This window comes from Rutidosis leptorrhynchoides, chromosome 7 (assembly GCF_046630445.1).
Source record: "Rutidosis leptorrhynchoides isolate AG116_Rl617_1_P2 chromosome 7, CSIRO_AGI_Rlap_v1, whole genome shotgun sequence".
In the NCBI taxonomy this organism is placed as follows: domain Eukaryota; kingdom Viridiplantae; phylum Streptophyta; class Magnoliopsida; order Asterales; family Asteraceae; genus Rutidosis; species Rutidosis leptorrhynchoides.
Window position 1 is genome coordinate 341850146 of NC_092339.1, and position 72089 is coordinate 341922234.

The 72089-nt window shown below is 33.9% G+C and overlaps 3 protein-coding genes, 1 non-coding gene and 1 pseudogene across 4 annotated transcripts; all 5 read right to left on the bottom strand.

Moving 5' to 3' along the window:
- Nucleotides 1-2013: 2013 nt before the first annotated feature.
- On the bottom strand, nucleotides 2014-2119 carry LOC139861026 (small nucleolar RNA R71). The gene has a single exon (XR_011763645.1). It is a non-coding gene; the product is annotated as a small nucleolar RNA R71 (small nucleolar RNA).
- Nucleotides 2120-12021: 9902 nt separating this feature from the next.
- Nucleotides 12022-21387, bottom strand: LOC139857756 (uncharacterized). The gene is made up of 6 exons (XM_071846595.1): nucleotides 21369-21387; nucleotides 19390-19916; nucleotides 18688-18898; nucleotides 18407-18605; nucleotides 13341-13395; nucleotides 12022-12208 (listed from the first exon to the last, which is right to left on the bottom strand). The coding sequence occupies exons 2-6, from the start codon at nucleotides 19669-19671 to the stop codon at nucleotides 12188-12190; spliced, it is 768 nt and encodes a 255-aa protein (XP_071702696.1). The 5' UTR covers nucleotides 19672-19916; nucleotides 21369-21387; the 3' UTR covers nucleotides 12022-12187.
- A 9102-nt stretch (nucleotides 21388-30489) lies between these two features.
- On the bottom strand, nucleotides 30490-33356 carry LOC139860357 (uncharacterized; annotated as a pseudogene).
- Nucleotides 33357-34110: 754 nt separating this feature from the next.
- Nucleotides 34111-34988, bottom strand: LOC139860358 (uncharacterized). The gene is made up of 2 exons (XM_071849123.1): nucleotides 34925-34988; nucleotides 34111-34820 (listed from the first exon to the last, which is right to left on the bottom strand). The coding sequence occupies exons 1-2, from the start codon at nucleotides 34986-34988 to the stop codon at nucleotides 34111-34113; spliced, it is 774 nt and encodes a 257-aa protein (XP_071705224.1).
- Nucleotides 34989-36613: 1625 nt separating this feature from the next.
- LOC139858187 (protein NLP6-like) lies at nucleotides 36614-42114 on the bottom strand. The gene is made up of 4 exons (XM_071847041.1): nucleotides 41645-42114; nucleotides 41434-41481; nucleotides 39502-40468; nucleotides 36614-37356 (listed from the first exon to the last, which is right to left on the bottom strand). The coding sequence occupies exons 1-4, from the start codon at nucleotides 42104-42106 to the stop codon at nucleotides 36725-36727; spliced, it is 2109 nt and encodes a 702-aa protein (XP_071703142.1). The 5' UTR covers nucleotides 42107-42114; the 3' UTR covers nucleotides 36614-36724.
- Between the last annotated feature and the right edge of the window lie 29975 nt (nucleotides 42115-72089).

Below are 72089 nucleotides of genomic sequence, written 5' to 3' on the forward strand. Positions count from 1 at the left end.
GATCGACTGAGGCACACCGGTTGTAGTAAGTCTATCAAGCTTTGGATTTCGACTGAGGACTCTTTCGTAGTGAAACATCTAACTAGACCCTTAGTACATTGTCGGTCCTAGACCATGCTAGTGTAGTCACCAAGCATATAAACTTCGTACGTGCACGCTGAAGCACAGCGGTTGTTGTAAGCTATACCTCTGCTAAGTAAGGCCATGGAACCCGGTTAGTGTTGACCAGTACATTGCACCATAATGCGGTCTCAAGCATTGCACCTCCTTGAGGGATTCTTAGTTAATTAAGTAAATGTTTGTTTAGACACATAAAGGATTGGACCGTTAGGATAACCGAACGTGTTCATGGAAGTCAGCTTGACTTGGACATGGTGTTCTTTATGGTTGAACTCTTTTTAAGGGCCTAACTATATTTCAAAACCAATCATTAACGAAAGCATTGAAACACATCACGTCTCTCGGATATGGTAAACCATGTATTCTATTATGCTTAAAAAAGTTTAGACCATTTTGGAATGTTAATACGTCACCCAACCGAGTCGCTCAATTGGATGAGCCGTCTGAACGTGTATGCCTGTAGTCAGACTGCACGGGCGTCGGGGGTAAGGGACGTTGCTGTCTATTCATAATCTTCAAGCCTAACGCAGTACCCAGTGACGTGTCTTATGACAGGGGCGTTTAGGACCAGTGTAATGAATACAAGGCCTCTGCCTATTCATGAGCCAGCATTCCATAATCTCGGCAGAATAACTGATGAAGTCATAGTATTCATTCACTTTAACCTTATCTGAATTACGAATTTTATCGCATTTACTTTATCTATCTTATAAATTAGGAAATCCCAAATTAAATAACCACTACTCCCTAACTATCTTAGGCTTAAATATAGGTTCGATTCTACTGATATCTAAAAAATACGACTCTAGGTCATACTTCCCTTACTTATAAGGAGTAGTAAGATTTAGGCCCCGCTAAATATAAATTTAAAACAGTACCCTCTCCCACGAGTGGCTGATCCTGGAGAGCCGTGGCCCGACGACACCGCGCAAATAAAAACCGTCCATTTCGGCCATATCACGGGAGAGTACCAAGTTTTTGGCGCCGCTGCCGGGGAACTGGTATCAGGCAATACTGCTCTCTATCAAACTTATTCACAAGCATTTAGTGGTATCTAAGAAAGACAATTATACACTGACTTGGGTGTTGGATTTTTCGAACAGTCGCCAATTATATTGGGACCAAAAGGATCCTGCCTCTCCGTAGTCGACCTGGCCACTTGGTTTGTTGGATAGTTCGTGCGGAGCTCTGTCACCGAAATATCAGGGAATCAGTAGCCAGAACCAAAAACATATTCAACCGTAGGATAGTTAGCTAATTAAATTAGATTACCTTAGATTACTTTAGACTACCTTAGATCAAATTAGATAAAATTAGATTACCTTAGAATTAGATTACCTTAGACTAGTTTAGCTTACTTTAGATTATCTTAGTTTATTTGCGAAAAATTAAAAACTAAAAGGCATACCCAGTGTATGACCCAAACCCGATCTAGACCAGGTCCGTTGTTATTCGTACCTGATCCAGACGCAATAATCTCTAAAGCACGCAAGGAAGCACGAATCGGAAATCAAATGGCGTTACACGTTACTTTAGCAGAAAATACCAAATCCTCGATTGAAGGTCGAGGAGGACCAATCAGATTTCCAGAGATTCAAGGACACTCGTTCGAGTTAAAACATCACATCATCCAGCTCATCCAGAATAGCTGTCAGTTTCATGGATTATCGAACGACGATCCTAATTCTCACCTTGATAAATTCATATCTCTTTCGAACTCCTACAAACAGCCAGGGATAGGACAAGATATAGTCCGGATATACTTGTTCCCCTATTATCTCACTCATCATGCTCAAACTTGGTTTGAAGGACTGGAAAAAGATTCCATCAAGTCATGGACGGAGATGGCTACTAAATTCCTAACCAAATATTTCCCTCCTTCTAAACAAACCAAACTGAAGAATGACATCATTAACTTCAAACAAAGTTATGATGAATCTCTTTATACTGCATGGGAGCGATTCAAAACCCTGGTGAAGAAATGCCCTAATCACTAGCTAGAACGGTCAGCTCAAATCTGTACCTTCTACATTGGTCTTACGGTAAATCATAGGACGACGATCGATGCAGCAGCTCAAGGGAATCTGATGAACCAAACCGCAGACGAAGCATGGGAATTGCTCGAGAACATGACAATGCATCATCATGACTGGAACAGTGGTGAAACAACTTCATCATCTACCCCACTCTCTGCACTTAACAATCAAACGGAGGCCATCAAATCCCTCACGGATAAGATGGAATCTCTTGCTAAACAACTCGGAGAATTGAAGACGCAGCCGCAGCAGGTTAACCAAGCTCAGGCTTGTGTTAATTGTACCAACCTGCAACCCACTAAAGAATATCAAGTTGAGTATGAAAACCCTGACAGTTCAGTCTGTTACGTTCAATACCCAGCTCGTCCACCAAATCCCAGATTCAATCAACCACCTAGGGTTAATCAATTTCAGCGAAGCAATCAACCTTTTCGCTATCGCTATCCACCTTATCCAGCCCAACAATCTCAATTGACCTACGATCAACCACTTCCACTCACTGGTCCCCCAGTTGAGGAAAATTCCCCTACCACCCAGATTATAAAAGCAACTAACCCCACTCTCGGAGCTGATGGTCAATTGACTCAGTTCATTTAAGGACAACAACAACTAAATCAGAGAGCTGCAGCCAGGCAAGATCAGACGGAGATACTAATGAAAAATCAATTGGCTCTGCTCAAAAGTTTGGAAATGCAGCTCGGACAGTTATCACAACGCCTTGAAACCCGGCCGCAGGGAAGATTGCCAAGTAATACTATCCAAAATCCCCACATAGAAGAAGCAAAGCAAATGGATTCCGTAATCCCAGAGGAAGAACCACGGAAAAGGTCAGCTAGGCTCAAGAACAAATCGACATATACTCAGAAGCTGACCCCTGAAACTCCAGTTCGCGTACCTTATCCTGGAAAGCTACAAGAAGAACCATCCAAACTTGATTCCTTCAAACTTGATGGAAGATTCCTTGACACTATGTCCAAAGTTCCCAATCAGAAGAGATACATCCGAAGGCTTCTTTCTACAAAGGAGAGGATACCAGACTCTAACAAAATTCCACAGAGTGAAGAATGCTCTGCATTACTCAGAAACTCTCTACCACCAAAGCTAGGAGATATGGGCCGATTCATTTTCCCGTGTTCAATCTACCAATCTGGAACCATTCATGCGCTAGCAGATTTAGGAGCAAGTATCAACCTAATCCCCTACTCTCTCTACAAGAGATTAGAGTTAGGAGACTTGTCACCAACCAAAATGACAATCCAACTTGCCGATCACACAATTCGATATCCCAAGGGCATAGTTAAGAACGTCTTGGTGAAAGTCAACAAATTCTTGTATCCCACGGATTTCGTAGTAATGGATATTAAGGAAGACCTACACACACCAGTAGTGCTAGGAAGACCTTTCATGAATACGGCTAGGACTGTCATTGATGTGTACAATCAAACCTTGATCTTACGATCGCATGGGGAGAGCGTTACCTTCAAAATTGACCGACCAACCGATCTTTCTAGACAGGCAGAGATGTTTGCTATTTCCACCAGACAGATCACTTCCGATGACGAGTCTTCACCACCAGCCGATGATATCGAGATGGGTGTCGAATCACAGTCTGTAGGCGACCCAGAAATGGAAGAAGAGGATCTCAGCGAAGAAATAGAGGAAGAGGAGGAATCTGAGGAGGAAGAGGAAATGGAAGACGTAAAAAAAACTGCGAAAATACCCGCTCTAAGCATTGAGCGTCATGAAGAAATAATGAGGCTTGAAACGGAAGATCACAGTTTAATCATTTGCTTCAAGAAGAAGACCGACAAGGCTGAGGCTAAGGATATAGAAATTGATCCTGCAAGTATCAAAGTGGAGAATCAGAATACTGAAGAAAATCGTTCATCAGATGCATCCTCAGAAGAACAATACACCGATGATAACGAGGGAGAGCAACATGAAGACATTCTGAATAACTCACACTCTCCAACCGAACCATATCAAGGGGAGCCGGACTCTTCTTCAGATCGAATTCCGGTTATATCCACACACGCAGACATGATTACCTTCATCAATGATACCGATGAATTTGAAGACATTCTCGAAGCCATCAGAAAATCAACCATTGATTTTTCACTACGCTTAACAGAACGAATCATGGCTATCAGAGAAGAACACCACCTTTATCTCCGAAGAGAAGACAATGATGTTGAAATCCTAGAAGGACGCATTCAAGACTTTATCAATTCTCTTCACGATCATATCTATCACGAAGAAAGGCAACGAGAGCACAATTCAATGGTTCGCACTATTCTTGAAACAAGATTCTGTCGAGATCAGAAGATCATTTAGTCTAAGTTTTATGATGCCTTAGCCGGATCTGCACTTCCGTTCTCATGAAACCAACGAGCACTACTGACTCTCATCCTGAAGCATATAGATCTTTCCACCAGACGCCCGACTTATCACTCTGATTTGCAAATGATCGAGGATATTCACAGCTTTTTCTCTCTTTTGAAAGGAGATAATTTCGAAAGCACACCAGACAGACTAGTGATTTACGTAACAATTGATCACCACGCTGATCTGATTATCAAAGAGTTACGAGACGCGGTTATGGAGGAAGCAAGGCGAAACAATCCGTTCTCTCATCTTCAACCAGACCGAGTCAACATTGCCACCTATGTTACCAAGCAGATATCACGTATCTTCCACGAATCCGCAGATCCAAGTTTCACATTTAAAGCTGGATGTCGGGAGATATACTCAAAGACGGTGACATTAATGCTCGGATCAGGATTGCTGTTCACTTCTCTCCAGCTTCATCTTTTAACCAATCTGTGCAAAGCAACAGACTCTTACTGTGGAGATCACCGTTCTGAAGACTTCGAGATTCTAAAGATACAGTTTCTGACATTATTTGAAGACCTCCGAAATGAGCATCCCATCAGAGAAATAATCACCACCAGCACTGCTTCTATGATTGACATTCATGGGTCAACCAGCAGAGCCGTGGATCATATTCTTATCAGACTTCAAGACGTATCAAGAGTCGAAACTGTGCACTACTTATCTTTCAGAAGATCTTCAAGAGAAGTACCGGATCTTTTACCACTGTTGGTCCGACACTTTCTCAGGATTTATCCACCAAGACTCACATTCACTCGAGAAGACCAAGATCACAACCATCAGTGAGGAATGTTTGCTTTTTAAAGCATCACTACGGTCGAGCCAACGACCTTAAACAAAAGCACTTCTCGGGAGGCAACCCGTGCAATAAAGTAGAGTAGAAGAATAAAGGATGACAAATGAGCCGATAAAGACGCAAGGATTGGAAGCCAGCCGCATCTGCTAGGGGTATTTCTTTCTTTTTTGCTACTAGCTCAAGATTCAAACTATGCCACATCCTAGCTTATCACTAAGTGTGGGATAACACCCAATAAAAGCACTAGACAAATACTCTCAAATCTTCAACTAAAACTCCTAAGTGTGGGATACACTAGGAACATTGAGGACAATGTTCATCTAAGTGTGGGATGTTGGTATCTTTTTATGCTGTATTATAATAACCCATTACGAAAATTCCAAGTCCTTAAGCCAAATTTCAAAATTTTTGCAAAAGAAACCCTTTTCGAAAGAAGTATTTTTGAAAACCTGAAATTTTTGTCAATAAAAATAAGGCTTAAGTAAGGTGGAAATCTTGTTAGATTGGAATCTCTAATAGAGCATTGCATGACTAAGGCATTATCGACCTAAATTGATTATGGTGAGGCACCCCAAATAAGACCAGCACTCGTCTTTAATGCTTCACTATTTTCGTTCAGAATGCCAATGTCTGTGCTCAGAATCAGAACTTGCTTTAGATCTACATCTCCAAGCAGCGAAACGTGATTCGGTTGTAATCAAAAGAGCTAGACATTTGTCAAACATAAGCCTTCCGCACCTCCACCACTTCTACTCCACATCACCTTTACTATTACTCGAAAAATCCAGAAACCGAGATCTCCTTCCAAAAACCCGATGTTATAAACCTCTCACGTATCATGGCAAAGGTCTTGAAAAAGTTTACCGGCTAAAAGTTTCTCGAGATGAAGTCTCTTATATATATATATATATATATATATATATATATATATATATATATATATATATATATATATATATATATATATATATATATATATATATATATAGTTCTGAAAAGAGAGGAGCAGAACTAAATAAGAGAAATGCCGAAGAGAACTCGACCGAAAATGATTATCAAATGAAGAAAAGTTGAAAAGTGCTTCTCAAAATACTTCAGCACTCCTATCTATCCGAATAAAAGTCTGTATAAAGACTACATTACCCTTTATCTCACCCCTCAAAAACAACTTCACTACCACTCCAAAATTCCTTTTCCATCATTGACAAATGACCCATAAAGCTGAGATTACTACCATTCTCGCATTAGCAGCAAGGATTTGAGTCTTTATCAAGCCTATGACGATGGGTGCAGCATGACTGGCTATGAGCGTTTTCATTTCTTAGATCTATAGGGAACCCTAAACACTTGAGTGATTTGAGTGACCCGTGAAAGCTAACCTATGTCATGTAACCTCCTCGCATGCTTGCAGAGATAATTTCAATCCTAACATAGATGACTCACCTTATCTTTTGCTCTTATAATAAAAGCAAACTGTTTAGGCTATTAGAAAAGAAACGTCGAAAAGATTCTTAAGGAAATGAGAGTTTGCTTGAGGACAAGCAAAGTCTAAGTGTGGGATATTTGATATCGGCGAAAAAGTCACGTTTTCACCCCGGTATTAAGGCCCAAAAACAAGAAAGATTAGAACTTTGTCGGCAAAATACCCACTTCGTTGGGTAGAATTGAAGAACAAGTAATTACGAAGGCGGTGCAAAAAGAATCAAGAGAATCGGAACTAAAACGAAGATTCTAGAGCAAAAACGGTGAAAGACAAGAAATCAAGTTACGATCCAGTGAATCAAGGCTGACCAGCACCAAAAACGGCCTGCCATACGACTTGCCATACGGCTTGCTAGTATGGGGTACGGCCTGCCAAACGGTCCAGCAAACGGCCCCAAGAAATGGGCTGCCAAGCAAACGGCTTGCCAAATACGGCTCACCAAACAGGTTGCCATATGGCTTGCCAGCCGTTTGCAGGCAAAAACTTTGCTTATTTAAAGGGTCTTTGTCATTCATTCCAACACACACTTCAATTCACTTCTTTCTCTCTCTTGTACAATATTAGTCATACTCTCAAGGCCTTCGACTCCGTGCGGGAAACCTAGTACTCGAAGAAGAACGCTGAAGATTGTATTAGGAGCGGTCTGGAGTCTTGAAGTTGTCACTTTTGTATTCAGAACTCGTTTAATCTACTGGTACTTCTATCCTTTATCTTATATAATGTTTTATGATATTGTTGCCATGATTAGCGAGTAGTTATCTTTAGTGTATGCTATGATGTAAGCAGTTATAATGCCAAAATAATATTATGGTTTGTGTATGCTGTCGAAATGCTTTCCGATTATGCTTTAAACTCAATCGCTTTTCCAACTAATAGAACATAGTTATAGGCTCTGTTATTAGGAAGTCGCGAACCCCGATTCAGATTACACTATATGTGTCACCTCTTGGTAAGAGAAGTCTATCGGATACAATGTAAGATCGACTGAGGCACACCGGTTGTAGTAAGTCTATCAAGCTTTGGATTCCGACTGAGGACTCTTTCATAGTAAAACATCAGACTAGACCTTTTGTACATTGTCGGTCCTAGACCATGCTAGTGTAGTCACCAAGCATATAAACTTTGTACGTGCACGCTGAAGCACAGTGGTTGTTGTAAGCTGTACCTCTGCTAAGTAAGGCCATGGAACCCGGTTAGTGTTGACCAGTACACTGCACCATAACGCGGTCTCAAGCATTGCACCCCGCTTGAGGGATTCTTAGTTAATTAAGGAACCGTTTGTTTAGACACATAAAGGATTGGACCGTTAGGATAACCGAACATGTTCATGGAAGTCAACTTGACTTGGCCATGGTGTTCTTTATGGTTGAACTCTTTTTAAGGGCCTAACTATCTTTCAAAACCAATCAATAACGAAAGCAGTGAAATACATCACGTCTCTCGGATATGGTAAACCATGTATTCTATTATGCTTAAGAAATTTTAGACCATTTTGGAATGTTAATACGTCACCCAATCGAGTCGCTCAATTGGATGAGCCGTCTGAACGTGTATGCCTGTAGTCAGACTGCACGGGCGTCGAGGGTAAGGGACATTGTTGTCTATTCAGAATCTTCAAGCCTAATGCAGTACCCAGTGACATGTCTTATGACAGGGGCGTTTAGGACCAGTGTAATGAATACAAGGCCTCTGCCTATTCATGAGCCAACATTCCATAATCTCGGCAGAATAACTGACGAAGTCATAGTATGCACTCACTTTAACCTTATCTGAATTACGAATTTTATCGCATTTACTTTATCTATCTTATAAATTAGAAAATCCCAAATTAAATAACCACTACTCCCTAACTATGTTAGGCCTAAATATAGGTTCGATTCTACTGATATCTCAAAATACGACTCTAGGTCATACTTCCCTTACTTATAAGGAGTAGTAAGATTTAGGCCCCGCTAAATATAAATTTAAAACAGTACCCTCTCCCACGAGTGGCTGATCCTGGCAAGCCGTGGCCCGACGACAACGCGCAAATAAAAACCGTCCGTTTCGGCCATATCAATATTGTTGACAAAAAATTACTACTCTTCTCCGAAAGCAGATTCCTATGGTGTTAGTTGAATGGAGACACAACTTATGTGCAAACTTAACATGAGAAACAGAAGAGTTAATGAAGTCATGTCACCCTCATTTGTTTGATCTTGATCAAATTCCGAGGACGAAATCTTGTTAAAGGGGGTAGAATTGTAACATCCTCTTCCAGGGCCTAGAAGTAAGTTTACTATTTTATCCTTATTTATTAGTTATTTAATTTAAGCGAAATTTCAAGTTTATAATTTTATTAATTAAGTCGGTTAGTCAGATTCGCTTTGTGACCAGGGTCACAGAACATATGTGGTTGACCTATTCTGACCACATTAAGTTATTAAAATGGGTGCGTAGAAATTCAGATTTCAGTTAAATACCCGTGTGTTGTGAGGAATGAGATTTTAACCCTTTAAAAGGAAATAAATAAGTAAGAATCCAGATACTTCCTTTCATTTTCACAAGTTCACACACACACCCTTACTCAGTTCATCTATTCAAAGAACAGCCATTTCTTCTTAAGCAAAAATCGACCAAAGCTTCTAAATTAAGGAATCAAGCCAAATAATTAACATATTCAGAATCTTCAGGTCAAGAGCTATCTATCAAGGTAAGCTTTAATTCTTTTTATGCATTCTTTTGTATTATGAATTAGGGTTCATAGTTCTAAATAGGTTTGATGAATTTTAGCTTAGATCTTGATGTTGGGTGTTTATTAACACCAATGGGTGGTGATATGTACACAACCCTTTTTTCTTCATACACAGCTAAATCTAATTTTTGACTATAATACCCTTCCATGTTTAAAAGAGGTGTGATTAAATTTAAGATGAGGAAAGGATATTATAGTCAAAATATTTAATTTGGTTGTGTATGAAGAAAAAAAGGTTGTGTACATATCACTACCCAACACCAATAGATGTTAGAAATAGAATGTATATATATATATATATATATATATATATATATATATATATATATATATATATATATATATATATATATATATACATAGTTATTTCCTTAGCTTTGGAGTTAGGCAAAAACACTTTAAAACGGAGATTTTGGGTAAAAATCACTCAAAACAGCGAGCTGTTGATACAATGCTTGAAAACATGAGTGTATGCCCGAAAACATCTGCTCGAAAAGATTAGGTGCTCGAGAAGTTAGATGCTTGAGAAGTTAGGTACCCGAAAACCTAGTACTGCTCGAAAACCTACTGTCTGAAAACTTGTCCTGCTCGAAAACCTAGTTTGTTCCGAGAACCCATAATGCTCGAGAACCTTGTTTAATGCCCGAAAACATTATATTTAAAATGATTTTTGTAGAATTTTAATGGTATTATGATATGTTCAGGAGGATAAAACAAGGAGACGGTTCCGTAGGATCAGAGTTCGACTTGCTTGTTAAGACTGATTCAATGAGTGGGTTAACTTTAGTCCGGTAGTATATAATAACTAGTTATTTTGTATATGCCATGCTAGTTAGGGTAATATACTACAGTTGTGTGATTTGTATGTCTGTTGCAAACTATTGTGTGATGTTGTATATTGTTCCATGCTATTATTAGATATTATTATGTGATAAACCCTATTGTGTCCATATTGTGGGGTGGCCTAGGTAGGTGAGATCAACCTTGCGGGGTTGGGTTCCTCATGTTGTGGCCTATGGGTATAAGTCTGAATGACGCATCTCCTGCGTGTGGAGGACTTATACAGTGGGAACTTCTGGTTGACCTCGGTTCGATCTACCGATGGTTGCAGGCTCGACCAAGCCGCCAGAGTCTCTTTGACTGCACTAGTTGTTTTGCGTGCTTATTTGTATGACATGTTTTGTATATCTGCTTATTATATATCTGCTTATTATATATTACTGATTATAGTTGGCTCATTCACTTAGCTTTATGCTAACTCCCCTCCATATTCCCCTTGCAGGTACTTAACTTATGATTGGAAAGATAATGGTTATTGTGTTATGCTGGATCGTGACCGACTCTGATGTGGCAGTCTTTTGTTTAGATATTTAGTTATGTACTTGTTTGACGTAATCAAGTGACACCGAGTTTGTAATAAATAAATATGCTACTGTTTTAATCTTTTAATGCTATGTTTCCTTCCGCCGTGTATTTAAATGTTCTTTTAGGGTGTCACAATGTTTCGGTTCATATTAGCACGGGTAAGTCCTTAGATAATGGAACCTTGGCGTGCTCGTGCTATGGTGAAAAAATGGGAGAAGAAGTGCTTTAAAGCTTGAAGATTTGCTAGGAACACAAGGTCTCATTTGAATGCATTAGCGGTACAAAACTGAATCACCTTAAATTGAAGAAACCCTTGGTTGAAGTAACTCTCAATCCAGATGGAAGGAACACTGACACGGTAGAAGCGGTGGTTTTTCCTAATCGGAATGTTGAAAAGTTCATTCTGGTAGAAGTTGGTCGGGAAGGTAGGAGGTATTGCGATTGTAATGTTTCTTCGTGCGAGAGGTTTTGCAAAGTTTGGTATCAACTAAATGAAAAATATTAGAATCCTTAAGACGATAAAGATGATAAAGTCGGGGATGTTGGTGGTGATTCGTCGGGTGCGGGCTTAGTACCGAGCTATTTGGATCCGGGACGCAAATCAGTTGAAAATGATTTTTTTTTCGAGACATCGATGATCGTGGTATTATTTCTCTCTCTTCGACAATTTTGGTTGGCGACGGTTCTTAAAATGTCTTAAAGTACAAGACCGTTAATCGGGCCGGAAAAACGGTTGATCGTGAGACGTTAAACGGTAAAATGAAGACGTTGGCTCCATAGTTGGTGTTTGTATTGTCTCGTCAGTTTGTTGTTACGGATTTTTTGTGTTTCATAGGTATAGTTTGGGTGTGTTTTGGTCGTGTTTGCTTTATGATTGCTTTTGGTTTTTTAGTGTAGCTATGTTTTGTTACGTGGGTTCTTTTTTGGTGTAGTTGAGACTTGGTGTTATATAGTCATAGTTTGTTTACGCTCTCTAGGTTCGAGCCTCTTCGATCACTTGCGTATCTTTGGTTGAGAAAGTTTTCTTTTGGAAAACATTTTCGTTTCCATATAAGTTTGCGTTATTTTTTTTTTTTTTTTTTTTTTTAAATGTCAGGTACCTTTGAGGCCTTGATGAAAAATTTGATGCCCACATTCATAACAATTACTTACAAGAAAAGTCTAGTTACAAAATTGAAACATAATAGTTTGATGCCCCTCAACCTATGCTACCTTAGGCCATTGCGTACGTGGCACATGGATTGAGCCGGCCCTAATTATTGTCATACCATTTGTATATCTTCCATTCCAGGAGCTTAATTACCTTAATTGATATATCCGGTCCTCATATTCTTGAATCAATTCGGAAAGTTTGTCTTGATATTCAGGTGACAGCTTAGAAATGTCTAGATCTCTGCAAAGGAAGATGATATAATTAATTAATTAATTGTAAAGTAAAACCGTATGAATATTGTTGGGAATACGGGATCTATTACCACACCCACAACGAGAAATCAACAAAACATAATATAGCCAACAATAAACACAAAGAGAAAAAGTGAACATATAGTTTTTATCTTGGAAAATCATTCAAGTGAGTATATAAACCAAGCTGTTTAAATTTTACGGAGTAACATACACATATACATATATACATATACATATACATACATATATATTATATACCGACATTATAATGTCACTATATAAAAACCAAGCTTAAATTTCGTGAATTATTGTAAATATTTGTGTAATAGGTGTGTAAGTTTGCCTTTAAAAAAAAAAAAAAAAATTGTTATCTCATGATTATCAAATAACCGAAGAGTCACACATTTATGGAGAGAGAGACTTGTCGTTTGGAAAAATCTATTTATTTACTTTTCCGGTAACATTTTTGAAGTGAATTCGAAATGGTAAAATACCGTGAATGTGGTGAACGTGTTGTTATTAATAAGATTGTATTTATTAATATCATTTTCGGACGATATGTCGTTCGAAAAGTTCCTCAGCTCTTGACTAGAAAAGTCAATGTGGGTCTCACCGTTGTTCAAAAAAAAAAATTCAAGGTTCGTCCCTAAAAACCTTCACGCGAGTTTTTATGGACGACAGATCTCGGACGATTTGTCTTCCGAGTTAGGGGTCCGGAAAACGTGCTTTCTTGTAGTGGAAACTCGACTATCAAACTCATATATTTATATGAATCACTCAATTAATTTAATCATTTCCTAAATCTTAAAATCTCACTATTTCAGGCAACGTGTGAATATAACGTAACAAATATATATATCAAGGATATGAATTGACATACCCATTGTCCGAAGAATCAGATAATAAGGTGTCACTGATATGATTAATATGGTTCGCCATAATAAGTCGTAGCTCGCGGTCGACGTCCTGGGCATACTCGGCATAATCAACAAAGGAGTCGGCCTTCTTCATTCCAGGAGCAAGTTTGCCTTCTTCAGTTGAATGCGCAAAAATGTCTCCATTTCTACCAAGGAAGATGATATATTGTAAAGTAAACCATAACAAGAAACAAACAAAACATAATAAAGCCAACAATAAACCTAAACAGTAAAAGTAAGCCCATATTATTTTACTTGAAAATCACAAGCAGCATGAGACCCTTAGGCGCTTAAATTTCACTATATAAGAACGATATTAGAAGAATGGACGCGTCCTCTGTGATAAGAAATTAATACTCGTGCTAGATCAATTAAGCATACAAAACAAAGTATAAACCGAAACAGGGACTTTTGTTTGAATAGAACACTAGAAAAACAAATGGATTATCATTGAATAATTTAGTCACACTAACTTTGATACAATCACCGAACTATTGTTTCGGTTGGTTCTGGGCCGTATCCTCGAAAAGATAGGTGCATGTTCAAATTCTGGGGGAGTTTTTTTCAAGGTTGTGCCTCTGGTATCCTTCACTCTATGCGGGCCAAGCAGATAACCTAAAGCATTCTGGGTACGCTTTGCGCGATGGATGCGAGAAGTTTCTTCGTAATGGGCGTGTGAGTGGCAAATGAGAGGATTCGATGTCAAAATAAAGAGGCTGAACGTGGTGTTTCACGGTGGTGGATTGGTGGAGATAATGACGTCTAGGGTGGTCATACAAGAAGGAGGATTTGTTGTAAGGCTGAGATAATATGGTGATGGTTGGTTTCTTTGAAGTTGATTTGTTGATGGTGTTTAATGGTGGTTCATACGATGGTGGTGTTCATAGGGTAAAGGGGTTTGGTGGTGGTGATTTTTCACTAGATCTAACATACACACACACTTTAAATGATTGAGTTTTGCTTTGTTTTATATATATAACAAATCGATTGTAGCCAAAAGGGAGTCAATGGTTGGTCGAGTTGATAATTGGAAAGGTAATTGTAAGTATGGTTTCAAGCATGGGATACAAGCATGTTTGTGTAAGTGAATTGGTTTTAGAGTGCAGTGGCTATAGTAGATTAAGATTGATTATACCAAAATAGTTTGTTTGCTTTTGGGTAACTGGAAAGTTGGTTTAAACTATTGTAGAACTGGGTTTAAGCATAGGTTTTGTGAAAGAATGAGGGTGGTGACATAGGAATAGGAATGTTATTTGATATTAAACAATTTAATAAATGACACCAAAATAACTAAGTTAAGTTAGTTTCTAACACACTCGAGATTATTGAAGCATCCGAGAGCGAGTGATACACAAATGGAAAGAGACTCACAATGTGACTCTCATATACGCTCTTTTCTCTCTCGACTGCCTAGCTAATACGGTCTATTCAAGTCGACTGCTAACTCTAAGAATAGAGACCGGCTTATTCGAGTCGATCAAGACTTCTAAGAAAATAAGAGAGAAACAGAGATGGCAACTTTGCCGATTAAATTTTTTCTCGTAATTTTTCCATGAAAATAATTTTATAAATAGACCAAGAAACATGCAAACTACCATGGCTGCTTGAGAAATAAGCTTAAAAATACCAAGGCTGCTTTAAAGACAAAAAGTTTGTAAAAGTTTGGGAATTTAGAAGGTGAAATCGAACTTTTTAAGTCAATGGCTAATACATTCGAACTCCGGGCTGAATTGGGGCTTTTAAATGATGATGAAAGAGTTGAATGGTTAAATGCTCGAAAGGAATGGTTTCAAAGAGAGAAAATCAAAAGTAATATGTTGAGAACAAAAGGCGAGGGTTCGATGGGTTCTTGAAGGAGATGAGAATTCCAAATATTTTCCCTCGGTTATCAAAAGGGGGTACAATAAGTGCAACATTAGAGGGTTGGCTGTTAATGGGATTTGGAGTGAGGACCCGGGGGTTATCAAAGAGGAGGCTTTCAATCATTTCAAAAACCTCTTCACTGCAGAGTCGGGTCCCAGATTTAGTCTAGCGGAGTTGAACTACCCGTCTCTGTCCTCGGATGAGGCGCTAGGATTAGAATTACCCATTGAAGAGGCAGAGATTGTTGAGGCTATTAATGATTGTGGTAGTGGGAAAGCTCCGGGTCCGGATGGGTTCAACATGAGATTTTTCAAAAAGTTTTGGGATGTTATCAAAGGTGATGTGATTAATGCCGTCAAGTGGTTCTGGGAAAAAGGTGAGTTTTCAAAGGGTTGCAATGCCTCACTTGTTACTTTAGTGCCTAAGAAGAATGATCCTATTACGCTCGGTGATTATCGTCCTATTAGCTTAATTTGTAGTTTCTACAAAATAGTTGCTAAGATCCTCTCCAATCGGTTAAGAAAAGTAATTCCGAGGCTAGTAGGTTCGGAGCAAAGTGCGTTTCTAAGGGAAAGGTATATTCTAGATGGTGTACTTGTGGCGAATGAATCCGTCGAATATTTGAAATCAAATAGTGTGAAAGGTCTTATCTTTAAAGTTGATTTTGAAAAGGCTTTTGATAGTCTGAATTGGGATTTCCGGTTAGAAGTCATGAGATGTATGGGATTCGGAGGCAAATGGTGTAAGTGGATTCTTGCGTGTTTAAAATCGGCTAGTATCTCCATTCTTATTAATGGTTCTCCCACCCGTGAGTTTAATCTTGGTCGTGGTGTTCGTCAAGGGGATCCTTTATCCCCCTTCCTCTTCATACTTGCTGTGGAAGGACTTAACATCCTCACCAAAGCCGCGGTTTCTAGAGGTATTTTTAAAGGGGTGGAAATTGGGAAGGATAAGGTATTGATATCACACTTGCAATACGCGGATGACACGATGTTTCTTGGTGAATGGTCTAAAAGTAATGCACGAAACCTCACCAATATCTTGAGATGTTTTGAATTAGCTTCGGGATTGAAGGTAAATTTTCACAAAAGTTGTCTATATGGAGTGGGTGTGGATTCGGCTGAAGTTAGTGGCCTTGCTTGTAGAATGGGATGTCAAGCCGGTAATTTCCCATTTATTTATCTTGGATTACTGATAGGTGCTAAAATGAAGAAAGTTAAAGATTGGGACCCAATCATCAAGAAAATTAAGAAAAGACTTTCGGAATGGAGAATGCGTTCGATGTCCTTTGGTGTTCGGTTGGTTCTCCTAAAATCGGTTCTTAATAGTCTTCCTTTGTATTACTTTGCGCTCTTCCATGCTCCGCCTTGCGTGCTTTAAAATTCTAGAGAGTGTGAGATGTAATTTCTTTTGGGGCGGGGACCTTTCGGGCACTAAAATGTCTTGGGTTAAGTGGGCCACTACATGCCTACCTTACGGGAGGGAGGGTTTGAACATTGGGTCGTTCAAGAGTAAAAATCTTGCACTATTGGCCAAGTGGTGGTGGAGGTTTAAAACCCAAACCAATTGCTTATGGGTCAAGGTGATTCGTAGCATTTATGGAATTGACGGCGGCTTGAGGTCGGGAGGTGGGCTTGCTCATCTCTCGTCTTCGGGTACTTGGAATAACATTATTTATGCAGGTTTTCAAATCGATGAACTAAATATCCCTTTCACAAGTTCTTTTATGCGTTCGATAGGCGATGATAGTTCAACAGAGTTTTGGAATGAAGTGTGGTGTGGGTCGGAAAGTTTCAAGAGTGCTTTTCCCAGGCTATTTAGGCTAGAGGTAAACAAGTCAGCGTTGATTTCAGATAGAGTTAAAGCAGGCCTGCAGCCTTCCTCTCTTTCGGTTCAGCAAAATCATCTCGCGGATCAGGTTCATCAGAGATCTAGCTCACCACACGGTGTGCAGCAGCAGGTGTTCGGTGCAGATACGGCTGGGCAACAACAAGCACAACAGTCTCGGCCAGCAGGTGGTGTTTTCGTCAGGGATCAAACAGAAGGTCAGCATAGTAGTGATTCTGTAGGTCGTAGGGGCTGCTCAGGTTCGGTTCGATTTGAATGGTGTTGGTTAAGGGATCCCAGAGGGTGTACGGCAGGTGAGTTGGAGGAATTATGTAACCTGCTGAAGACTCTTGCCTTCGACTTTAACCGACAAGAGTCATGGACTTGGTCTCTTGCAAGCAACGGTCTATTCAAGGTAAAAAAAACTGTCGAAGCTTATTGATTGTGAGCTCCTCGGTTATGAGTCTACCCCTTCTTATGAGACTCTTCGTAATAGTCTTGTCCCGAAAAAAATAGATATTTTTGTTTGGCGAGCATTAAAGAAAAGATTGTCGGCTAGGGTCGAACTTGACAAGCGGAGTATAGACTTGCATAGCGTCCGATGCCCTGTTTGTGATGACGGTCTTGAGTCTGTTAATCATGCTCTTTTCGATTGTAAATTCTCCTCGGATGTGTGGTCTCGCGTTTTCAAGTGGTGGAATTTCAACACCATCACTAGTTCATCCGAACTTCTTCGTGGCAAATCTTCGATCGATATGTCGCCTCTTGGTTCAAAAATTTGGCAAGCCGTAGAGTGGATATGCGCTTATTCGATATGGAAAACCCGGAACTCTTTAGTGTTTAAAGGCAAAAGTAGCATTTCCCCGATGATTCTTAATGAAATTCAAGTTAAATCCTTCGAATGGATCTCGGCTAGGATCAAAGGTGTTTCCATTTATTGGCTTAATTGGTTAGTTAGTCCTCATATGTTTGTAGTTTCGTAGTGAAGTAGGTGGCAATCTTTGCTCCCTATAAATGTAAATAAGTTCGTGCTTTGTTTCGTTTGGTTCATCCGGTTCTTTCGGATGTTCCTTGATGTAATCTTGATGTACTCTAGTTTGTTATAATATAATTACCTTGCCTTTCAAAAAAAAAAAAAAAAAAAAAGAAACATGCAAACTACCAAGTACCAACGACTTGACTAACAGACCAAACTTTTACTGGGACTAAAAACTGCTTCTTTGACCCATTTCTTTCAACCTGGGCCAATTCTTGGGTCACTGATCCATTACTTGGTAATACTTGGGCTTCACTCGTGATAACGGGCTGACTTTTCATGGCCCATGCTCGTATCACTAGCTCTCCAAATTCTACCATCAAACTCCTAATTTTATACGTAACCCTCAATCGTTTCCTTAATCTTAAAATCTCACTATTCTAGGCAATTCGAATCAAACTTCAAAGATATCAAGGTTTTGAATGACATACCCGTTGACCGAAAAATCAGAAAGGCCGGACATGTCATCCGAAGCATCTGGGGTTCCAAAATAGCTAGTCCCAGTTGATGATATTTGATTATTTCGAGCTTCATTAACAGAACCAGCTCTGTTAGTTGTGTTTCCTATATATGGCCACTCCTGAATTCCTGCTTCCCTACAATACTTCTTAAAGGTAGTAGCCGATTTAACTACAAAAGGAGAAAATATATACAGGTCATTATAAGAAAACTTGATATTGGTACATGTCAAGAGAGGTTTAATGAAATTTACTTCCAAGTTTCTTTGCAGCTTTTTCAGTACTCAGTCCAAAACATCGAGCAAGACGAAAGTATGTAGCACAAATTTTTGCCTGCGTTACGCGTTCTCTTTTTTTACCTTTTCCATTTAGGTGTTCACTTTTGATAGACGTATCCGGATAGCCTAGTATTGCTTCTCGATCGGCATTGGGTTGAATCTGGATTGAAGGTTGTAAAAGGAGACTCTGCAAGCAAGCGATCAAAAGATGCATAACATAACATATTATTTATGTAGTAGCACATATTTTATTAGGATTAACGTTATTATTTAAACCCATAAATTCTTGGAAACCGTGTTCGGATTGTTTTAATTTCCAGTGACGTCCAAAATGTTTGAAATATCTATATACGAAGGATTTTGCTAACGTCATAATTAAATCCCTGGGTTTATTCTATAAACACGTTAAGCCGTATTTAATTATAACTCAAAATTTTCTTAAATATCAAAACTTTCATTTAATATCATCACTTCAATATATTTACCATTTTTTTATGTGTATGTTAATTACAAATTATGTTATTTAACAAAATTACGAGTTCACTAAATTCACTTTAACTTGTGTGGTAGGCACATACGCTTGCCAAACCGTAAATACTGTATTTATTTTATTATTATTATGAAATATGGATGAATATGAATGACAGTACCAAATAGATAAAGATATGGCATATATACCTGAAGGTTTTTGCATACTAGATTAATCTCGATGTCATAATTAGAATCCTTGGGTTTATCCATAACAAACTCGAGCACGCCATCGGGATGTTTATGAGAACCGGAATCCACAAGCACACCAAAGGATGCCCATGTCCTAGAATAGAGAACATCTTGGCTTGGACCATTCTTATCAAATTGGCTTGGAGGACGATACATTTGTGGGTAGTCATGCATATTTTTAGTCTGTTTGGGTGTACGTGTCATAAACACGCGGCCAGGAAGCCCAAAGGCTGAGATCATGTGAGGAACTTCATCTTCATATACGTAAAGCTTTTGGTGAAAGCAGTCTTGAAGGTATGCATGAAGCTCTTGGTTGTCCCCATATAGACCATAAGGCTGACCTGTAGTAGTGAGTATAAATATGTTTTCTTTGATTCTCTTAGCCGCCCAATAAAGAACAAGAACATTTTGGCCACGAAATTGTAATTTTCTAATTACATAAATGATCTTCTCCTTCACTTCTGGAGTTGTAGGAGCTTCAATATCTGTAAGGTTTAAACTAATTGTGTGTCAATTAATTAACCATGCATTAACCTTATTATAAAAACAACATTAATTAGTTGTTTCTTTTAAAATTATGAGAAAAGGAAAGAGTTTCAAGTAGGAGTCACAAAATTTCCAGATTAATAACATTAGCATTATACTTAACCGAAATCTATGATAACTTGGTATTACTAGTAAACGCGTAAAGTTTAACCAATGTAACGCCGAGTCTCTTGGTTGTCACCGCGAGTGGCTACGGCTCTATAGCCACTACAAATACATGTTCATTTTTAACACTTCCATAATTTTTGACACTTTAACATTTGTATAAATTGGTATGTTTTTGGCACCTATTAGTGTCACATAATTGAAAGCGTGAAAAAATATGGTGTTTAAAAAATATGAAGTGTTAAAAAATATGGTCCCAAAAACTTTTTAGTGTTATTAACTTTTTGACACTTTTAAGTGTAAATGAGTTTTCTTTTTTGACGTTTTTAAGTGTCAAAAACTTAGTGGCACTTATAGGTGTCAACAACATATCACATATCAAATTATTCACATATTAAGGTGTTAAAAATAAAGTAAGTGTCAAATAATGAATATGTTTTGTAGTGAGCATATGTAACTCCTCCCAAAGTTAAACCAATGAGCTAATCGGATATCTCATTGTTTTAATTTAAATTCATGGTAAGAGATATTACTTAGTCACAACTTTAAGTTTATAAGAGACTCACACTTCTTTTTTCAATTCGATAAAGGACGGTTTGTTTCAGCAGAGCAAGAGAAAAATATAACCGAGGGCAATTTTATGATGCACAAAACCGTAAGCAATTATAAGGATTCAACTCGTTAGCTATTAAACATATATTCATAGATCTCAGGTGAATGAGTAAAAATTGATACCTCTAGCTATAAATACTACTCTCTTCGTTCCTAATTTACTGTTCAGTATTTTATTCTTGAATGTCTCAAATTAATTGTCCATTTTCATAAATAGAAAAGGATAATAAGTTTAAGTTCAATTATGCCTTAGTATATGTAGATATGAATAAAGTAGAAAGAGAATGTAAGGGTAAAACTGAAAATTAAACAGAAAATATAGTACTTTTATGATATTTTGTTAAACTGTATGTTTTTTATCTGAAGACAATTATCATAAAACGGAGGGAGTACCTAACAACAACTTTTATAACAAAATCATCATGTAACATATAGTCAAGAACTCAAGGGTACTTAAATATACAACCGTTGATTAGACCCTTAATTTTACCTTGCCCATAAAGTATAACAACCAAAATAGGTTTGATTAACACCCCTTGTTTTGGTAAAACACATCTTCTAATTAAGGTTATATTTTATACATTTAGAAGACTGTTAAACCACATCTAAAACACTACTATTGCTACCACAAACAATTTTTTTTTTTACCTATAGTCAAGGGTACCAAAACATACCTTGTACCACATGTAAGTTTATATTTCATAAACACAGAGAACAGTTAAATCGTAAATTAGACATGAGCAAAGATTATTAGCAGAAATGTAAGGCAATTAATGGGATATATAGAACCCATAAACTATCAGATTAAAAGTAATGAGAGTTGATATTGAATAATTACTCAGGTAGCAGCTAGCTCTTCAAGCATGTAGATCGATTTTATATAGATCTTGAGTTCCATAACAATGGGGAGTTGATTAATCATATCAATAGAACTCTGATCGTATCGACCACATAAAACTTATCATATTTAGATTTCAAACTTATCTATCACACTGTCTTACAATAAATGCTATGAGAGTTGATATAGAATGATATATTACTCAGCAAGCAACTAGTACTTCAAACATGTTCATCGGTTGAATTGCGCTCAAAAAGTAAAACTCCAATTTAATTCGATCGAATTGAGCTCAAAAAGTAAAATCAACCACATATCACCTGTTTATGAAAACTAGCATCCAAAATTAAAACATATCTTCTTTAGATCTGAAAACATTATAAAAAGTTGAAAGTAATAGAGGTTGTTCAAAGGCATACATGGAAAGTATGTGGTAAAGTAGAGACAACATTCCAACCACAAATATATAAACTGTTTTTAGAATTTAAAATATAAATAACTGAAAGATTACTAAAGTAAGAATTATAGTATAATAGTATATACTTTCATTTTGAACCAGTTGAAGTGACTTACATTCAGTATCTGTTAGCCGCTTGAAGGAGTCAACAGAGTCTTGGGAACCAGGATACTTCCCAGGATGAACCTCAATCTTCCAAGAAGAAGCCGGTGAACTAGTCATCTGAATTGAAATCGGATCACTGGAGTTCATGGCCTATTTTCTTTGAGATCCAAGACAGAAGTCAAATTATATGGACCGTCAAATTGTTTGAACTGGGTTTATATAGAGGTCATAAAGCGATCCGGTCCAAATCTTATTTGGATGGGGTAATTTATTTGACAGATCACAATCCAAGGGTTCAGAATAATACGACGGTTCAAATTTAAGTACTTTATGAGGGGGTCATTTTGCGGTGGGCCATTGTGATTATTTGATTTAAAAATGCTTTGATTTGATTTGTATTTTTAGTTGTATAATATATTCACAAAAATCATCACCATTTATTATTTTTCCGTATTCGCATAACATCATTTATTTACATCACTCGCCCAAAAAAAATAATGTGCTCGTTTGTTTATATTTATTCATATTTATTAGTTATGGTAGTTATCAGTTATTACTACTACTAGGTGAAAAGCGTGTCTGATGCACAACGAACTGTAATATCCTATCTTTATTCAGGCAACTATAGGGTAGATGATGTTGTAAACAATAAACATTAGTCATTACATTCTATATAAATATGTAAACGGTGTGTTTGGGCGGCATCTGAAGTAGAAAATTTGTGGTTTTTACAAAGATTACTTCACAATCAATATACGAACAACTAGGTTATTGAGCCCGTGCGTTGCACGGTTATGTAAAAAACTGTGGAAAAAATATAATTTGTAGTTAATATTGGTATGTAAATAGCGATAATAAAAAAAAAAAAAAAGTATAAGAATTATTTAAGAGCCCATGGTGTTAACAAAATTTAAAAATTCTTTGATTTTAAGAGCTCATGGTGTTAACAAATTTTAAAAATTCCTTGAGTTTAAGAGTCCATGGTGTTGACGAATTTTGAAAGTTCTTTTGAGCCCGTGGTGTTGACAAATTTTAAAAGTGATTTTGGATGGTGTTAATAACTTAATGTCTACAGTTTTTTTTCCTCCCCATTAATATCCTTTTATATACTATATACTATGTAATTTTTAGAGTACATTGAAAATTTGTGATGGAACGTAACATTAGTAAAGTATAAGTTATATTATTTTAGAATTATTATATACAATTATTTTTTGAATAAAAGTATAAGTCGCGAGTTTAATTTTAGAAAAGTTGTTAGTCATTTCAGTAAAATAATGATATTCGGGGGAGTCGTCATGTATAATTAATTAATATTAGTAATAAAAAATAATATTCCCGACTGAGCTAACACAGTACTTGTTTAGTATTTTGATATATCTAATATATAACTATATATTCCCGCAGTTTATTTTATTTAAATTAAATAAAAAAATTCCGTTAAAAAAGTTTCGATTGTCGGGGGCAGGTGACCCCGGTTGCACCATGCTAGATCCGCCCCCTGGTTGAGGGGTCTACCGGCCCTTTTGTTTAATGTATTGTGTTGCCATGAAGTGTTTGGTGTGTGTATAATTTGTGTGTTTGGAAGTGGCCAATTGCGCCGTTATAATTTAATAACGCCATGGTGGTATCTTACACGATAAAGTTAGTAAACATTTATTGTAATAATGTACGTGCTTGATAGTTCATGGAATAAAAATATAGCTTAAACGGACAAATGAAAAATACAAAGTTGAGGAAGGAAATTAAAATATTAAGAAGTGGAAGGGTAAGAATGAAAAATAAAAAGTTTCGGGAGAGATTTTTTTATTGTTTTTTGACCTTCAATTCAGGTGAGAAATTGTAAACAGGGAGATTGAGGACTTGATCCTACGCCTCCCCTTAGAAAGAGTTGATACTTAACCAACTAAGCTGATTAACATTTGGGTTAAATCATCACTTATTAATTATAAAACCTTGAATAATTCTAAGTATAAAAATTCTTAGAAAGACAAAACCTGACCTGTTACAATTCACTTATTTTCCCTTAATTATAAGGGAAAATATACGTTGCATGGTTGACGATGTCTTTAGCTGTTCATCTTTAGCAGTTCATCATGGCAAAAGTTTATATGTGTTCGATTTACTTTTATCACAAAAAAGTTTCCATGGTTGAATAATTAAATAATTAAATATTATATTATTTATTAAATATTATTACTGTGAAAAAAGCAGATATTATATTATATGTGATATTAATTAGGTGCAAGTACTGTGTTAGCTCAGTCGAGAGAGTCATCATTTTAGAAAAGTGTTAGACGTAATAAAATTTATATAGGAAGTATCAATTAGAATATAATAATTAATATTAATAATATATGGTAATAAGATAATGTTTTAGATAAATACAATCTGTCTATTAAAATATTAAATTTAAGAATCTATATATGGTAATTATATTGATTTTATATTTAATTTGATTTAATAATAGAATGACACGTGAGATTATGTAACTCAGCTTAATTAATAGAATGACACGTAGGACAATTTAATTTAAATTAATTGAGAAGATGACACGTAGGATTTATGGCACGTGCTTTATAATAATGTATAGAATATCTTTTACCTTTTATTCTCCTCATCTGATTTGAAATATGTGGTAAAGATTACCATACCATATTGAAGATGATATAATAATAACCTTGTGTTGTATCTCATGTGGTAGTGAACTGCTTCTCTTAACGAGAGGTCAGGAGTTCGGCTCTCGTGTGGAGCAACATTGCACACAAGGTTGCCCCTTAACCCTTGAATTTTCACCCAATAGTGCCTTTCGCACATCGCGTTGCGAGGGCAGTGGGGAGGGGGTTTTACCGACCATGCCCTCGGATTGGGCCGGATTTCCTCTGGGCAGCAGTTGGGGGCGGATTATGCAACTGCGGGAGATGAACGCGTGGGTAGTTTAGTCTCTCTGGGTGATCCCGAACTGCTATTGAAAAAGAAAATGGACATAATTTGTTTGATTAAAATGATAAATTTAGATACAATAAGTTACCATCTGGATGGATAAAATAAGTCACCCTGAATGACCAAATTACTTGGACCTCAGATAAATTCTTTCCCTGTTTCAATGGGTTGAATAGAAAATCGGAGGGTTTTGACTTATTTTGGACCAGTGTTATAACGATTCTTAAACCATTATGAACAGGAAGATTTTCATGTTCAACCCGGTTGAATCGGTGGATCGGACAGTAGAAACTAATTTTGTCTAACTTTTCTAATTTTTAAAAAATAGGTAAACTTGAATTATAGTATTGGGTATTATTACTCGTATATAATAATTGCAAAACAAAATATTGCATGTCTTTTTAAAGGGGAGTGATCCGTACACCACTAAACATGCATTATGGTGTTGTACTGTACAAAACTGTAAAGCATATTTGGTGGTGTACGGCTAAAAGTTGGTGGTGTACGGATCATCATCCCTTTTTAAAAGCATACGCCACCGTTTACTTTGTTTCCATAGATGACAAGATATGAGTGTGACACGGAATGAGGTGTCAAAATGGACGAAAAAAGCAGTAGAAGGGTGTGTTTGGCACACCAGCTTATTGGAGCTTATGGGAGCTTATTGGAGCTTGAGCTTATGATTTTAATAAGCTCCAGGTCATAAGCTTTGTTTGGTAGACATAAAAAGTAGAGCTTATGAAAATCATAAGCTCTTAAAGGATAAGCTAGTAGTAGTTTATGAAAAAAAGTAGAGCTTATGAACTGGAAAATAACCTCCAGCTAGTTTACCAAACACTTATAAAAAATAATAAGTTCCAGCTACCAGCTTTTAAAATAAGCTCCAGCTCCAGCTCTAGTCCATAAGCTCCAGCTCCAAGCTCCAGCTCCAGCTAGTTTCATCCAAACACACCCGAAGAATACAAAGAGAGGGAGACCCATTTCCTTTGCTTTCCCTTTCCTCTTTCTATCAGCCTAGAGTTGAACATCATCCCAAAAAAAAAGTCCACTTCACTATTTTTGTTTATCAAAAAATTATTATGCCCTACCTTATATGGCAATAAAAAAAAAATTTATTGTTTTAATAGTTTCATTTTATTATTGAAAATTTATTAAATATAGTAGTAACTAATTTATTAGTTACTTTATATAAAAACATTAAATAAATGGCACAACGTTTTGTGTTGCAAAATGCAATCCAAAGAAAGAAACCAGGACGATCGTGGTGAGGACAAAGTGAGGAAACATTAATGACATTGGTGCCCTAAAGGACAAGGCTATCACGAGGCTTGATGTGAATGGTCTTACTAACTCTAACAAAGATAATCACCGAACTATTGGTTGAGTAGTAAAAAGCCTTAGTTGGTTCTGGACCCGTATCCTTGAAAAAATAGGTGCAGGTTCAAATCATGAGGGGGAGTTTTCTTCAGAGGTTGTGCCCCTGTTATCCTTCACTTTGTGCGGGTCAAGCAGTTACCCTAAAGAATTCCAGGTACGCTTTGCGCGATGGATGCGAGGAGTTTCTTCCTAACGGGTGTGTGGGTGGCAAATAAGAGAATTCGATGCCAAAATTGCCGTTCTAAAAAAAAAACTCTAACAAAGATTCTTTCTATCTATTGGTTCAAATGCTGCCACGAGAAACCTTGTTTTATTGTTTAGCCCCCCCTCATCTTTTCCTACTTTTTGCCGTCATCACCCTTATTAGATGGTTTCAAGTTAGTTTTGTAGCCCGTGCACTCCTTTTCTCCAATCACCGGCATCTCGCTGGTGGTTTGATTTTCTCCTTTATTTCCCTCCTCCGGCAGCTCACAATTTCTTTTGGCCGGCGCACAACTACTTCGTCGTCGTTTTAGTGACCGTGGTCATTCGTTGTGCGGGATATTTGTAGAGTGTAGGCTCTTATATTTGTTGTTGGCTGTCGTTGCATGTATCCCATGGTGGGGTTGTTTATTACATTTTCCTGAACTTTGACGACATTTTCTTCGACCAAATGCGAACTTGGAGGGCTTCTTCTTGTCGAATTTGGGTGCTGGAGAGTTTCCCGCACAGTTTTGCCTCTCGTCAGAATGTTGATCCTTGTTACTGGAGTTTTTCCCCCGTTAGCCTTTCTCCTCTCGAGAACCAGGGAACAACAATGCAACGAGTTCCATCCTTGGCACTCTGGTTTTTTTCAGTTGTACATGCATGTGTGAATATTTTGGTGACACTCCGGTTATATATGCGGTTATGGGGGTGGTGGGTGCCGGTTAATATTTTCATGCCGGTGGTTTTTTGTCAGTGTTGGTGTCGGTAATTTTTGGCTCGCTTCATTGTCACGATCTTTTCGCGACTTTTTCTCGCCTTGGGTCTTGGCCGTGTGATGATCTTCGTAGGTGGCCAGATTTTTTTTCTTGCAGCTTTCTGATGGTTGTTAGCGGTGTGAATTGAACCCGAATCTCCTTTGGAGATTTCCAAGCATTCAATCACTCGGCCACCCCTTGCGTTGTTGTTATTATTATTATTATTATTATTATTATTATTATTATTATATTTGTATTATTATAGTAATTATAATATAATTCTTACTGTATTATTATTTTGATAATTAAAAGCTTTTGAACACGGATCATTATGTTTTTCAATCTTCATATGCATTATAGTTAAGGCTTGCATGGTATAGGATATCTTTAACATGATTGTTATTGTTATTTGTTTTGTTGTATGATTCAACCTTGCATGTAATTAATTTTAAAGTTTCCTTAATTAATAATTTTATTTTCATGTTATTTATTTTTTTCCGTATGAAGAGTATAGTGTCATTATTTCTCATACCGGAACCAAACTATTTTTTTATTAACCTGAGTATTCAACATTTTTTTAACTGACTAATCTCATGGCGACTATTCATTTTGCGAGCAGCTCGGAGTCATTGCAGACGAATCTCCATAGCTATGAGGGAGAATAACTTTACAGTTGCATGAAATCGAACCCTCAACCTTCACATTAAAAGGCTAGGGTCTTACCACTTCACCACCACCCTATGATTGAACCAAACTAATTGTATAGGTATGATATGCGGTATTCATGTTAGGGTCAAAAAGACGAGTACAGTACAACACTCATTCTCATCTATAATCCTAAGGATGATAATGATCCATGTAACTGTAGCTTATTTGGTCCCTGGCCTACCTTACACACCTTTTTTCCACTAGTGGGTTCAACTATATGAATCTGCATCCAATTACAATTTTCTTATCGCCAATCAACACTCTTTCTAAACTATTACAATTACAATGGCTCTTGTTAAACTATTTAAACAATTTGATTTTGAAGGAAAAGACGGTTCACTTCAGTTTTGGGAATGCACAAGAGATAAGTGCAGTATTACACTAGAAGATAAACCTTTTTGGTTAAATGAAAACCATAAAACCCCGCTTGTCACTTATAGGAACCGTTTTCTCGAACGCAAACTTTTTCCTGATACGAAACCAGAGCCTGAAGAGCCTTTCGCTTGGACGGCAGTTCAAAAAGGGGTTGCAGCTCAACTAACTGACGATGACGCTGACGGTGAGCAATTCATGGGGCAGTTAGTTGTACCCGTTTTTGACGTTGTGGGTGTTAATGAGATATTAGTTGGAATGATTGAGCTCGTTATATATGAGCCTCAACAACGGAGATGCTATGTTTCAGAATTTAATCAAATACAAAAATTGTTGAAGGATAGTTTTCAAAAAGTTCAAATATAAAGCACAAATAGTCTAGAAAACGAAGGAACCAATTTTTATTCACAAATGAATAATTAACTCTTCATTACTCAAAGGGGGTGAAATTTAACATAATGTAAAAACCGTGGGAGAAAGTTATATCTCTTAAAATTAGAGGGTTGTGAAAAAATAAAAAGTTAGTCAAAAGGAGTGAAATTTAACATAATGTAAAAACGGGGGGAGAAAGGTATATCTCTTAAAATTAGAGGGTTGGGGAAAAATAAAAAGTTAGTCAAAAGGCGTGAAATTTAGCATAATGTAAAAATTGGGGGGGAAATATGACAAAATTGCAAAAAAGTTTCAAATAAATAGTGCCGCGTTTTTGTCTTTTTCTGTTTTCCAAATGAATATATGTATAATATCATGGGTATAAAGAACAAATTTTAATGTCTAAAATGCATCATACTAATATTAATGTTAACACAAGATTAAAAGATCTACTCGACTTGATGAATAATATATATTAAACGTACGTATATCATTCAACATGAGCAGCTAATGTATTCATAATACTGAATTTTAGTCAAACACAAATATCTTCTTGTATATGCTTAATTAATACTTATGGTTTAAGCATTATTTTTTACCCATTCAGCCTAACTCTGTATAATATATGTTCCCATTGCAGGAAGCGAAATTAACTACCAAGCCAAAACTGCTGAGTTTAAACTGAGCATTGTGGCCTTTAAACTGAGCATTGTGGCCCAAGTTGCTCAACTAATGCCTAAGATGAGATCCTTGTGACAGTTTCCACCAGCTTTTAAATAAATAATAGGGTTAAATTCCTAAAACTAGGTTCGCAAGTCAATTAAGTTCATTTAAGTTTCTATTTTAAGTAGTTGCGCATGAGATCTATCTATTTCAAAGGATCATGATGTGCACTTTTTATTTCCATTATATGAATTTTGTAATTTTCTTTGATGAATGTAAGTCAGAAAACTGAACCAATTTAATGCTCTTCATAACTTCAAATCAAGAGTTCGTTAAAACCTGTCCCAAAGAACGGTTCGGACCTTGTTGTCAAATTTAAACTCTTAAAAGTCGCTAGTCATATATTAATCGGTGACATTGTAGTGATTAATTTCTCAAGTATGGAATGAATCGAGGACTAACTAGATTGGACCATGTATGATTATAAATAACAGTAAATTATATATGTAGATATAGAAGAGAATCATAAACAAAAAAGTATTGTAACTGTTTAGAAACATAAACATAATCACCAAATTAAAAGGTTGACCAACTTTGACGTTAACCCCTAATTTTCTGAAAAAAATAGACTTTGTCCAAATAAATCGACTTTGACTGGCTAAAACCGAATTGACTTTTAACTAATTGTGAATTGTTAAACAGCGTTGACTGACTTTGGCCTAGCCGAGTAAGACTACTCCCAAAACCCGACTATTCACAGATTAACCGTCCGACAAGGCGGACTTTTACAACCATGAATGTAAGCAAATACTTAGTGACGATGTTAAACATTTACCGCATACCTTATCATTCAAATTGGACGCAATTCAAGGTTGCAAGACTCGAGATTCAGAGAGTACTCGGGCGGGACCTTTTAGGGAGTTCGACAACTCGGGAGTACTTAGATGTTGACCAAGTTTGACTTTGAACAATTTTGATCGAGTTTAATTTTAACCAATTTTGACCGAGTTTTAATCGTTTTTTTAGTAATCCCTAGTATTGGCTGTGACTGAGTTTTGACCGAGTTTGATCAAGTTTGACCGATAGTTGGGGTTTTCCACAAACCTTGTACTAGGGAAGTAATTCCAGTTCTGCAACCATGGTCCTATTTATGAAGATTCTTGAGAAACGATCCATGTAAGACTCGCCTTATACATTGTGCAATTATTAAAACAATTAGAGACAACTTACAATATGTAAAAGCAACCCAAGACAAATCCATCTCTTTCTATCACTATAATTCTTCATTTGCTATTTTATATACCCTTTTCCAGATTAAATCAGAAATTAAACCATATAAACGGGACCCACATAACAAACCTACAATGCCATCCACATTATCTAACGAACCATGGAATAGTTGCTACTTACCGACTATCAAAATGCATCGATCCTTCCATGATGAACCATTCTTAACCGATGAGTAATCAGAAACTGAAAAATAAAAGAGTTAATTACACTGATGGTCCCTGGTCTTGGTTAAATTACGTCATTAGTCCGTAACTCTTAAAAATTATATGCTTCGTCCCAGTAGTTTTAAATCCAAACGGAGGTGGTCCCTATGGTCTTGGTTAAATTACGTCGCTAGTCCCTAACTCTTAAAAATTATATGCTTCGTCCCAATAGTTTTAAATCCAAACGGCGGTGGTCCCTGTGGTCTTGGTTAAATTACGTCGCTAGTCCCTTACTCTTAAAAATTATATGCTTCGTCCCTGTGGTTTTAAGTCCAAACGGCAGTGGTCCCTGTGGTCTTGGTTAAATTACGTCGCTAGTCCATAACTCTTAAAAATTAAATGCTTCGTCCCTATGGTTTTAAGTCCAAACGGCGGTGGTTCGGAAACATGGAAGTTACAAGTTGGTGAAACATGGAATATTCAAATGTCCTTGTGTTACACGTTAGCAACTTACAAGTTGGTGAAACATAGAAGATTAAAACATACTGTGATAAACATAAGTGTGACCAATCCAGAGTTATCAAGTAATGTTCATCTGTTTATTTGGCAAAGGAGATTATGCAACAAATTGAGGGCAATTCAGACATGCCAACACAAGCATTAAAACAAGAATTAGAGAAAAAGTATGCAGTCAAAGTGAGTAATCAGAAGGCATATTATGCAAAACAGAAAGCACTTCAATGTATTCGAGGTGATTACAAACAATAATACACCTCATCGAAGACTTTCGAATAATGGCACGACTTCCGCAATAACACCTCATCGTAACGGATTAATTGCCTTAACACTGGTATATAACTTTCAACTTATATACCTTCCTTGCAAGGAGATTTAACAAGTGATCTTCATAAGACACATATTTTTCGCACTAAAGGAGCCACTAGCTTCAACAAACACATCATGAGCAACCTAATGATGTAAATGTGATATCCTATTATTAAGAAAAAAAGAAACACTACATTTCCAAAACAATTAAAAAAAAAATTGTAGACAGAATGATATGTGTCAAGAGGTGGATGTGGACCTAACGAGCATTTCAAACTTTTGAAATTTATTTATAAAGTCAACATTGGTCAACATTCGTCTCACTGCCGTTTTTTGACTTCTCAGCCGTTGTTGACCGTCTTTTTGACATTGTTGACCATTTCTTTACCGTTTATAACATTGTAAAACTATTGTGACCCCCGTCTCGACCTTTTTCTACAACACTGCATGCTTATAGCTCGTTACTTTGATTCTTCGGTTTTACTTTCATCTGGAGAAGGTGGAAACACTTGTACAATTAACTCTACCAATTCTTCTACACTTTCTCCAACTCGTGTATCGAGATCTTCAATCAACGGGTCAATTTCCACATATGAAGTCGGTCTAATGTTGACGATAGCAGCGATTTCTTGTTTTGATAACTCGTATCGTTTACATTTAGTTACAAACTCAACAATACTTTCTCTAGTTTGACTTTTAGCAGCAGTCTTATCCAGGTAGTCGTAAACCTTATATTCTGAAGGTGCCACAGGTGCAAGAACGCGTGTGGGATCTTTTGCAGCACCTCTAGAACGTAAAAAGTCAAGCACTTCAAAATTTGTAAGTTGACCAGCATTTTCTTTTATTATCTTCATTGCTAGAAACCGGTAACCTGAGAAAAAGAAATGACTGACTGCTATTAAGGCCATTTAACAAAATAAAAAAAAAAAAATTAAATAAAAATCACCCATTTGGGGCACGCTCCAAGGTGAGCTGCATTTTGGGTCAACCCAACTTGTTCATTTTTGACTCATACAGCAAAAGATTATTCATCTTGGTACAAGCTGAATTACAGGTTGTGTATACTTGAAACCAAACTGGACTGTATAAGCGTGACAGTTTATAGTGATTATATAATGACAGCTGATTCAATCTTTTTCATCCCTCAATGTATTTTTTGACAGCAAATCGTTATAATACAGTTAATTCACAGATGGTCCTTTTATCTATCTATTGTGTCGAGTTACAATATTCATATCAGTAGCAAACAGAATTCATAAACTAGTTTATATCACATTCTACATTTTGTAGTTAAATGAGATATTTACACTATGCGAATTCACTATATATCTAGCTGCTCTCGCTCTACGCTCCTGGAAAGTTAATTAGATATTTACACTATGCGAATTGACTATAACCCTAGAGATTTAGACATTCATAAACGTTGGATCAAATAAAACTTTCAGTAAGCGACTAAATCAGATAGACGAGGAAATAATTACATAATATATTCCCAGTAATTAAGAAATTAAGAAATTAAGAAATGTATATATATATATATATATATATATATATATATATATATATATATATATATATATATATATATATATATATATATATATATACCTTTGAGTTGTTACAGCTGTGAGTATACTTTGCGACTGCTAGTTAAGAATTTGGGAAAATGTTCGAGACTGAATAAGAGGAACTGCTGAGTTTATAAGTAGGGGGCTTTTCAATTTTGGCCCAACAAATGCTGTTTGCTGGCCCAAGCTCAAATAAGGCCTTAGATCTTTTTTTTTTTTTTTTTTTTTTAAGTATTATTATGAAGTACTTGTAATTTTAATTGTAATTGTAATTGTTATTATCAATTATCAATATTAATGAGAAATTATATCTTATACCCCTAATTTTACCCTTTATATCTCAGAAAAATTACACTTAATACTCAAATGTGAAGAGATCAATTGTAAAGTTAAAGGTTAAAATTTTAATATGTTGTTTTGAGTTGTTTTATTACCCAAAAGACCAAATTTCTTGTGCCAATTAGTATATAAGTTGTTATTATTATTATTATTATTATTATTATTATACATCTTTTACACTTGATTTCTTTTTTTGTTTTTTTTTTTTTTTTTGGCAAAAAACATGAATTAATATAGATAAAGACATTTCACAAATAAGTGAAAAGTCATCCGGTACATTATGGGTCACATTGGACTTACAATACAATGTCCAACCAACCATGAAAACTTCACTAAAATACAATATTAAAGTAACAAACTGAAAATGGGATATGCTAGGATCACTACACTACATTGCCTTACAGTAGCCAAAATATCAAAACAGAGAGCTTCCTACTAGTCAGAAGTGATCCTCTTCCTTTAAACATCATTAACCTCATTAAATCAACAACCACGGTTGAGTGGACCGAGTGGACCGTATATAAAATTGATGACTCGAGAACACTTTTGAAGCCTCAAGCCATTGGAACACTTTAATCTTAATCCGATTTACTACTGACGCCCAACATGAGTACCTACCATTAAAAACAACTTCATTCCTAGCAATCCATATTGTCCAAAGTGAAGCTGGGCCAATTAGACTCCAAAACTTGCTCGCCTTTACACCCATTCCATAATGCCAGTCAAGAGCGAACTTCACCATAGAGGATGGCATGACCCAACTAATATTCCACCAATTGAATAATGCCTCCCACAACTTGAAGGTCCACGAACAATGTAAAAGAAGATGGTCTATTGATTCAGCGTGCTCTAAACACCAACCACACTTATCATCCGACCCATCTCTTAAGCAATGTTTATAACTAAGAAACTCTTTAACGGGTACTCCCCCTTGAATGACTAACCAAAGAAAAATAGCGACTTTAGAAGGAACTTTTGGATTCCATACGATTTTGCACCAATCGAACTCACTATTAATATTTGACGAAAGCATAACTCGAACCGCGTCCGCCACCGAATACACCTTATCCACCGAGTGGACCAACTGAATGACGTCATCTTTTAAATTATCTAAAGCCACAGACGACAATAGTACCAACAGAGTATGCATCTGATTGGATTCATAAGCATCTAAAGGACCATGAATTCCTAAATCCCACATTACAGTTCCAACTTCATTACAAGACCCACAATCTGATGTGACTGTCTTTCTTGGACGATAATCTATACAAGGCAGGAAATTGATCACGTACCTTTGACACCTCCAATCATATATCGGACCAAAAGGAAATACTCGAGCCGCTGCCAATACTCCATTTCCAACTTTGAGGACTTAATATCTCAAAAAGCTCATCCACTCCTTGTAACACCATCAAGTCTCGCCATACAGGGGACAGTGTAGACTTCTTTACACGGGATAAATCAGATAGAATATTACCCGGTGGCGACAAACCAAATGATGAAGATACAATGATCTTCCAATTTGAATTATTTGATTTCTGACGATAATATGATGTACTCTATTTATTTATATTTATATTTATTCTATTTTCACCGTTCATTTGTGTGTGAGACATTTGTATTGGATTGTATGATTTGAATGCGGATTTCTCAACTATAGTTATATCGTAAATATAATTAGCGACATGCATATGGTAAATAAATATAATATAATTAGACACTCAAAATTATTAGCACAACTGCCATGGGGTCAGGAAACGGGTCTTAAACATGGTCATGGAGATCAGTGGTGGAACTAGGATTTTTTTCACCGGAGGTAAAAAAAAAAATTTAAAACAATAGCAAATTTTTTTTGGACAAAATATGGAGGTTTTGGGGCAAAAAAGTGAGGTTTTTGTGCAAATTATGAAGATTTTTGGGCAAAAGTTGAAGGTTTTTGAGTAAAATGTGAAGGTTTTGGGGCAAAAGTTGGAGAATTTTGGGCAAAATTCAAAGGTTTTGGGGCAAAATATGTTAGTTTTGGGGTAAAAAAATTCAGCGGGGGCAAAGTCGAAAAACCTAAAATTTTAACACAGAAAAAAATCCACTGGGGCGGGCGCCGCTTGCCCTCATGTATTTTCGCCACTGATGGAGAGCCAAAAGGTCAAGACGTAACAGGGGCCAATTAAGGTGATCAAAAGACTAATATACACATAATTATTTCCAAACATACACATAATTTTCTAAACATAAGCCAATATGTTATATGCCAGTGATGTGCTTGGTTGTCAATCGCTTGTTTGAGGGGATTAGATAGCTTAACGTAAGGCGATGATAATACTAAAATAGGAAGAAGAAGAAAAGACCTTACTTGAGGTCCAACGTAAGTGGACAAATATATAAGCTGGACCCATGTATCATGATTTTAAAGGTCAAAGATCCAATGCATTTCTTCGAACGTAATTTAAACCATCTTAATAAATGAACAATATGCTGAAACTTTTGATAATTTGATAACAGTATCAAAATAGTGCATTTCCTTGTACCAAGTAAGAAGATGAGTGATTAATACCAATAAAATTTCACGAACAAATACCTTTGATATCAAATTGTACCAAGCCAGTAGTCACCCTAAAATTAGTCAGTTCATAAAAATGTTGAATACTCGGGTTAAAAGAAAAATAATATACCTTTGATTTCAACAACCAAAAGGACCATGCATAACTGTTTCTATGTGTAATCTTCTTGATGATCAACAATATCACATGAAAGGAATTTTCCAACATAAAACACAGCAACTTGATTTGTTGTAAAAAATGTAACAAATCAATGAATAATAGGCATAACCAAGACACCACTTCTAAGATATCTCACCCACATTTTGTAATAATAATAATACACATCAAAACAATGAAGATAAAGACATTACTAACACACACACATGGTTCTAAGTTCTAACACTAACATCAATTACTAACACACACACACACACACACACACACACACACACACACACACACACACACGGGGTTCTAACATCACTATTATATTCCTTTCAGAATGCAAGACAGGAAATAACTACTAAATAATAATTCAAATATAGTTTACGAGTATCACAAACTTAAGTTAGACGAGGGGTAATCATCCTTTTCAACTGGCGAAACCAATAGTCTGATCACAGTTTGAATATCTGGTTGTGCACCCAATGATATCATCATCATCAAGTCATCGTCACTACAAATCTTTATGTTATCACCATCTTCATCCAAATATCCGAGGTTAAAACTTTCAGGTTTGAGCTGAAACCTTTCTTCAATCAGTTTCTTCAACTTTACCAATCCATCCGAAAGGCTAAAAGGAAACTTTACAATATTCTCTTTGTACGTTGCCTTAACAGTCACATATTTCACTGTATTTGCAGATGTATTCTCAATAGACTTTCCATTAACAGTTGTTAAAAGCTGTGAAGATCCATCAGGTAAATTTGTGCGTTCCTGTTGGTGGGGTCCAGGTGTGGAATTACGTTCACCGTGTTCGGTTAGAGTGGCAAGATCATGAGTTATCATACTTGTTATGTTTAATGTTTCAGAGGAAACCTCTAATGCTGGGGTGGAAAGTGGTAATTCAGACCCATGGACGTTTTCATCCGGTTTCAAATGGGTATCGATCTTATCAGGGACACTCTTATATGGCCACCTTGGTATACCAAGACTCCTGCAAATGCGCTTCAATGTAGATCTGCTAACTACATAAATACACACACATAGTGAACAAAGTGAGGATGAGATTCTTAGAATAAAAGAACACAAATATGGGCATCACTAGAGTTGGCACTATTTGTTGGGTCTCTAAATACCCATGGTTGCAAACGATGGTTGCGGGGCCAGTTGCGATGTTTTGGTGACTAGCCTGTCCCGTTTCACGCAAAAACGTCTAATTAGTCGGTCAACGCTAAAAAGTCAGGTCAACGTCGGGAAAAGTCAGGTCAACGTCGGGGAAAATTGGCCTTTTGCCTGGCCTTGTTCTAATGTAAACGAAAATCTCAAACCCATTTACAAATAAGCTAGAAAAACAGACTTCAATAGTATCCCTTAAAAATAAATCATAAAATACACTTGCACTATAATTATCTAAAAAAAAAAAAACATTATTATAAATGTACATATTATAATTATAATTATATTATTATTTAAACTAACACCATATCATCTTATTTGTAAATCATTTATTTTTAAAATGTTTATGTTTAAAATATTCAATGTTGAAATATTTGTATTTAATATATTTATATATAAGTCAACATTGGTCAATGTCCTCGATAGACTCGAACTTTTAAGATCCTGACCGACTCGTCTCCGTCTCATGTCTTTTTCAACCTTGGAGATACCCAATAAGGGAGATGTAAGTGTGTGATGTGTAGGAATTGTAAGGAACTTGTATGTGGACTATAGATACAAGGTTCATCTTATTAGTCAACTAAAGCCTAACCCAACAAAACACATAGTAAAAGGTGTACTACACATAGTTAAGGCTCTAATTCTCTCACAAGAAGCCATGGAACAATTACACATTTGTGTAATTGTCATCACGTATGTAATTCATATTCATATCAATACATTACTGCTTCTAATAGATTCCTAAATACCTATTTATCATAGATTTTATCAACCTGTTCATAAAGTTAATCATCATCATCATCATCATCATCATCATCGTATTTATAGCAAGACTCACGTACTGTTCTTACAAGTCAATATCGAATTCAAGGATTTAGCTTATGTTTGGGCCTACACTATTGACAGTTCAGATAGGGGTTTAGCTAAAGTAGGGGTATTATTAGTTCAGTTAACCTTAACAGTTTCAGACACCTAGCACCAATTTTATAGTATGTGGTTTGGTCATTATGCTCAATATAAACCTAATTCCATTTAGTGGTTTACCTCTAGCCAAAATGAAACATGAACTATAAAATATACAGGTTTTAACAACCAAGTATAGACGTTGATCAACAGCCTCATACAGGTTTTAACATGATATTATATTAAAATCAATCTTATAAAGTGTCACTAAATTTTATTAGTTAAAGCCACGGGATTTCAGCACAAATAAAATGAACATGTAACCAACCATTAAATCGACTTTAATTTTGGAACGAACTCTGATTGTTGGGAACTTGGATATAATATTATATATAATGGTTTGATTAACGAAACTATTTTTGTGTGAGAACCATGAGAAGCATTTATGGCCAATCATTTCGGGGCACGATGAATACTTTACATTATTAATTTGGTAGTTATCAAATTTACGATAGGCTTAGGAATGATTGGTCAGGACTACTTCTCATTCTTCTCATAAGAATGACTCTTCTCAGTTGATTATCAACTTCTTACATTTGTGTGAGTTTAATGTTATCAATATATAATATCTTATCCTTGTATCACTATGGTTATATACACCACGTATAAGCAGTTCGTTTTTGTTGAAAACAGAACCTAAAACAAACCATATAATGTCTCATTTTATAATTTTCCAAAACATAACGACCCACGTCGACAGTTGACCTCTTTCGGTTTGGTCACAACAAGTACTTAGTGTAGGTCAAATCAAGTAGATTTGGGCTGACCAGCAAACATTGTTAATCTTCTCCTCTACAATGCCTTAAATATTAACTTAATATATATTATATATTATTACAGTTAACTTCTTTAATCAGATTTATTTATAGGATTTAAGCATATAAATGCTAGTTAGATGTCTCGAAATGTTCAATATACTTGACCCATTTCATTATTAGTAGTTTTTAGCAAACAACCCAAAATTGTCCCATTTGTAGTCAAATGGGTCAAAATTGCCTCATCTTGACATCATTAACAAACTATGAACTTACCGTTAAGGCTAATCGCAGCTTCATCCATCGTATTTCCAAAATATTGGCTAACTTCTTCATGCTTATATGACCTGACAGTTCTATTCCTTTTTCTCTTGATGGGTTGACCCGAATCCTCTACCTCCATAAATGGAACAACAATCTGACCCGTGCCAGCATCAATCGAATTCGATGGCTTATCATGCAAATTATCCTCTTCCATATCTTCCAAAAGTGGTTGACCGTTTGACTTTTCTGACAATGTAATATTAGTATCAACATCACACGGTTCATTAACTATCAAAAGTTGTTGACCGTTTGACTCTGGTTCGTTTGACTCTGGTGGTAACTCTTCTTTTTCAGTCAAAGATAATGATTCTTCAAGATTCCAAATAAGAGGACTCCCTCCGATAACTTGTATAGAAGACATATTACCCAATTTGACCCTTGACCCATTCTTAATTTGTCCTTTAACCGTTTTCACCACGTTGTTCGCCAAACTCTGTACATCTTCCTCGTTTGACAAAAATAACTCCATAACATATTCAATATCCACTTCAATACTTTTTAAATAAATAGCTAAACAACTAGTTATTCCATTCACACGCGCATATGGAACTAACGGGTATTCGTCTTCACTTAACTTTGTTACATCTTTACAAAAACATAATCCTCGTGATGACAACGACATACCAACAACACCATGGGATTTGTCTAAATGTTGTTGTGTGCAAGCTTCATGAAATCCCCACATGCTTAAATCTCGAATGTAAAACGGTAAAGAATCTGTTGTTGACATGCAAACTTTTCCTATGCAGTTTTTGCTAAAACTACTACACGTTCGAATTAAATTCCCGGAATTGGCGACAACACTACTGTATCCCGATATCATCCATGTTTGAGCTAAAGGTAAATTATGAATATCACATACTGTCTTTAGGACTAGGAATATTTCATCCAATTCATGTTCAATTCGTTCATCTCCAACCTGTATTTGAAATTCAAAAGATAAAGCCACAAGAACTATACATACATACATACTTATATTTATATATAATAAAAAATAGCATCATACTGGCACAAAGCAGTGGATGATTATTTTAATCACTTATGTTCAATTTTCCGATGTTTGAATCGAATTGGAAGTTTCTTTGGTCAATATAAGAACTGGATTTCAAAATTATCAGATCTCAAAGTGTATTGTATGACTAATGATGACATAAAATGTAAATGATGATGAATGATTACTAATTAGGTACAAAAAACATATAGCCATTGTAAAATTGAACTTAGTTAATTTTATAGTTTCAATCGAATAAATTTACTTCGTAGGATTGAAGAGATAAGAAGTAATATAGATTATTGACATTTTTACTTCGTCAAGCAAAGTTAATTAGTGAAATTATTAACATTATATGTATAATTTTTAAGGAGGATATAGTGAATAATTCCTCTTTAGTTCAACAATTAAGATAAAAGATGATAATTAATATATGTGTATAGATAGATATAGAAGTGTGTGTGTGTGTGCGCGCTAAAAAAATAGTCAAAGGTTCAAACGGAAACCACAAAAAAGTACAGAAATGCGAGAATTTTTGAAATTACGAGGTTTTTAACATGTCATAGTTTGGATCACATATAAATGAATATGTAGACTAAGATTAAACATGAATAGTTTCGGTAAATTTCTGAATTCTAAATTACCTTTAAAATAAAATAATATCTGATTCACATGTGTATATTTGTTTGTAAACATGTGAATTTATTACTTATCATGTAAATAGTGGATATTGTAGAAAGCGGCCCAATCTTGTACATGTACAAAATCAGGAAATGTAAAAGTTCTCGCAATTTTGTTTCTTTTTGTGGTTCTCGCATTTATGTATTTTTGTCTAATTTGTTGCATTTATACATATATGTATATGTATGTATATATGCAAATTAGAAACTCACATAAAAGTCCGTATCCTCAAACACGTTCGGAGACTTCAAATTCTCTTCCTGCCATGTAAAATTCAAACAAAAAACACGTGAATATAAGAATGCAAGTAGCACATAATCCAAATAAAAAGTGTGAACACATGCATGTATATATATATATATATATATGTATATATATATATATATATATATATATATATATATATATCAAAAGTGAATCAACCTTTAATGCTCTCGAGACTTCTCGTACTTCAAAAGAATAATCAACATAATTTGATGATGTCACAATTTCAATCACACCAACACAACAACCATTGCTTGGTTCAAACACTGGCAAATTAATATATCCGTTTACACATTGTCTTGTTGATAAACTATGTACATCTAAACTCCATTCGGGTAGCTTTTGGCGATAAACACGACCAGGTGAAGAACCTAGTTCTTCTATATGTTCCTCATTAACAACAAACACACGTTGCTCAGATTCCAATCTATATAAGTAAAGCCCTTCATCGATCACACCAATACCAAATGGTTGGTCCAACGTTGTTAGCAAGCAATGTTTTCGGACAGCAATAGGTGACCAAAACTGAACAAGCACACGTAGCTCACGGAAGCTTAGAACCTTAAGTGCATTCGTAATTTTACCCTTTATTATCTGTGGGTCGCTACTTTGATCGGTCATCAAATTAAAGAAACCTATAAATATACAAATCACGCATATAAGTGTTGTGAGTGAGTGACCAAATTGTAATTGTAAAACACATTAATACATAATATTTGTGTTTCAAAGTTATATCATCTTGAAAATACTCCCCGGATCCCAAATATATTGTCCAAGACATACACATGTTAACAAAACATAAACATTACGGAGTACATTCTACTACATTTATCAGTTCTACCAATTTAAAGCCCCAATTAAATTATAATTATAATTATAATTTGAAGTTGTAAAAATTATAAATTATACTTCTTATTTTACACACAAAATACACTTACATAATAACATAATCTCTATTACTAATCCTTTGTGTAGAAAAGTGTTCCTAGCTATCCATTTTCATAGCTAATGGTCCTTAGAAAAATTTAGTATTTTATATCATCAATTCAATTCAATTCAATTTCAATTCAATCTCTCTATGAAAATGGACACTAAATTATGGGATGATTAAGAAGAGCATATGAACAATAAATTTGAGACTAAGGTATTAAACATCATACAGAGCATCAATGCGTTGTAACAAATTCTTGTTAAACATTTATAAATTGAATTTGTATGGAAAACTATATTATAAAATTAAAATCGTATTCATATTTTCTGTTTGTTATTCTAACACTTTTTCCCCTAATAACTTGTCAAATTAATCAATTATTTGTACCGATTTGAATAGAAACAAAAATTAGGTCGTAAGTAACAAAGTATTGTAAACAAAAATTGGATAAATCGAATAATATGAGGTTGAATTGTACGACGACTATTTAAAAATCAACTTCTCAATCGAATCGTTGACTTCACAAATTGAATCCTACAAGTCGTCTCCAGATTATTATTATTATTTTAAATTAAATTAAATAGATATATAGAGAGATATAGATAGATCTAGTCTAGAAGATAATAACGAAAACAAAAACCGATAATTTGTGATTTTAGGGTTAGGAAAAAAGGACTTACTGGAGGGGAGAGGAGATTGAGGTTGTTCAACCTCTTCTCGAGTTCCGAAAACAAAAAGAGAAGTTAGATAACTTCTTCTATTTCTGCTGCTTCTTGTTGTTGATGTTGGAGCATCTGGTCTTGCAGAAAGAGGCTCACTCAAACAAGTATACTTGGAATTCAAAGCATCAAAAACTGTTGAACGGCCACTCATTTTTTCATTCAGATCTTGTTCTATGGTGGTGGTTTGGTAAAGTGATGATAAGTATTAACTACTAGGAGGAGATATGGTTCATTAGTTAGGTTCAACGAACATCATTATTGCCATCGATACAATACAATACAATACAGTCACGGGGTTCACTAATAGGTTCAACTACCGGTTTTTCTTAAAACTTTTAAAAGGAGTTTTTATTCATTTTGGAAGCTCTTTTTTCACAATGCTCGAAAAACCGGTTTATGGGTTTCTATTCTAGTAGTGAGATATGAATGGGATGATTAGTAGATCGGATTGACAATGTTTAATCTAGAACACACCAGTTTTCAATCGAAATAACTAAATATACATAAATTTTAAATTATATAAAGCGCGTGACAATAATCTTACGTGTCAACTTCTCATTAATTCTTACCACGTGTCAACTCTTTCTTTATTCCTACCACGTGTTACTCTATTTGTTATTTTCATATATTAATTATTAAATTATTAAATTTCCTAATTTAATTTAATATACATATTTCATTACCTAAAATATTGTAATATATTATCATATAATGTTATAATTAGATAATATCATAATAACTTTAAGTTTATAACTTTATAGAGGCTCATATTTAGTGTTTATCGATTATTTGTCAATTGAAATAAAACTAATTTTAACGGACGGGCTCATAATGTGTTCATTATTTTTCAGTACTAATGTTTTCTATACAAATGTTATCAGTAATAAATAATTTTTTGTAATTGTATTATATACATTTGATAAATATCAATATTAACGTTATCGACTACTAATTTATACAAATGTCGTGCAACGCACGGGCTCATAAAACTAGTATAATATATAGCTAAAATTTTGATCAATTATATATCATTATTCTTTCAGATCTATCTTATTACCTCCATCCCTAATTTATTGTCCAGTATTTTATTTTGGAATGTCTCAAATTAATTGTCCACTTCCATAAATATAAAAGAATATGAAGTTTAAGTTCTAATTTTTCCTGAATATATGTGGATAGGATTGAAGAAGAAAGAAAAATGTATTGGTAAAACTGAAAAGTAAACAGAATGTATAGTATTTTTATGACATTTTCTTAAACTGTGTATTTTTTGTCTGGTGACAATTAATATGGGACGCAGGGTGTAACGACCCCAAATCCGTTTACCAAAAACAAAGCACTATTTTTTTATAAGTTAGGTCCCGTTCATACGTTCGTATTACACATTTCGATACGTTTAACAATTTATAACGACCCTTGGTACACAAATGACACATTACAAAAGTATTTGTAATAATGACCCAATCACACAAAAATACGGGTTATGAAAGGACCCGTTCATATACATTATAAACGATTCACAATAGTTGATTACATCGCGAGGTATTTGACCTCTATATGATACGTTTTACAAACATTGCATTCGTTTTTAAAAGACAAACTTTCTTTACATCAAAAATTGACGGCATGCATACCACTTCATATTACATCCAACTATAATTGACTTAATATTAATCATGATGAACTCAACGACTCGAATGCAACGTCTTTCAAAGTATGTCATGAATGACTCCAGGTAATATCCTTAAAATGAGTTAATGCACAGCGGAAGATTTCTTTAATACCTGAGAATAAACATGCTTTAAAGTGTCAACCAAAAGGTTGGTGAGTTCATTAGTTTATCATAATCAATCATTTCCGTAATAGTAATAGACCACAAGATTTCAGTTTTCATAAATATCCGTACACTCGCAAGTGTTTAAAAGTATTCTATAAGTTGTAGGCACCCGGTAACAAGCCTTAACATTCATGTTTTACCCTCTGAAGTACACCAGATCAGGTGTGTTTAAAATAACCTCGAAGTACTAAAGCATCCCATAGTCAGGATGGGGTTTGTCAGGCCCAATAGATCTATCTTTAGGATTCGCGCCTACCGTACATAGACAAGTAGTTTAATGTTACCAAGCTAAGGGTATATTTCTGGTTTAAACCCACATAGAATTAGTTTTAGTACTTGTGCCTATTTCGTAAAACATTTATAAAACAGCGCATGTATTCTCAGCCCAAAAATATATATTAAAAACGGAGTAATGAAACTCACAATACTGTATTTTGTAGCAATTATGTATATGACGGCACTGAACAAGTGCAGGGTTTGTCTCGGATTCACGAACTTATCAATATTGTGATTCAATATTGCAGGAAAGTACGTAGACGCAACGAAAATGATAAACGTTAGGTTGACCTCACGCAATACCCTCGATCAATACCCATAACCTCCATAGCTATAACCCATAATTTCCTTAGCTCTATCCCGTTTGAAAACTTATTTTGAAATCGTCTGAGTATAACTCCGTCATAGTATTTTATGTATACTAATAATATCTTGAAATAATACAAAGAAAATATATATATGTAATTCGATTGAGAGAGTTTAGAGAAATATATTTTCAAGTTTCTATGAAATAATGAAACCTATTCAATTCTATTTATAATAGATTTTTGAATTATTAAAGTGAATTATTAAAGTATGAATTATTAAAGTGAATTATTAAAGTATGAATTATTAAAGTGAATTATTAAAGTGAATTATTAAAGTATGAATTATTAAAGTGAATTATTAAAGTATGAATTATTAAAGTGAATTATTAAAGTATGAATTATTAAAGTTAAAGTAAAGTAAAAGTAAAGTAAAGGTAAAGTTAAAGTATAGTAAAAGTATAAAACTATATACGTATAATACGCGTATAAATATATATAATATTAATTTAAATCGTTATATATATTTAATAAAATAAAATAAAATATCGTTATCTTTATCATACTGGTTAAGTAATGAGTTGTCAAAAGTGGTTCTAGATATTTATAAAAGATATATACGTTTTAATAATAAAGTTCTTTTTAAACTGAAAACATTTTTTTTGTACTTTTGAAACTAAATCAAATAAATATGATAATTTTATTTTCCAAAACTAAATATATTTAAGAATCATTTTGTTAAAAGGTTAAAATAATGGAAATCGTTATATCATAAAACATTTTAGAAAAGTAGAATTATATATATTCATAATAGGTTTCAAGTTTTTAAAATACAGTCTGTTGGTGAAGCATGGGATAAAGTCCAAAGGTTAAATAAACGTATGAAATCATCTTAATGAAAAATGTCGAGTTACTTAACTTGTCGATATCCAACATCTAAGTTATTTACACTCCACGTTCTTATTTTCATATTAAATAAAATGAAAGTTAACATAGTTATCTTATCAAGGTCACGAGGAAAATATTATAAAACATGCCTTGGAAATTAAACAGGAATTTCCACTAACCCTTGTCTAGTTCCCGTTAATTGACACATTTGTTTTTATTTATAAATCACTTTACCATTTTCCGAATGTTGTCAAAAAGAATAGATTTCTTAAATCACAGTGGACCTCATAACATAGGCCCGTAATCATATCATAATGTATCTGATAATTCAATCATTTGATATTATCTCTTAATTCTGTCGATAAATATATCGAAACAATAACGTTCATGTAAAGTATCATATATCTAATACTTTGTTAATGTTTTCAGTTAATATTATATATTATATATACATATCTATATACTCATAATTGTTCGTGAATCGTCGAACACGGTCAAAGGGTAATTGATTACATGAATGTAGTTCCAAACTTTTTGAGATTCAACATTACAAATTCTGCTTATCGTGTCGGAAACATATAAAGTTTAAGTTTAAATTTGGTCGGAAATTTCCGGGTCGTCACAATACCTACCCGTTAAAGAAATTTTGTCCCGAAATTTGATCGAGGTCGCCATGGCTAACAATAAGAATGTTATTATGACGAATATAAGTTGATTCATAGGGTTTTATCATGATTGAGAAATATGGATAAAATAATTCGATTACTCGAAAAGTATGAGTGAAGCTATCGTAAAAGAGTGAAATGAGAAAATAGGAATTCGTCTTATCTTTTGACGTCATCACGGTTGATCTCCGAATTAAAGAAAATCTTTGTAATCTATATAAGATTTGATTCTTTGGTGATTAAGGAAATTATGATCCTCTTCGATTTAATGCGATGATTCATCTCAATTTTTCTGTCGGATATTTCACTATAAATCCACCTTCTTCGTTTCCTTTTAATTCAGACCTTCTATTCTTTCTCCCTCAATTCTTACTTTAAAATTATTCGTCAATATGCTTCATCCAGTGCTGATTCTCGATATACTCCTCACTTTCATATCTGTCGTTCTTCTTTTTCATCTACCTCCGGAAGAATCTATTTACTTCTACTATACTCTTGGTTTTATAGTGTTTTTTTGTTCTCCCGTGTCTTTATATTGCTATATGCATCGATATATACGGTTTATAATTTCTGGGTTGTTGTTGGGTTTTATATCTTCCCTTATATTTCGATGTCCCTACTTCTATCTTCTATAATCATTGTCATCCCCAATTAATGCTCTCTTTTATTTGCTGCGATTTATACCCCAATTTCTATTTCGGAGTTTTGTCCTTTCGTTTCTTCTTCTTGCGATTAAGCACCGCTTGTAATGGTCCAGAATTCGCATATATGAATTTTGGAATGAACATTGTTAATGTTCTAAGAAGGAAATTGTAATGGCACGATCTTGACTTGTCAAATTACTAGAATACCTCGGATAAGGCCGAATCATCAAGAAATATTTTCTTGATATTTTAGAGGTTAAAGAGAATACAAGAGTCGTGTAACATAGAACATGATGACGTTATAATCTGTGAATCATCACGTTCCATTTAGAAACTCAGCATGACTTACTGTAATATAATCACGTTGATCAAGTGTCATTATATTATACTAGTTCATGCTTCAGTTCCCAACACTACTTCAAAAATATTCCTATTTTAAATTCGAAAGTTTCAGAATTTAGAAACTAAAATAGTTACTTTTATGATGTAATACAGACAGCACGAAGAGGTAAATGATTTCAGATAAGAATAATTATGGAAATATCTTCAGAAATATGGAGGATATTTATAATGAAAGATACGATGATATCTTAAAATTTCTAATATCAGAGGATGATGAAGAATATTATCCGTAAGGGTTTAGAGTCAGGAGCAAGGTATTCGATAATGACTTCAGCAGACATGGAATCATTTGGATTCTTTGAAGGTAGATTTCGTCCTTGTGATTTATCCACAGCCTTCTTCATGGTTTGCTCAATCCGTATTTTTCAGTACCAAATCTTCTCTTTTTCTGAGCTTTGCTAACACACTACTCTTTATCATCAAACTTTTTACTATTAAGGTCGTTTATAGTTTTTGCTGCTTCATCAGTATTTCGAGAACTAGTTCGTAGTTTAGGGTGTTTTTCAGAAACTTCACATTCAAAGTATATAAGTCCAGAAGATAGACACATATAATTGTTGGTGTAGACATGCTGCGAGATTTCAAAATACTGATTGCTAATTTCCGATGATTCGTATGGCAATTCTCGTTACAAGATGCAGATGAGTAAATGATGGAGTTTTGATAAATATAAAGATTTTTCGGAAAATCAAAGATCAATGAAGTTGTTAATAAGTTTACTGCAAATGTGGCGAGATATGAAAGGTTCCCCGGTAATAATGATGAAGGGGTAATCATTATAATAAGGCTTATTCGATTGAACAATTGAAGTTGGTTTACTGGAGCTGTGACAAAACCATCTATTTTTAGAAGGGATTGAAAAGTTATTTTAGCTAGTAAATGTCAAAAGGTCTGACATGGATACATGTTAAATTATGACTTTAGTTTCAAGAGTTTTTCAGGTACGTAACTGTGGATAACATGTGGTTGGATCATCATCTCGATTGTTCATTATTTGAAGTGTCTTCAGGTATTTCGAAGGGTTTGAACACAGATTATAATCGTTAATATACATACGATGTTCTAACACAGTTTTGAAGTTAAAGTATAGCTTTGAAAGATGTAAGAATCTAAGAGTGATGATACCAGTTATAACTTGAATTGAATTCGGCGATTTCAAAATCAGAATATGTAATTAGATTTTTGAATGAGTATGGTTGTTTTGATTTCTATAAAAGAATGTATATTGTTGTGAAAGTAGGGAGTATAATGGATGATCTACTGAATCAGATTCGAAGAATGTAACATATTAATTGTGAATTTATATATCTCTCGGGTATTACCTACCCGTTAAAAAAAATGTCACAATTAATATTTTGTACAAAAGAATTTTATTACAGTCTTTATGGAAATATATGTGTATATTTCTTCAGATGTAATATAGATTTAATGAGTTAATATTAAATTAAACTCACTTGATTTATGGTTAAGGCTAGGATAGATAATTTATAAACTTTAGAAATTACATAATCATCGTAGAATGTTTTCCCAATGAAGTTATGAATCAATACTTCATCGTTGTGGTATTCCTTAGTATCTACAGGGCGTATGACGTCGATGCTCATGGGACTGATTGTGAAGTTGAGGTTTGCGATGCGGTTGTTGTTGGTGGTGGTAATGGTACTGTTGATGTTGTTGATGGTGGTACTTGTTATGTTGCTGGTGCTGCTGCTGGTGTTTGTAACCTTTGCACCATATTCTCCAAAGCCACTACCCGAGCGCGAAGCTCGTTGACTTCTTCTATTACACCTGGGTGATTGTCGGTTCGGACGAGCGGATAAATAAGATCTAGAATTTGGTGTAGTATATAATCATGACGAGATACTCTGGAAATGAGAGAAAATGGTGTTTCGAACAGGTTCGCCGGTAAGTGCTTCAGGTTCATTGCCAAGAGGGCAATGTGGTGGATAGAAAGGATCGCCTTCTTCTTGTCTCCAATGATTAAGGAGGCTACGAACCCATCCCCAATTCATCCAGAATAGATGATGGCTGATTGGTTGATCCATTCCAGTCACACTGCTTTCGGAGCTTGAGTGGGATTCCATTTCAGAATCCGAGGAACTTGAACTGATGACGAATTCCATTTTGGACGATTTGATAAAGGATTTTTCGATATGAAATGATTTTTCGGCTATCGGGTGGTATTCTAACTACATAGAATATCTATATATATAGATCAAAAGATTTCATAGATTACGGAGGAATTTACGAAATATGTCAGGCAAAGTTTACGATAATAGATACGATAAGATATGATTTAGCAGATACGCTAAGATATGAATTTTGTCTATACATTATTCATGCAATCAATGCAGCAAGACGTGTCTAGACTAATAATGATAAGCAGGTAATTTCCTAAGGATGGTAAGTAGATGATTTCCGACTAAAAATGATAAACAAAACTTTTGACATGCAGACACGGTCGAAGTCCAGACTCACTAATGCATCTTAACAACTATCAGTTAGACACACTAATGCAAGACCTGGTTCGCTAAGACCACCGCTCTGATACCAACTGAAAGGACCCATTCATATACATTATAAATGATTCACAATAGTTGATTACATCGCGAGGTATTTGACCTCTATATGATACGTTTTACAAACATTGTATTCGTTTTTAAAAGACAAACTTTCTTTACATCAAAAATTGACGGCATGCATACCACTTCATATTACATCCAACTATAATTGACTTAATATTAATCTTGATGAACTCAACGACTCGAATGCAACGTCTTTCAAAGTATGTCATGAATGACTCCAGGTAATATCCTTAAAATGAGCTAATGCATAGCGGAAGATTTCTTTAATACCTGAGAATAAACATGCTTTAAAGTGTCAACCAAAAGGTTGGTGAGTTCATTAGTTTATCATAATCAATCATTTCCGTAATAGTAATAGACCACAAGATTTCAGTTTCCATAAATATCCGTACACTCGCAAGTGTTTAAAAGTATTCTATAAGTTGTAGACACCCGGTAACAAGCATTAACATTCATGTTTTACCCTCTAAAGTACACCAGATCAGGTGTGTTTAAAATAACCTAGAAGTACTAAAGCATCCCATAGTCAGGATGGGGTTTGTCAGGCCCAATAGATCTATCTTTAGGATTCGCGCCGACCGTACATAGACAAGTAGTTTAATGTTACCAAGCTAAGGGTATATTTATGGTTTAAACCCACATAGAATTAGTTTTAGTACTTGTGCCTATTTCGTAAAACATTTATAAAACAGCGCATGTATTCTCAGCCCAAAAATATATATTAAAAACGGAGTAATGAAACTCACAATACTGTATTTCGTAGCAATTATGTATATGACGGCACTGAACAAGTGCAGGGTTTGTCTCGGATTCACGAACGTATCAATATTGTGATTCAATATTGCGATTCAATATTGCAGGAAAGTACGTAGACGCAACGAAAATGATAAACGTTAGGTTGACCTCACGCAATACCCTCGATCAATACCCATAACCTCCATAGCTATAACCCATAATTTCCTTAGCTCTATCCCGTTTGAAAACTTATTTTGAAATCGTCTGAGTATAACTCCGTCATAGTATTTTATGTATACTAATAATATCTTGAAATAATACAAAGAAAATATATATATGTAATTCGATTGAGAGAGTTTAGAGAAATATATTTTCAAGTTTCTATAAAATAATGAAACCTATTCAATTCTATTTATAATAGATTTTTGAATTATTAAAGTGAATTATTAAAGTGAATTATTAAAGTATGAATTATTAAAGTGAATTATTAAAGTGAATTATTAAAGTATGAATTATTAAAGTGAATTATTAAAGTATGAATTATTAAAGTGAATTATTAAAGTATGAATTATTAAAGTTAAAGTAAAGTAAAAGTAAAGTAAAGGTAAAGTTAAAGTATAGTAAAAGTATAAAACTATATACGTATAATACGCGTATAAATATATATGATATTAATTTAAATCGTTATATATATTTAATAAAATAAAATAAAATATCGTTATCTTTATCATACTGGTTAAGTAATGAGTTGTCAAAAGTGGTTCTAGATATTTATAAAAGATATATACGTTTTAATAATAAAGTTCTTTTTAAACTGAAAACATTTTTTTTTGTACTTTTGAAACTAAATCAAATAAATATGATAATTTTGTTTTCCAAAACTAAATATATTTAAGAATCATTTTGTTAAAAGGTTAAAATAATGGAAATCGTTATATCATAAAACATTTTAGAAAAGTAGAATTATATATATTTATAATAGGTTTCAAGTTTTTAAAATACAGTCTGTTGGTGAAGCATGGAATAAAGTCCAAAGGTTAAATAAACGTATGAAATCATCTTAATGAAAAATGTCGAGTTACTTAACTTGTCGATATCCAACATCTAAGTTATTTACACTCCACGTTCTTATTTTCATATTAAATAAAATGAAAGTTAACATAGTTATCTTATCAAGGTCACGAGGAAAATATTATAAAACATGCCTTGGAAATTAAACAGGAATTTCCACTAACCCTTGTCTAGTTCCCGTTAATTGACACATTTGTTTTTATTTATAAATCACTTTACCATTTTCCGAATGTTGTCAAAAAGAATAGATTTCTTAAATCACAGTGGACCTCATAACATAGGCCCGTAATCATATCATAATGTATATGATAATTCAATCATTTGATATTATCTCTTAATTCTGTCGATAAATATATCGAAACAATAACGTTCATGTAAAGTATCATATATCTAATACTTTGTTAATGTTTTCAGTTAATATTATATATTATATATACATATCTATATACTCATAATTGTTCGTGAATTGTCGAACACGGTCAAAGGGTAATTGATTACATGAATGTAGTTCCAAACTTTTTGAGATTCAACATTACAAATTCTGCTTATCGTGTCGGAAACATATAAAGTTTAAGTTTAAATTTGGTCGGAAATTTCCGGGTCGTCACAGGTTAATACTTATTAACCCAACCGGATACCAAGAGCATAATCCCGGGGGGCTACCAAATCCCCAATCAGCGTCCAAATATCCAAAAGCTACCCCATCGAGCCCAAATGCTCCTACGCATCTAGTCTAACAACTAGCTAGCTTCACAATCACAATACCTGTAAAAAGGTAAACAACGAGAGGGGTAAGCATAACGCTTAGTGAATGCAATAATTATACATATACATATATAATCTACTTACTTGCAAACACTTGCACAAATACCGCATACGAGATAGCAATTCAACAACCATGCAATCACAATGCAAAACTAATTATCCATAATTCACAATAAGCTAGCATCGTCAATAGCATATAGTTCACAATTTAATATGCTAAAACTACAACACATAACCATGGTTAACCAATCGTACAAGGGAATGGTGCTCGCAAAAGACCATCGGAGTTCACAACATCCATTAGTGTACTTAACACAGCGTATCACTAACCCCCGGGTGGTGTCTTAACATCGCGACTAACCCACCTATCACGACAATGTGGTGTCTTAACACCGCGACTAACCCACATGTTACTAACCCCGGAGTGGTGTCTTAACACCGCGACTAACTCACTCGTCACGTAAAATTTGGTGTCTTAACACCGCGACTAACCCACATTTCATGCCACACAAATAAATACTATATATACATACACGTATAATTATTTCACTCGCCTTGGAACGCCCGCACAAATCATGTAATATGATCTCCGTCCTCATATCCGAGCAAGTAACTACCTATATCATACCTAGGCACAATATACACATAAATATACATTCTCTAAAAGAGAATTCGACACAAAAATTCCTTAATCGAGGGATCACACCTTGCTAGCCAAAACCCGCCCATTTAACATCTAATGGACACAAACCGGTTACCACTTCGGGTGGTAATTCAAACACACACTACAAAGTACAATTTAACCCAACTTATACTTTGCACCGATTAGACCAACCTAGGTCCCGACACTAGGTTACTATTTAGGTAGTGATCATTTTAGACCGTTATTTACACCAAAACCACAACACGTGCAATATTGACCCATATTGCTTTTGACCACCTTTGACTTATGTTTAAAACATCACTTTGACCCGAAATCACTTCTCATGAGCGGTTACTTCCAAAAACGCCATTTAACACTTAACACACGTGTTTAAACATCTATTTGACCAAGACTAGTGTCATTAACAATTTTGACCCATTTCAATTTACCCATTTTGACACAAGTCACAAAAACATCCTTAACCACTAACGACTAGTGATTAACTTTCCAAAACACCATTTAACACTTGAATCAAACATTTATATGCTTGGTTCATCCAATCTTGACCCATAACTTGGTTTGACACAAACCAAAGTCAATACCCATTTTGACTAGTACCCAAGTTCTTATGAACATCCAACATCACCAATACACTTACAAACTAGTGCTTAAACATCCAATCCATGACAAATACTTCTAAATTTGTCATCTAACCCTAAACCCATAATAATTAGGTCTACGAACACTAACAATACCCAAGACCCCCAAATCTTACAACAAGTGGGGTTTATAACTCTCACTAGCACAAACCCTAAACATGAACAGGAATCAAACAATTGAAATTCGGATTCGGGACATACCACCATAACTAATACGTAGCCGTGAATGAGGTGAACAACCTTGCCTCTTGCGCCTTCACCCGAATCACTCTTATTCTTCCTCGATTTGAGCTTTATCTCTCTAAAACACCTCTCTCTCTCTCTCTCTCTAGGGTTTGAGATGAAGATGAGAATGGAAGAAAAGAAATAAAATGGAGATAAGATAAGGTTTTGGTCAGTTTTATGGCCAAAAACCCGTACACATGCGAAATGGCAAATATACCCCTCATTTAACCCCATTTAAAATGTTGATTCAGCATCTTCTGCAGTTATAGCCCGCGGCGCGGCTCCAGGGCCCGCGGTGCAGCTCAAAGCTGAAATGCACCCCCGACACTTTTCAATATACCTCTCCATCAGCTAACGTTTTAGCCGCAGCGCGGCTCAATGCTGTATCTGATTCTGATTTTGAAGTTCAGGGACTGAAGTTGTCTGACTCTGATTCTGATGTAAATTCTGAAAATGTATAAGTGTTAGGTTGACTTTTAGTGGCAACTTCTGATGCACACATTTACTGACACTTTCAGGAACATTTTCTGATGCACAAAAAGTCAGGATCTTACACAGGGAGTATTTTGTTTTAGTTTCTCCCAAAACATATACTTGTATTTATTCTTATATCTAGCCTAATTTACTTCACTAGCTAGATCTGGTGTTACTAAGTTAATTCAAATGTTTGAATACTCGGGTTAACAATATTTTTACTTTCTGAAAAGTAATGAAATTTTTCAATTAGATTTAAAAAAAAAAAGTCATATGATCCTTTTCGAGAAGAAATTATCTTATATCTATATTTACTATACATTCTAATGTTTGTGTATTCGCTCTACATACCAAATTTAAACTTAATCTTTATATGTTTCGACACGATAAGCAAAGTCTGTTAAACTAAATCTCAAAAATTTTGAACTGTTTCAGATATCTATTTGACCTTCGACTATTTCCGACGATTCACGAACCATTATCTGTAAATATATATATATATATATATATATATATATATATATATATATATATATATATATATATATATATATATATATATATTAATTTGAAATAGAAACTTATATGAGTTAGTTTATTTGTGTAAATAAAATAATACATGACATTACTATAAATCTATCTATATATGAAGAGTACATTGATTATATATAATTTAAAATTTATTTAACAAACGCTCGTAGCACTCGTTTATCATCTTGATGGTTATTAATTAAGTTAAAAATGAACTTATGTGATTTTAAAATAAACGGTGATTCGAAAATGAGTTTTATAAGTTATAGGCTTATTAAAAGTATATTTAGGATCTAATTATTTAATTTTAACATTTTTTATATTTTACCCATAAATGAGAGGGACAGTTGATGTAATTTTTATTTATTAAATTAATGATTGAATTTTATACCATAATGACCAAAATAAATAAATATAGTTAATTTAAAAATTCCGAAGACTTTTATCCGCCACTGATGATCAACGGAACACGAAATCCAGTCTGTGAAAGGAATAGTAGACGACGGCTAAGATTTCACACGTTTATATTTTAAATTATATTATAATTATTATTATATTATTATTAATATCTCGAATGAGATTCACAATCAAATATTTCTGTTTGATGTTGAATTATGGTAAATTTATTTAACAACTAGCACCACTTGTTAATTTTTTTTTTAAATTTATGGATGACAGCCTTTATTTACATACACATGCTTACATACACAATTACATTAACACAACATCTGTGTTTCTTGTTGAACCTGAACCATCACCACTCAACTTTCTTGCTTCCTCCTCCTCAACCAACGTACACCACCATCCACCAACATTGTGGAAATCATTACCTGCTGCGTTTCTTTTTCATTCTTTCTGCTTCTTTCATGCGTACAACCGAAACCCATTTGGTTTGTAATATTCGATCACCCCTACAATCACCTATACCACTGCTATAGTTCTGTTTCTATTCATTTACCATTTTCATCCAACACCACGACAACTACCATAACCATTACCAACAAACCCATTTATTTATCTACACCTATTTCAAAACCTCGTCACCATGAAAACCATTTCGATTGAACTATTGTTACTACCCATTTCTTTCTGTTTTCACGAATGCAACCACCACCACGACAGTTATTATAGATAAAAACCACCACTTTACATTGACTATTCGAAGCCACCATCAACTGGTCATCCTCACTACTGCTGCACAATTCCTGTTTGAGTTGTAACGATGTAGAAGATGGTGCTATAGTAGCAAGGGCCAAAACAATACACGTTCCGCGTAGCTAGGTACACGTTTCGCTTATTTTGGACACAAGATTACGCGTTTCACGTAAAGGCACACATGATCCGCGTAATTATTGCTGTTATACGACAGTTTCTATTTAATGTTCGAACCACGACCAATCTACAACCCATTACTTTTTCACCACTGCTGCTTTGTTTATATTTATTTTATTTACAAGAAAATGGTGATATTTGAGGAAGGATAATAATGGCCGACAATTTATAAAGAGGCAAACCCCACTTGAAGATTATTGAGCTGTTTCATTTTTTTTTATTATTTGGAATTCCTTTGGAGTTGGGTAACACAACAGAATTCGGACAAATTGGTTTTTTGACTTATGTGTTAATTTGGGTCATTGGCAATTAAACAAAACCAACATTTTTTTTCCTTCTAATTCACTGCCACATTTAATTCAACGATTTTTTTTCTTTTCTTACTTACTGGAACCCAGGCCGCAGGCCTTTACATTTTGTGTTGGGCCGAGAATCAAAGTGTTTGTTGGGCCGGTTCTTGACTAGTTGGGCTGCAACGGTCCATTAAGATTTAGTGGACTTTGATTTATACTAGTGATAATGTTAGATTATGATTAGCGACTGAGATGAGGTTAATGACGAGTTATGATACAACAATGATGATGTTACGATTAAGATAATAACGAAGATCGTATGATATGATGATAACGATTACGAAGAAGATGATTATGAATAATGATGAATGTTAGTCGTAATCTAGATGAAGTTATAATGATGATGAGATCATGAAGAGGATGAACTGAAGACGTTTATATTGATTAAGCTAATGACGATGATGAATTATGATGTATGATTATGATCATGAATAAAAGAGTTGAAGATTATGATGATGATGTTATAATAAGATTATGATGATGATGATGATGATAAAAACTGATATATATATAGAAAAGAAATTAAAATGGTTATTATAATAGAAAAGTGTAGTAGATCAGATGGTTGGAGTGTTTGTGTTTGAGCGAGAGGTCCTAGGTTCGAAACCAGACTATGGCGTTTTATTTTTAACAATTGAATCTGTTGGGCCAGAATACATGTTGGGCCGATTTATATTAAGTAATTATTCTTGGGCCAAATTATGGTTGGATCGAGATATGAATTATATGAATTTACTGCGGTAATAGAATAGAAAAACAAACGTAGAGCAGATGGTTTAGGGGTGTTGGTGCTAACCGAGAGGTCTTGGGTTTGAGCCCGAGTGTGGGCAGCTATTCTTTTTAAGGGCTACTTCATTGAGGTAGTTTACTTATTACTCATTTTTATTATTATTATTATTATTATTATTATTATTATTATTATTATTATTATTATTATTATTATTATTATTATTATTATTATTATTATTATAAGTATTAGTATTATCAAAATAAGTATCCTTATTAGAATTATTATTATTATTATTATTATTATTATTATTATTATTATTATTATTATCATTTTTAATATTATCATAATTGTTATTATTATTATTATTATTATTATTATTATTAAAAGAACCTTTTTTTTTAAATCATCATTTTTATTAAAATTATTAGTATTATCAAAAGTATCATTTAAAATTATCATTTTATTTAGATTTATATTATTATTATAACTAACATTATTAGTAAAACTACCTTTTTATTTAAAATTTCATTTTCATTATTATTATTATATTATTATAACAAATAAATATTTTGTATATAAAAATATACTTATACTAAAATTATATTAATATTACCTATAATTATATTCTACTAATATTAACATTTCTACGATATATATACAAAATAAATGCATATATAACATGCAATTTAAGATATGATATATATTAGAGTTTAATACAAATTATATATAAACTACAACATTAAAAATTCAAATACTATATAACTAATAGATGGAATTATTGGATTTTCATTATATATTTTAATATATATATATATATATATATATATATATATATATATATATATATATATATATATATATATATATATATATATAAATGATATAGGTTCGTGAATCTGAGGTCAATCCTGCTTTGTTCAGTTTCGTCATATGTATTTTTACTACAAAATACAGTACAGTGAGTTTCATTTGCCTTTTTACCCTTTATATTTTTGGGCTGAGAATACATGCGCAATTTTTATAAATGTTTTACGAAATAGACACAAGTAATTGAAACTACATTATATGGTTGAATGATCGAATCCGAATATGCCCCTTTTTACTTGGTAACCTAAGAATTAGTAAACCGATTTACTAATTGACGCGAATCCTAAAGATAGATCTATTGGGCCTAACGAACCCCATCCAAAGTACCGGATGCTTTAGTACTTCGAATTCGTTTTTATCATGTCCGAAGGATTTTCCGGAATGATAGGGGATATTCTTATATGCATCTTGTTAATGTCGGTTACCAGGTGTTCACCATATGAATGATTTTTGTCTCTATGCATGGGACGTATATTTATGAGAACTGGAAATGAAATTTGTAACGACCCGGATTTTTCCGACTACTTGATTATACTATTTACATGATTTAATAATTCCGACTTGATAAGCAATGAATTTTAATAAGTCCTGAACCCCCGAAAAGAGTTTTACACAAGCTTTTGTTCACCCTTTTATTCCAACGATTCACGAATGTCATAACTTGATTTAATTGTTTAATTTTTTAATTATTGTGTATATATATATATATATATATATATATATATATATATATATATATATATATATATATATATAACTTGAAAATATGATAATTAAATATCTCATTAAGTATATTAACAAATTATTATATATATATTTTCATACTACTAATTTAAAGAGTTTTTGAACAATATATATGTTACTATTTAAACGAAGTAATTAACTTATGTTGAAATGTATTTACATATAATGTATTACGAGTGTAAATACATCCTTACAAGTATTGAATACACTTTATAATATACCAATACATATAAAGGATAGCTATACTCGTATTTCCGTTCAATTTCCTCAAGAATTCTACTCGCATTCATACGGTATTTTTACCCGTATTATACACAACTTCTAGAAGTATTTACTATTAATATATACCAATAGAAATCTGCAATTATTTGTGTAATATGTCATCCATGACCTAATCAATTTAATATGGCATCCATGACATAATACATTTTAACTTATCTTAGATATTTTCACTAAAAACCAAATTTTCAAGCCTATAAATAAGCACCATTTCTAACTCATTTTTACACATTCATTTTCCAAATTTTACTTCCAATTCTCACACACACTTGCAAACTCTCTCAAGTTTTGTTCTACTACTTCTTTCCAGCAATTTTACATTCTAAACTTGAGGTAAAAACTCTACTTCAACTCTTGTTCAATTCATATGTTTATAGCTATCTATATAAGAGTTTATAAACTAGAACATAGTTTAGTTGATTCTAAAATTGTTTGAAAAACTAATCTAATCTTTCTAACTTAACTCTAATAACACTTATTTATATGTATTATGATGTTATATTAAGTTAATATAAGAACTTATAACTTGTACATATGAAGAACACCTTGAAACTTAACATATATCGTTTAATCTCCATTCGGTAAAAAGCGGGTTGTTTTGGGTTGGGAATTAAAAACCTATCTTAGACTTTGAGTTCGAGGCTAAGACTTTGGAAATATGTTAATATATGTAAATAAGAATTCCAGTATTTTTTTCATGATTTTAGACAAAGTGAAAGTATTTTATCAAAAATCATATATTGGGTGGGTGCCGGGATTCTTCCAAATCTGTCCACGAGCACAAAAAGAGGGTAAAACTCTGAATATTAATACATGAGCTGAACTTTTTGAATTGTTTTTGAAAATTAACTTCTTAAGGAATCCATAGAAATTTTATTCATTTTAAACGGAGTTGTATTGAATATTTGGCGAGCAAAACAAAATCTGCTAAAATTAACGTTGTATCGACGAAATTTATATTGTAAAAACTATATTAACCATATCCTTGCTAACTTTTCCTATATCCTATATATATTTTAACATGTTATCATTAGTATAACAAAATATTATAATCTTAGTTAATTCCGAGATTGTATATATATATAATAATCTTGGTACATTCCATGACAATAAGTATACAATACGTTTTGATAAATCCTAAGACAATAAGTATACAATACGTTTTGATAAATTATAAGACAATACATATACAATACGTCTCTGGGTTGATGCAAAGACAATACGTATACAATACGTCGTGGGATAATTCTAAGATTATATATACCGATTATTGGACTGTTGGACATTTCGGACTATTTTGGACTACTAACAAAGGACTACTAACATAAAAATGTTAAACATTAATATATAAGTATTCTATGAACTTGTTTTATTTTATTCACATGTCGTATTATTATATGAATCATTATTATTGTTATAGGTTCGTGAATCCAAGGACGACGGCCATATTTTTAATAAGCTGAAAACTTATTATTAATATACTTTTACTACTGTGAGTATATAGTCTCATTTTTTAAACTCTACAAATATTTTGGGATGAGAATACATGCATTTTATGTTTTACGCCATGGACACAAGTACTTAAAATATATTCTACGTTGAGTTGTACCACATTGCATATCTTCCCTAATAGCTTGGTAACTAATATTTACATGTTGTAAGAACATGTAAGCGTGAATCCTATTGATAGATCTATCGGGTTTGACAACCCCAACCGAGCTAGTCGCTCTAGTATCGTAAACGGTTGCATAGTACTTCGTTTTTACTACACTTGGTACAGTGTAGGGAGATTTCATAATAAAGGGAATATGCTACATTAATTGTTAAGTATGGTTACCGAAGCGCTCAACAACTTATAGAATACTTTTATACACTTGCGAGTGTACATATATTTATAACTATGAAATCTTGTGGTCTATATTTATATCGATGCTAAACCTATATATTTCACCAACCTTTGTGTTGACTATTTAAGCATGTTTATTCTCGGGTCCTTAAGAAAGTCTTCCGCTGTTGCATTATCTGAGCAAGCTGTGCATTGAGTCTCATGCTTTTGTTTAAATGAAGTGTTGCATTAAAAAAAAAAAAAACCTTTGTCATGTATTATATTCGACTGTTATGTCATGTGTGTAGTATTTGGTAACCAATGTATCATGGGGATTATTTCTTAAATAATCGCCCACTTGTTTAAAACATGCATTATGTATAATAATGGTGTGCTTTTTATGAAACGAATGTAATATTTTTCTAAAACGTGTCATATAGAGGTCAAATACCTCGCTATGGGACCAATGAATAATGTACTGTGTTTATAGTAATATGGACGAGTCGTTTCAGTTGGTATCAGAGCGGTGGTCTTAGCGAACCAGGTCTTGCATTAGTGTGTCAAACTGATAGTTGTTAGGATGCATTAGTGAGTCTGGACTTCGGCCATGTCTACATGTCAAAAGTTTTGCTTATCATTTCTTGTCAGAAATTACCTGTTTATCATCTTAAGTCTTGACGTGTCTTATTGTAATTATTGCATAGATAGTGTATAGACAAAATTCATATCTTAGTATATCTGCTAAATCATATCTTAGCGTATCTGTTACTGTAAACTTTGCCTGACATATTCCGTAAATTCCTCCGTAATCTACGAAATCTTTTGTTCTATATATATAGATATTCTATGTAATTAGAATACCATCCGATAGCCGGAAATCATTTCATATCGAAAAATCCGTTATTCAATCGTACGAAATGGAACTCGCCACTAGTTCAAGTCCCTCAGATTTCGATATGGAGTTTCACTCGAGCTCCGAAACCAGTGTGATTGGAATGGATCAACCAATTAGCCATCATCTATTCTGGATGAACTGGGGATGGGTTCGCAGTCTACTTAATCATTGGAGACAAGAAGAAGGTGATCCCTTCCATCCACCACATTTCCCTCTTGGCGAAGAACCTGAAGCACTTACCGGCGAACCTGTCCGAAACACCATTTTCTCTCTCATTTCCCGAGTATCTCGTCATGATTATATACTATCTCACATTTTAGATCTTATTCATCCGCTCGTCCGAACCGACAATCATCCCGGTGTAATAGAAGAAGTCAACGAGCTTCGCACTCGGGTAGTGGCTTTGGAGAATATGGTGCAAAGGTTACAAGCACCAGCAGCATCACCAACATCAACATTACCACCATCAGCAACATCAACAGTACCATTACCACCATCAACAACAACATCCGCATCCCACACCTCAACGTCACAATCTGTACCTCGAGCATCAACATCATACGCACCATAGATACCAATGAGTACTAATAAAAATCAACGATGAAGTATTGATTCATAACTTCATTGGAGAAAAATTCTGCGGCGATTATGTAATCTCTAAAGTCTTAGAGATTATCAATTCTAACATTAACCATAAATCAGATGAGTGGACCGAAATGATAGAAGGAAGAGTAGAAACCCTGACAAGAATGGTGCGTGGTTTACAAGCTAGACTTGTTATACAAGCACCACCGGTAGTACCACCAGCATCACCATCAGTATCACCAACATCGGGAAAACCTGTAGCACTACGAGCTCCTCCAATTCCATAATCATCAACATCATCACAAATCAACAACGCGTATTTTGTATCAACGAGTTATGAAGTATTAACTCATTCCCCCTGAAGAAATTATATGTATATTTTATATATATATATGAATTTTGAGATCAAAATATATCTTTCCGTACTAAGCTATTATGTATGAATTAAATAAGGGTAGATACTACTCGGTTAAATTCATATTACTAATATGCTATGATGTACATCCTTCCTTAACAACTTAACCATCGTTAACTACGACCTCTGTTTCAACTCCATGAATTCCGTTTCATAATAAACTAAGTGTATTATTCAATTACATGTTTGATTTTACACTTAGATATACTTGAAGCTTTCTAGAAAACATCATTCATATCTTACGAAGTTCGCAAGAATTCACAAGCATCAACATCCGTCACCAAGGAATGTCAATAAGAATAAATAATAAAGTATTGATTACATTAGTGAAATACTCCGCGAAGATTATGTAATCTCTATTGTTTTAGAGATTATTCATTTCTAATTCCATCCGAAAATCAAATGAGCTTAATTTAATATTAACTCATCAAATCTGTATTACATCTGAAGAAAATATACATATATTTTCATAAAGACTGTAATAAAAATTCTCATGTACCAATATATTACTTGTGAAACTTTTAACGGGTAGGTAATACCCGAGATATATATAAATTCACAATTAATATATTATATTCTTCGAATCTGATTCAGCAATCATGAACTATACTCACTACTTTCACAACGATATACATTCTTTCATAGAAATCAAAACAACCGTTCTCATCTAAATTCAATTTCATATTCTAATTTTGACAGATCAGAATCCAAGTCAAGACTCAACGGGAGACATCACTCTTAAATTTTTACATCATTCAAAGCTATACTTTGACTTCAAAATTGTGCTAAAACATCACTTCTATTCATTAAAACCATAAAATAATTTTTGTGTTATTCAAAAATTCATTGCAATCTACATTCAAACCCTTCATGATTCTTGAAAACACCTCAATTAAGAAATAATCGAGATGATGATCCAACCACTTGTTATCCACAATCATGCATCTGGAAAACTCCCGGAACCTAAGTAGAAGTTTAACACAAATCCGTGAGCCATTAGCGTTGTTATTGCCGAAAATAACCTTGCAATTCCTTTTCAAAGTAGCCATTTTTGTCACGGCTCCAGCAAGTCAACTTCGACTTTTCAGTCGGATTAGCCGTATTATAACCTCAATATATACGTTGCCCTTTCGCCATCGTTACCGGAGCACCTTTTATATTTTACTATATTATCAGCAGATGTACCAGCAACTTCGGCTTTAGTCTCTCTGAAAAATATCTATATTATTCATGAAACTCCATCATATACTCACCTACATCCTGTAACAACAATTGCCATACCAATTACCGAGAATCATCAATCATCAATCTCGAATCTCGCAGCGTTTTCACTTCAATTATATGTATACATATAATGTGTAACTCCTGGAAATTTTGATCTTCAATTCTGAATTTCTGAAAAAGCACTCAGTCTACGAATCAATACCCTGAATTTTGTAAAAGCTGAATAAAGCAACAGAAACTGTAGACAACCGTAATAGTCAAAATTTTAATGATAAAGAATAGTGTGTTGGCAAAGCTCAGAAAAAGAAAAGGTTTGGAATTGGAAAACGGATTGAGCAAACCATGAAGGAGGCTGTGGACAAATCACAAAGACTAAATCTGCCTTCAAAGAATCCAAATGATTCAGTGTCTGCTGAAGTCTTTAGCGAATACCTTGCTCCTTATTCTCAACTCTTGCGGACAATAATCTTCATCATCCTCTGATCTTAGATATTCTAAGATATCATCATATCTTTCATTATAAATATCTTCGATGTTTCTGAAGATATCTTCATAACTATTGTTATCCGAAATCATTTACCTCTTCGTGCTATCTGTGTTACATCATAAAAGAAACTATTTTAGTTTCTAAATTCTGAAACCTTCGAGTTTAAAATATGAATGTTTTTGAAGTAGTGTTGGGAACTGAAGCATGAGTTAGTATAATATAATGACACTTAATCAACGTGATTATATTACAGCAAGTCATGCTGAGTTTCTAAATGGAATGTGATTATTCACAGATCATAACGTCATCATGTGCCATGTTACACGACTCTTGCATTCTATTTAACCTCTAAAAAATATCAAGGAAATATTTTCTTGATGATTCGGTCTTTTCTGGATATTCTGGTAATTTGACAAATCAAATCGCGCTACGACCTTTCCTTTCTACTTTGTATATTATGATAATTCGAAACTCCATGCCTACGAATTTTGGACCATTACTTGCAAAAAGAAAACAAAAGCATGAAGTTCCGAAATAGAAAGGGGGTATAAATCGCAGCAAACAGAAAAGACCATTAACCGTAGATGTCAATGATTATGAAAAAACAGGAGCAGGGACTCCGAAAAAATAAGGAAAGATATAAGGCCCGACGACAATACATAAATTACAAACCGTGTATATCAATATGTATTGCAGCGAAAAGACATGGGAGAACAAAAAAAAATACTATAAAACCAAGAGTATATTAGAAGTGAATAGATTCTTCCGGTGGCAGATGAAAAGAAGAATGACGGAAATAAAAGTTAGGAGTATATCAAGGATTAGAACCGGATGGAGCATATTGATGAATGTTTTGGAAGTATGAATTAAGGAAGAAAGTATAGAAGATGGGAGATGTGGAAATAAGGAAACGAAGGGGGTGTTAATTTATAGCGATATATCAGACATAGCAATCGAGGCAGATTACGCACCTAATCGAAGAAAATTCTAATTTTCTTAATTATCGAAGAATCCAATCTTATTAAGATTACAAAGATTTTCTTTAATTTGAAAATCAACCGTGATGACGTCAAAAGTTAAGACGAATCTTTACTTTCCTCATTTCACTATTTTGCGATAGCTTCACTCATACACTTCACATAATCGAATTGTTTTATCCATATTACTCACTGATGATAAAACTCTAAATTTTCAACTCGTATTCGTCATGAAAACATACTTATTGTCAGCCATGACGATCTCCACTACAAGAAAAGTGAGTTTATAGGACCCTTTCCCTAGGACCCTCATAAGTTAGGGTCCTAACGAGCCATTTATTGGGACAGTTAAATATTTAAGGTCCCAGTATGAGTTACGCTTATAATGAGGTGTCCTAATAAGCTATAAGATGTCCTAAAAACCTATACGCTTATAAAGTGATGTCCTAAAAAGCTTTACGCTTTTTCAATGGTGTCCTAAAGAACTATACGGTTTTACACTGGTGTCCTAAAAAGCTATTTAATGTGACACATGAGTTTTTTTGGTCATATTATCCTAGGTTTTAATAAGACACTTATAAATTAAGCCCCATTATGAGATACGCTTACACAATTGTGTCCTAAAGTCCTATTTGATATGACACATGATTTATAGGGGTCCTATTATACTATGTTTTATAGGACATTTGAAAAATAGGTTGCACTACGAGATACATTTACAAAGTTGTGTCCTAAAAATCTAATTGATACGCTTACACAATTGTGTACCATACAAAAAGTAAAATATTATGAAACTAAATTTATCAATATCACTAGTAAAAATATCAAACAATCAATTTTAATGACCATGTTGGCAGTATGTAGTTGGATTCATATATTATTTTTTTTCTATAAAATATAAAAAGTTTGGTTAAAAATTGGAAAGAAGCTATTATAAAAATTTTAAATAACTGCTAAAAAGTTTACAAAATTCAAAAATTTCAAAATTAAAAATTTAACCCTCCCGCCTTTTACCCCAAATTATTCTCAAAATGTCATCCCCAAAATTTAGCCTCCCGCTTTTCAACACTCTTTTTCAATTACAACACTTTTTTTGAATTTTCAATTTCAATTATCAACGAGGTCACCCTCACATTCGGTATTATGTATGTTTCTTGTAACTTTCATCATCATTAATCATCATATCGATACTTAATTCAAAATTATTATGCCTTACCGTTCGACTAAATGGTTGAGTGCATATCTCATGGTAAGTATTGTTTTTTATATAAAGTTTAGGGTATGAATCCGTATGTGTGATTCATACATATAATATATACTTCGTGATGCTTTGCAATTGAAGTGGTACTCATCTTCGATTTTGGTTCCTATGGGCGATTCATAAAGGATTTGGTGTATACTCGGTGCTATTTTGTAATTAGTACGGTTCTCATCTATCTGCTCCCAGATGACTCCTATGAGTGATTCATGTTAGGTTTTGCTCATCTATCTGCTACCAAACGACTCTTATGGGCGATTAGTATTAGGTTTTGAAATGAAAATCAAACAGTCCCAATTCTTTTGTATCTAAAGATAATGGTTTTAGTCTGAGCATCGGTGTAATTACGTTCGAATTTTCTTCCATCCGGTAAGTAGCAATTTATGCCGTTGTTTTTTATTTTTTTGTTAAAACTCCGGTTGATATTTGTGAAAAAATATTGTTAGCTCTTTTATGTGTTTTTTTTTTTGCACAAATGTAGCTACAATCCTTGCTTTTGCTGTCGTCTTTTATACAGGTAGCGATTACAGTTGTGTTCTTTTCTTAATTTGATCATCTAGTTGTTGGATTTTATTACATTATTTAATTTTTAATTAGCGATAACTTTTTCTTTTACTATCTGACATATAGACTAAAGTGGTGATCCTTTATCACTAAAGTGGTGATCCAACAGTGGTGTTTGGTCTGAAACAAATGACCTACAATAGTTAAATTGGTGCCTAACATATGGTGTACTCCTGTCTCAGTTGAGAATAGAAATGAATTATTTCAAAAAAAAAAAAAACTCGGATAAAAATTATAGTCATTGGAATGGGTTTCTTAAACTTTTGAGATTAACTTGAATGCTGAAACCTTGCAAAGTTGTGAAACTAAACTGACTTTAACTAGTTGCATTGAAAATATTTTGTATATTACTTATTGATCATGATGTTATATTTTCATTAACTTATAGTCATAACTCCATTCTAATTACAGATTGGATATTTGTTCATAGTTGCCCTAATTTGTTCAGTCGGGGGCTACTTGAGCTATGACAATTCTTGGCTATCTGGCAAAGCTAATACTTGGAATTTTTGAGTATGTTCTTCTGATACTATGCATTTGGTGTTAACTTTTTGATCGAATATGTGTTATGAAATACTCTCTTTTAATTATCTTTTCAAGAAATTTCACCAATTGTTGGCAAAAGACTACATAGCTTTGTTCAAGATAGAACTACGGTATTTTGCTTATTTTTTGTTCAAAATATTTTGCTTATTTTTTGTTTTTATTTATATTTACTAAAATGAGGGTTCGGTTAATGTCATTAAATGGTTGTAGATTTGTGTGTGCATAATACATATGGATTGTTCATAAATTGAGATACATGTGGTTTTCAAATTGCTCATACATGAATGTCATTAACTGACTGTAGCAACTCAGTCATTCTCGGTCAAGCTACATCTATTGCTTGGCCTATTACGTTAATCAAGGCACGTCCTTGTCAAACTTAGATTGATTTTTATAATGTGCACCTTTATGCTTATACATGGATGGTTTAATTGTAGGTGATGCTTAATGATTGATAAAGATAGATGCTGACCGAAGACTTTATGCGTTGCTTGTCGTTCATTTTTACATTTCATTAATGTTATTTTAAGTCATTATACGTTGGGATAATTTTGAATGTTTTATATTTAGTGATATTTATGTTTTGAGATGTTTATTTTTTGAAATGTTTATGTTTTGAGATTACTTTATTGAAATAGAATTATGTTTTATTTAATTTAATATTTGCTAATCAGGCCTGAAAGGCCCAATTAGCATAGCCGGACCTAAAAGGCTCAATTATCTAAACTGGGCTAGAAAGGCCCAATGCCCATCTACTTATATTAGGACCCATTTTTTGTGGTACTAAATTAACATTTAGTTATATTATGACCTTTTTTCTGGTACTAAATTAACATCTAGTTATATTAGGACATTTTTTTGTGGTACTAAATTAACATCTAGTTCTATTATGACCCTTATATTGGTACTAATGTAAGTTATCTTCATATTAAGACTCTTTTTTTCCTTGGTACTAACCTACTATATATTTATAATACGACCCTTTTTTGGGTACTTAAATGTTTAACATTATTTTAGGACGCTTTTATTGGCACTAACATAGTTTATCTTTATATTAGAATACTTTTTTGGGTCCTAATATGGTTTAACAATACATATTTAATGTCATATATAGTATTTTAAAGACCCTTTTGTGCGTCTCAAAATATTATAAAGTGTCCTAATATGTCACTCTATAATGACCCTTTCGATGTTGTTTATATGACTCAAACGAAGGTCTTATAATCATATATGAGTTTTAGGACCCTTTTCACTTTATACAACCGTCTTATAGGAGACGCCATTTCGGTGCATCCTTTCAAGTGAAAGGTCCTAAAATGACACATTTTAGGACACTTATGGGGGTCTTATATAATCATATTTCTTGTAGTGCTCGATCGAATTTCAGGACGAAATTTCTTTAACGGGTAGGTACTGTAACGACCCGGATTTTTCCGACTACTTGATTATACTATTTACATGATTTAATAATTCCGACTTGATAAGCAATGAATTTTAATAAGTCTTGAACCCCCGAAAAGAGTTTTACACAAGCTTTTGGTCACCCTTTTATTCCGACGATTCACGAACGTCATAACTTGATTTAATTGTTTAATTATTGTGTATATATATGGATTTATATATATATATATATATATATATATATATATATATATATATATATATATATATATAACTTGAAAATATGATAATTAAATATCTCATTAAGTATATTAACAAATTATTATATATATATATATTTTCATACTACTAATTTAAAGAGTTTTTGAACAATATATATGTTACTATTTAAACGAAGTAATTAACTTATGTTGAAATGTATTTACATATAATGTATTACGAGTGTAAATACATCCTTACAAGTATTGAATACACTTTATAATATACCAATACATATAAAGGATAGCTATACTCGTATTTCCGTTCAATTTCCTCAAGAATTCTACTCGCATTCATACGGTATTTTTACCCGTATTATACACAACTTCTAGAAGTATTTGCTATTAATATATACCAATAGAAATCTGCAATTATTTATGTAATATGTCATCCATGACCTAATCAATTTAATATGGCATCCATGACATAATACATTTTAACTTATCTTAGATATTTTCACTAAAAACCAAATTTTCAAGCCTATAAATAAGCACCATTTCTAACTCATTTTTACACATTCATTTTCCAAATTTTACTTCCAATTCTCACACACACTTGCAAGAACTCTCTCAAGTTTTGTTCTACTACTTCTTTCCAGAAATTTTACATTCTAAACTTGAGGTAAAAACTCTACTTCAACTCTTGTCCAATTCATATGTTTATAGCTATCTATATAAGAGTTTATAAACTAGAACATAGTTTAGTTGATTCTAAACTTATTTGAAAAACTAATCTAATCTTTCTAACTTAACTCTAATAACACTTATTTATATGTATTATGATGTTATATTAAGTTAATATAAGAACTTATAACTTGTACATATGAAGAACACCTTGAAACTTAACATATATCGTTTAATCTCCATTCGGTAAAAAGCGGGCTGTTTTGGGTTGAGAATTAAAACCTATATTAGACTTTGAGTTCGAGGCTAAGACTTTGGAAATATGTTAATATATGTAAATAAGAATTCCAGTATTTTTTTCATGATTTTAGACAAAGTGGAAGTATTTTATCAAAAATCATATATTGGGTGGGTGCCGGGATTCTTCCAAATCTGTCAACTGGTACAAAAAGAGGGTAAAACTCTGAATATTAATATATGAGCTGAACTTTTCGAATTGTTTTTGAAAATTAACTTCTTAAGGAATCCATAGCAATTTAATTCACTTTAAACCAAGTTGTAATGAATATTTGGCGAGCAAAATAAAATCTACTAAAATTAACGTTGTATGGACGAAATTTATATTGTAAAAACTATATTAACCATATCCTCGCTAACTTTTCCTATATCCTATATATATTTGGACATGTTATCATTTGTATAATAAAATATTATAATCTTAGTTAATTTCGAGATTGTATATATATATAATAATCTTGGTACATTCCATGACAATAAGTATACAATACGTTTTGATAAATCCTAAGACAATAAGTATACAATACGTTTTGATAAATTCTAAGATAATACGTATACAATACATCTCTGGGTTGATGCAAAGACA

What these genes read in the sequence shown, in the direction of transcription:
- LOC139857756 (XM_071846595.1), bottom strand. Translation starts at nt 19,671, where the DNA reads ATGATCTCAGCCTTTGGGCTTCCTGGCCGCGTGTTTATGACACGTACA. An exon ending in AGCTGCAAAGAAACTTGGAA is followed by an intron (nt 18,606 to 18,687) that starts GTAAATTTCATT and finishes CTCCTTTTGTAG; the next exon opens with TTAAATCGGCTACTACCTTT. An exon ending in GCAAACTTGCTCCTGGAATG is followed by an intron (nt 12,209 to 13,340) that starts AAGAAGGCCGAC and finishes GCTCCTGGAATG; the next exon opens with GAAGATATACAAATGGTATG.
- LOC139860358 (XM_071849123.1), bottom strand. Translation starts at nt 34,988, where the DNA reads ATGGAGTATTGGCAGCGGCTCGAGTATTTCCTTTTGGTCCGATATATG. An exon ending in TATGATTGGAGGTGTCAAAG is followed by an intron (nt 34,821 to 34,924) that starts GTACGTGATCAA and finishes TGTGGGATTTAG; the next exon opens with GAATTCATGGTCCTTTAGAT.
- LOC139858187 (XM_071847041.1), bottom strand. Translation starts at nt 42,106, where the DNA reads ATGACCGATCAAAGTAGCGACCCACAGATAATAAAGGGTAAAATTACG. An exon ending in TTGAGGATACGGACTTTTAT is followed by an intron (nt 40,469 to 41,433) that starts GTGAGTTTCTAA and finishes TTTCAAATACAG; the next exon opens with GTTGGAGATGAACGAATTGA. An exon ending in AGCTGCGATTAGCCTTAACG is followed by an intron (nt 37,357 to 39,501) that starts GTAAGTTCATAG and finishes GTATTTATGTAG; the next exon opens with TTAGCAGATCTACATTGAAG.